The sequence below is a fragment of the Rutidosis leptorrhynchoides genome, chromosome 2 (genome assembly GCF_046630445.1).
Source record: "Rutidosis leptorrhynchoides isolate AG116_Rl617_1_P2 chromosome 2, CSIRO_AGI_Rlap_v1, whole genome shotgun sequence".
NCBI classification, from domain to species: domain Eukaryota; kingdom Viridiplantae; phylum Streptophyta; class Magnoliopsida; order Asterales; family Asteraceae; genus Rutidosis; species Rutidosis leptorrhynchoides.
Window position 1 is genome coordinate 358,392,651 of NC_092334.1, and position 72,089 is coordinate 358,464,739.

The following is a 72,089-nucleotide window of genomic DNA, read 5'->3' on the forward strand; positions in this document are numbered from 1 at the left end:
TTATTATTATCATTAAGTATCTGAATTATTATTGCTAAGTATTACAAATATTAGTTATTACTGTTATTATTACTAATGTAAGTATTAGTTACCATTTATTATTATTATCATAACCCTAGTTACAATATTGATTATTATTAGTATTATTGTTATTACTAATATTATTATCGAAATAAGTATTATTAAGTAATATGATTACTAATATTATCAGTATTAATGAGATTTCTATTATTATTTTAAGTACTAGTATTAACAAAATTAGCATTCGTATTATTATTAATAAGTTATTATTATTATTAGTAAATCATTATTATCATCAAAACTATTTTTTTTAAACAAATAAATATTGTGTGCATAAAATATACTTATTACATATATAATAATTATATTAAATATTTTACATAACTATATATATATTATTTGTATTATTTATTTAAATACTTACATATAACAAACTATTGATTTTTAAATATAAAACAACACAGTTATATATATAAATATGGATATATTAATATAACTATATAAATATTAATCACTATTATTATATACACAAATTAAACATACATAATATATAAATTAAAGATATGATTATATGTTTTAATATACATATGAATGATATAGGTTCGTGAATTCAAGGCCAACCCTGCATTGTTAAATGTCGTCTTATATATTTTTACTACAAAATACAGTATGGTGAGTTCATTTGATTTCCTTTTTACTCTTTACATTTTTGGGACTGAGAATACATGCACTATTTTTATAACTGCTTTATTAAATGCTTTTGAAATGTATTTTGAACTGCGAATACATGAAATGCTTTTATAACTATTTTACGAAATAGACACAAGTAATCGAAACTACATTCTATGGTTAAATTATCGAAATCGAATGTGCCCTTTTTATCATGTCCGATGTTTTCCCGGAATGATGGCGAATTTATCATGTCCGATGTTTTTCCGGAATGATGGCGAATTTATCATGTCCGATGTTTTTCCGGAATGATGGCGAATTTATCATGTCCGATGTTTTCCCGGAATGATGGCGAATTTATCATGTCCTATGTTTTCCCGGAATGATGGCGAATTTATCATGTCCGATGTTTTCCCGGAATGATGGCGAATTTATCATGTCCGAAGTTTTTTTGGAATGATGGCAAATTTATCATGTCCGAAGTTGTCCCGGAATGATGAGGATATTCTATATGAAATTTGTTAAGGTCGATTACCAGGTGTTCAATCCATATGAATGAATTTTATGCATAATGGTTATGGGAAATGGGAATATTAATTCTGGTGGTCTATTAAAATGATGAATTTTATTGTTTACGATAAACCTATGAACTCACCAACCTTTTGGTTGACACTTGAAAGCAAGTTTATTCTCAGGTATGAAAGAAATCTTCCGCTGTGCATTTTCTCATATTAGAGATATTACTTGGTGTCATTCATGACATATTTCAAAAGACGTTGCATTCGATTCGTTGAGTTCATCAAGATTATTATTAAGTCAATTATAGTTGAATATAGTATGAAATGGTATGCATACCGTCAACTTTCGAAGTAATGAAAATTTTTCTTTTAAAAACGAATGCAATGTTTGTAAAATTTATCATATAGAGGTCAAGTACCTCGCGATGTAATCAACTATTGTGAATCGTTTGTATTCAATATGGACTTCGTCCAGATGGATTAGGACGGGTCATGAAAAAAATATTTCTTGATGATTCGGTCTTTTTCGAGGTATTCTAGTAATTTGACAAATCAAGATCGTGCCATTACAATTTTCTTTTTAGAACATTAACTATGTTCATTCCAAAATTCATATCTGCAAATTCTGGACCATTACAAGCGGTGCTTAATCGCAAGAAGAAGAAACGAAAGGACAAAGTTCCGAAATAGAAATTGAAGTATAAATCGCAGCAAATAAAAGAGAGCATTAACTGTGGATGTCAATGATTATAGAAGACAGAAGCAGGGACTTTGAAATATAAGGGAAGATATAAAACCCAACGACAACCTGGAAATTACAACTCGTATATATCAATGCATATAGTAACATAAAGGCACGGGAGAACTAAAAACACTATAAAACCAAGAGTATAGTAGAAGTAAATATATTCTTCCGGCGGTAGATGAAAAAGAAGAATGACATATATAAAAGTGAGGAATATATCAAGAAGCAAAACTGGATGAAGCATATTAACGAATATTTTAAAATATGAGTTAAGGAAGAAAGAATAGAAGGTGTGAGTTGTAAGGAAACGAAGGAGGTGGATTTATAGTGAAATATCCGACAGAGAAATCAAGATGAATTATCGCATTAAATCGAAGAGAATCATAATTTTCTTTATCGTCGAAGAATCAAATCCAATATAGATTACAAAGATTTTCTTTAACCTGGAGATCAACCGTGATGACGTCAAAAGATATGATGAATCACTATTATCTTATTTCATTCATTTACAATAACTTCACTCATACGCTTCGGGTAATCGAATTATTTTATCCATACTTCTTAAATGTGATAAGACTCTATAATCGTCATAATAACATTCTCATTGTTATCTATGACGACCCCTATTAAATTTCGGGGACGAAATTTCTTTAACGGGTAGGTACTGTGACGACCCGGAAATTTCCGACCAAATTTAAACTTTGATCTTTATATGTTTCCGACACGATAAGCAACGTTTGTTAAGTTAAATCTCAAGAAATTTAAACTATGTTCATACATTCATTTAACCTCGACCAAATTCCAACGATTCACGAATCATTATATGAACGGATATGATTATATATGTATATATATATATATATATATATATATATATATATATATATATATATATATATATATATATATATATATATATATATATATATATATATATATATATATATATATATATATATATATATATATATTATAACTTAGAAATATTAACAAAGTATTAAACGTATAATACTTTACATGAACGTATTTGTTTCAATATAATTAATGATGGAGTTAGAAGATAATATCCAATGATTGAATTATCAGATACATTGAATTATGATTACAAGTCTCTGTTGAGAGGTCTACTTTGATTTAGGAAACCTTTCCTTTTTAACGGTATTCAGAATAATTAGTGACCTACGAGAAAGAACAAATATGTCAATTAACGATAGCTGGACAAGGGTTAGTAGAAATTCCTAATTAACTTTCAATGCATGCCCTACAATAATTTCCCCGTGACTTTGATAAGATAAAATTAATTAACCTACATATTATGTATTGTGAAATTGAAATTTAGGGAATATAGGTGAATTAGAAAATAGATATTGACAAGTTAAATAGATCGACATTTTACATTAAGATGATTCCTTACGTTTGATTCTTCATTTAGATTTAATCCTATGAGTCATGATTAAACTGAAAGTTAAAAACTTTGAAACCTGATATAATTTATATGTGATTTTACATTCATAAACAAAAACGTCTTTTTGATATAATAGACTTTTTAAGAACGTCTTATGACATAACAACTTCTACTATTATAACCTTTGTAATAAAATGATTTGGAATATAAAGTAATTGGAATATTAAAATGTCTTTGTAAACGTTTTTATATAAATAAAGTATATCAATTTTAAAATTTAAAAAAAAATATCAAATGTTACGAAATAATATTTCTTATTATTTAAACGATTTCAAGATATATAAATTTTAATATTATTAGTTTTGAAAAACTATATATTATATATTTTCCCAAATTTATATTTCGAAATAAAAATATAAAAATATATATAACTTAGTCATAAAACGTCTTGATTTAAAATAACATATTTTGATAAACAGCGAGTCACTGATTTATAGAAGCAAATGACCACAACACTCAATTTTATAGAGTTACATTTTTATAAGGTAACTTAGTGATGAGTAAATCAAATTATTAATAAAGGTACACGTCGCGTAACAAAAAAGTCTAGTTTTCTAAATGTACGAAAGTGCGCTCGAAAAATCGAAAGTGGTACATAAGTCGAGTGACAATGTACGAGTCATTTTAGTAAAAATTACATTTTTACCATGCACGTAAATATAATATAATATATAATTAATTATATGAATTTAATATATTATATATATTATATACATTATAATATAAAAGAAGTATCGGCAAGGAATTAAACTGGATACCAGCTGTTTTAATCGATCATGCGATCGCACGATGAAACCATACACATCCCATGCGATCGCCTGGGATGGTTGGATGGGTTAGATGCTATAAAGTCGAACATTTCTGGTTCAGTGCAACAACTCTCAATCTCTCTTTCTCTTTTACTTACTCCGTATTATATATTTAATTTATATTATTATTATTATTATTATTATTATTATTATTATTATTATTATTATTAAGATTAATATTAGTAGTAGTATTATTATTATTAGTATTATACATAAAATACTACGACAAGAGGTACGCGCGAGTTATTTCAAAAATGGATTTTTATGAGTAGGATAGGGCTAAGGAAATTATGGGTTATATCTATAGAGGTTATGGGTATGGATCATGGGTATGTTCATGAGGTCAATATAGTGTTTATCATCTCCGTTGCGTCTACATACTTTCCTGCAATATTGAATCTCAATATTGATACGTAAGCACTCATAATTTAATTTTTACATACTAATAGTGTATCCCTGACTAATGCTCGAAAATATAGGATTATGCATGCTTGAACTTTTAATATTGCCATTATTTAGGTTATGTTGAATCCTGAGTTAGTTACGTATGCGGTTGAGTTAAGGTATAAGATATGCATGTCGTTGGAAAGCTAGCGAAAAATTAAGAACTTTTCATTTAGATATCGAATGGTTTCGATGAACGGATTAGAAGTTATAGTCAATTGAATTTTTGTATTATTATTAAAAATGATTATTATTATCGTCGTTACTATCGTCGTTCTAGTTTTTATATAGTTATTATTATTATTATTATTATTATTATTATTATTATTATTATTATTATTATTATTATTATTATTATTATCATTATCATTATGATTATTATTATTATTATTATTATTATTATCATTATTATTATTATTATTATTATTATTATTATTATTATTATCATTATCAATAAAAAGTATTATATTTAAAAATTGTTATTTTATTATTATTACTATCGCTATTATCGTTAAAGTTATAATTAGTATTATTATTATTATTATCATTAAAATAGTTATTTGTACTATTATCATAATTATCATTAGTTTTATTATAATTAAAAACTAATATTAGTAACACCTAATTATTATGATACTATTATTATCATTAACATGAACACGATATAAAAAACGATTAAAAGCTGTTAAACGAATCGATTAGGAAATAATGAGTATGAGTATCATGATGAAATTAAAATATTGTAAGATATTGATTTAGATAAAATTATCGTTCTTATTATTTTTATCATTACTATTATTAAAAGCATCGTTAGTATTAAAACTATCATTTTAACAAAAATTATTATTTTAAATGAAATGTTATTGTTATTACAAAATATCATTATTATTATTTTTTTAAATAAAATTATTATTTTAAAGTTAATATTAAAAAGTATCGTAAATATTAAAGATATCATAATTAGAATTATCATTTTATTATAATATAATTTTTAATAAATATAAGTATTGATATTTTTATTAATAGAATAATAATAATTATTATTACAAAATAATACAAATTATACTTATTATTATTATCAATGTTATTTTATCAAATAAGTATGTAATACAAATAATATAATTACCTTAATAAAACATATCATAATATTTTTATGACATTAAATGAACTTTATAAATCTTATTACTGAAGATATATAAAAGTATATTTTTATATAAAACTTTATTTATTAATAAATGAATTATATTATTTACTCTAATAAACCTTTTAAAAATATTTAAATATATAAAACGACGATATTTAAACTATATAATAATCATGTATAAATTTTGGAAATCGTTTTGAGTTAAATTGACTTTTGTTGACTTTTGCATATTAGACTCGAGCATTAGGATTGTGGTACACTATGACATGACCTAATTTGTTAAGACAAATATTGACCAACATATAAATATATACACTTAATTTAGGTTCGTAAATCCGAGGCCAACCTTGCACTTGTTCAGTGCCGTCATATGCATTATTGCTACGAAATACAGTTTTGTGAGTTTCATTTGCTCCCTTTTTAAATGCTTTTGAAATATATATTTTTGGGACTGAGAATACATGCGCTGTTTTTATAAATGTTTGACGAAATAGACACAAGTACTTAAAACTACATTCTATGGTTGGATTATCGAAATCGAATATCACCCCTTTAGCTTGGTAACCTACGAATTAGGGAACAGTACCCCTAATTGACGCGAATCCTAAAGATAGATCTATGGGCCTAACAAACCCCATCCGAGGTACGGATGCTTTAGTACTTCGATTATTATACAGACGAGAGGATTCTGTTATACAGACGAGAGAATTCTGTTTTGGGGATATTCTACATGCATTATGTTAATGTCGGTTACCAGGTGTTCACCATATGAATGATTTTACCTTGATGCAGACGAGAGGATTCTGCTTGAGGATTATGTTTATAAAATGAAAATCTTGTGGTCTATTATATTATTAGAAATGGTTTTACCTTTATGCAGACGAGAGGATTCTGCTATTGGAATTATGTTTAATAAAAATCTTGTGGTTTATTAAAATAATGGAAATGAATGATTATTATAAACTAATGAACTCACCAACCTTTTGGTTGACACTTGAAAGCATGTTTATTCTCAGGTTTGAAAGAAATCTTCCGCTGTGCATTTGCTCATTTTAAAGATATTACTTGGAGTCATTCATGGCATATTTCAAAAGACGTTGCATTCAAGTCGTTGAGTTCAGTAAAAATTATGATTAAGTAAATGATAGATTAAATCATTTATAGATGGATATTATGAAATGGTATGCATGCTTGTCAACTTTCGATGTAATGAAAGTTTGTCTTTCAAAAAGAATGAAATGTTTGTAAAATGTATCATATAGAGGTCAAATACCTCGCAATGTAATCATATGTTATTGTATTCGTTCTTATGGATTAGGACGGGTCTTTACAAATTGGAATGATTTTGAGGATGTTTGTGAAGATTGAAGTTGTGCATTGTCATCATTCGTGAAGGCATCAAGCGGCTTGGCACACCACCTCTTGAGTTCCACCTGTCTAGCAACTTTGGGTAATTTGAGCTAAGTCTTTGGTTGTTTGTGAGTAGTTGTGATTTTGAAGAAATGAAGTCTTGATTAGGAGGAGAAGTGGTGATTGTTTATGAGGTTTAGATTGAAGAATTTGTCAAGGAATGCCAATATTATCCATTGAAGTTGATGAAGATTGTTGAAGATCATTGAGCTCGAGTCTTGAAAGTATTAAAAGAAGGAGTAGAGGTTGATGCTTGATATCAGGTGAACACAAGCTTTTGGAGATTATTTGAGCCTTCGAAGTTGCATAATTATGGAGGTAAATCTTATATTCAATTTGTGCACTTTGACTTTGGTCTTACTATGCTATTATTTCCTAGAGGCGTTATCTCCATTACTTGATTGATCCTAGCTTTCTTGAGGACAAGCAATAACCTAAGTGTGGGGAGTTGGATATTGCTCGATTTACACATGTTTTACCTCGCAATATATCCCTCGTTTCACTCGTTTTTAGCGGATTATTGTACTTGGAAGGGGCTTATTTGAGCATACTAATGGTTCATGGCTAAATATCACTCCTTGGTGTCATATTGACCAAGTTTGGCCAAAAAGTGACCCAAAATGTTAAAATCCAAGAGAATGCAGAATTTCAGCAAATGTGGCGCACCAAAATGGCTAATGTGGTGCATCTCTAGTGTAAATTTGGCCCCTTTTTAAGGCACAAAAATGCGGCGCATGTATTCACAAATGCGGCGCATTCAGTTAAACAAATGCGGCGCATCACCCTGCAAATGCGGCGCATCACTTCGTCGGATACCATATGTGGCGCATCTCCAAGCTAATGCGCTGCATCATCGCTGTTTTGTGTAGAATTTTTGTCAAGGCTATAAATAGAAAAGGGATTAGGTTTTTGAGAGAGCTGCAGTTTTTACCGCGAATATTACCCTAAAAACACTAATTTCATCATCTAGTGGAAGATTAAGGCTAACTTGGAGGATTAAGCTCAAGCTCAAGCAATTTTAGTGTTAGATCTACATCAATTCTTCATTTGGGTTGTAATCTCCACCTTTATCTTCATTGTTTTTCATTTGGATACTTGTAATTGTTGAATGAAGCTTATTTGTGATATTCTGTCTTTGATTATTGTAATCTTAGCCATGCTTGGCTAATTTGATTGTGTTTGCTTATGTATGAAACTCTAATGTAAGGATTTGCCCCAAATCAATTGAATAATTGTTGTTTGAATGAAATACTTGAGTAATTGTTGTTGAGTTAGCTATAGATTCATTGCTAGTTATTGTTTTGAACCTAACCTTGATTATATGAGTTGTTGGTTATTATTAAGTGATTGCTAATGAGATGCAATTTATACTTCAACATGTTTGCATGATCTTGACAATCAAGGAAAGGATTATAAGTGATTGTGTCCTCTAATTGTATTGGGTTTTAAGGTGTTCTTAGTCAAAACTAGTGGTGCTTAGTTTTCTTAAGTGATATTAATTACTAAGGGATTTTAAGTGATTTTAATCCAAGCATAATGTAACACCCCAGCTTAACATGACCACAATATTGTCCGCTTTACCCGCAGGCGCACGGCTTTTTCTTGACAACCACACACGAGAAGCACTTTCCCAGGAGGTCACCCATCCTGGTAGTGCTCTCGCCCGAGCACGCTTAACCACAACGTACTCGCACTTCTATTCAGCCGGTGATCCCAAAACGCGTTGTGTCATTTAAGCGTGGGTATTACCTTATAATCCCAGGATCACTCATGTATGTGGGCGATGTGGGATTTGCCTAGGGTGTTACATTCACCCCCTCTCAGGGACTCATCGTCCTCGATGAGGTTTGCCCCACCACCCCCAACGGCACATGAGTGGCTCTGATACCATTCTGTAACACCCTAGCTTAACATGACCACAATATTGTCCGCTTTGCCCGCAGGCGCACGGCTTTTTCTTGGCAACCACACACGAGAAGCACTTTCCCAGGAGGTTACCCATCCTGGTAGTGCTCTCGCCCGAGCACGCTTAACCACAACGTACTCGCACTGCTATTCAGCCTGTGATCCCAAAACGCGTTGTGTCATTTAAGCGTGGGTATTACCTTATAATCCCATGATCACTCATGTATGTGGGCGATGTGAGATTTGCCTAGGGTGTTACACATAATCTCAATGACTTCTCATGGTTCAATTTGATCTCGTAATTCGATGCTTATGTGAGTTTACCAAGTGTAACTTGATTAAGGTTTAATAGTGATATTAAACATCTAATAGTTCAACAACGAATGCAATAGCAAATTGGGATGAAACAGGGCAATCCAAGCATAAGGGTGGATTAGATAAGTGGACACTATTTAGTTATTTGATTTATATTTCGATATCTAGTTATTTGCTTGTTATTTCAAGTCTTAGTAGTTAGTCAAAATCAATCAAAACCCCCAATCAAACTAGGACAATTATTAGTATCATTATTCGATTGACCCACTCTCTTGGAATGAACTTGAATTGAATGCTTACATGAAAAGTGTTATAATGACCGGGACCTAGTTGCTCATTAGTTGTGTGTGCTTATTTGTAATGTTTGAATCTTGTTATAAACTTAAGAGTATTTGGTGTCAACAACAATCACATCAATGTTCGTGAAATCAGTTCATGGATGGCAAATATCGAAGGTGATGAGGACATTGAGTTAGATGATGGGATGTCTATTGTGCCCTCATGTTACGACAACGAAGTCGATAAGGAGGGTAAGAAAGATAATTTTGAAGGTTTTGTATTTGAGCCTCCTGAGGAGCATAAAGTAGATGATCAATTGAATAAAAATCATGAAGCTTTTGATAGTAAGCAAATGAATGCCAAAATGGTAATACGGACGGTACGGTTAAGGATGGTGGCGCTACAAATGACAAGGAAAATATAGAGAGCCCCCGTTCAATCCAAGGTGAATAATATTCGGCTATATTTTCTCAGGAAATGGAGGTTGGGGCTAAAGCAGGTGTTAAGGTTGGTCTCGATGAAGGTAAATTTAGGGAACTTTGGGCTAAATTTATTAACCAAAATGGAGTGACAACAGTAGATCAATGAGGATCTTGTCTTGAAAATTAGGGGATGTGAAAAGAAGAGTAAAAGAACGTTGGTTAAAGATATCTTCTTTGCGAAGAGTATTTAATTTTTTGGCATTGAAGAATCGAAGATGTCGAGATTGGAACATTTTAGAATAAAGTCGATGTGGGGTAACTTTGCTTTTGATTACGCTTGTACTCTTTCTGGAGGCTTTTCAGGGGGCATCATATCGATTTAGGATCTTAGTTATCTTATCAAGGAGCGCATATGGTGTGAGGAAAACTTTGTTATTGTGAAATGTTGAGTGCGAAGAAGAATCAAACAAAGGAACATGTGTGTGCTGTTGAATACTCGCGAACGTGAGAATAGCAATGAAGGATGGCTCACGATCACGAGAGCTGGGCGGCCAAAAGTTTCTAGATTAAGGAAAATTGTTCCCTAAGTTGTTTCCTTGTTTGCTTTTGCCTATAAATAGGACCATATGTAACCCATAACAATGTGCACGAAATTTATAGTGAAAAATCTCTAGTTTGCGCTAGTAGAGTAAACCCTCTCCACGTTTTCGAGTTGGGATATAATCACGTTAAATCTCATGTCATTGTTATGCTTTTATTTATCGTTATTGCTTTAGCTATTTCGTTTATCGTTCGTGGGTATGGTCATTGGTTAAATCACCTATCTTGTTGGGGCCTACCGAATTACTAACAAGTGATATCACAGCTTAGGCTCAGTTTTACGGTCACGATGGCAAATTGGAAGAAAGAAAGAAAAAAGGTTGCTGATGATGGTGGGCTCGCGACCGCGAGACCTTTGGTCGCGATTGCAAGGTGCTTCTGGCAGAATTTTTTTCCGGTTGTTTTTTGGTTACTAAACGACGGGCTAGGGATTTATCTTGCAATATGTATCGAGACCAGATGACTCAATTTGTCTCGATGAACTCATGGGTATGTCTATGTATCCGGAGAAGTTGATCACACCAAGATTCGGGTGACGATCTTGGCAAATTATGATGTAACAGTGCGCGGGGTTGCATTGTGATGGTGGTTCTTTTTTGTGAAGGGTTCGGGTCGATGGGTTTGTTGCGAAGATTTTTTTTGGAGATCCGGGTAACAGATCTGAGTTCTCGTTCTTCGCGATCCCGTGCGAAAGAATGATTGAACTTTCAAATTCGTAGTTTCAGGAGCTGGTGTAGAAGAAAATTCATAGCGAGTTCGTTAACCGTTGGTTCGGCTTAATTTATTAGTTGTCAATAGGAGACATATTGATCTACACGTGGTAAAAATCTGATGCTGATCTGACCGTTGGATCTTGAGATATGATTTTTCTAATCAGTGTAGTTTTTCAGGGTGAACTTTTCGAGTTTGATGACGCGAGCGCGAGATGGCTTTGTCTTAGAAACTTCGAGCGATACGAGCTGTGTTTTACAGAGATTTGGGTTTGTTATGGTAGCTCAGGAGGGTTTTTTTCTCTCGTTTTAGAGCAGTTGAATAACGAACAAGATGCATTGGTTGAAAATTGATAGTTGGAGTATCGGGGAAGTTTGGTGTTTGCGGTTTGGAAACTGGATGACCAATGGTACTTGGTTAATATTCCAGGGATTATGGAATATGCAGGCTGATTTGAGCTTCTTATCACTAAGGGTAATTGATTAACGAAGGGTGTCGGATAGAACAAATTCGACAGTTGCTCGGGTTTTGGTTGATGGTTAAACTAATGGAGCGGTTTTTCTTTGAGAGTGATCAATTAGAAGTACTTAGGTGATGGAAGAGGGGCATGGAATCATGTAAGTCCCAGAACTTGAGCTTCTTAGGATCGTTGAGGGTGTCGGGAACTCGGTGTGAGTTTGGTAATCGACGGAAGTTCTCGAGCTAGTGGGAGTTTGACGACTAATGGAGTTGTGGAGATGATTATGCCACATTTTTCTCCAATGTTCTCAAGATTAGTGTGATGATTCTGGGTAACGCTAGGGCCTCGAATAGCTCTCTGATGGCAAAGAAATTTGCGACTGACCGGTGGTACGAACTAAGTTTCTTCTCGAGTATCCGCGGTTTTATTTCTTACTCGTACAGTGGTACCGTGCTTGAGTGAGAAGATAGGGTTTATGAATATCATTGCTATGAGGAGGTCACTGTACCAGCAAGAAAGCGAAAAGTTAAAAAAGGTGGTAGACTTCGAGGTTGTGACTGCGTTCTTACTGGAGCCTTGATGAAGAGTCTACGAGGGAGTCTGTTGAATTTTCTGATTGATGGGAAGGAGAATCATAGATAAACGGGTGAAATCCTGTACGAGAGTAATCATTGACATGTGAGTTCGGGATTGGACATGTCCAGATTGATCAGTGAGGCAGTGTTTGTCTCATGGAAGAATCCTATAATTGAAGATTCGCATACTTCAATTGGTCTTCTGGTGTAACAAGACAATCTTCATGTTAGAAGATGGTGGTGCAGGAATCGAGATGACCCAAGGTAATAACTAAGAGATTGGATTATCGTTCAGCGGTGTTTTTTGGTGTCAAAAGACTTCACTTGCTCGTGGGTTAACGAGTGAAGTGTGGCGTGATTCGGGTAGCTTACTCGGCAGTATCAAAAGGAGTTGGTAATCGGCTAATTTGGAGTTATTATAGGTGTTTAAGGAACATATTTGACGGGTTGGCGAAGGTTGTTTAATGTCTCCTTCGAGTGGGAGATTGTTGAGTGCAAAGAAGAATCAAATAAAGGAACATGTGTGTGCTGTTGAAGACTCGGAACGAGAGAATATCAATGAAGGATGGCTCGCGATTGCGAGAGCTAGGTGACCAGAAGTTTCTAAATTAAGAAACTTGTTCCCTAAGTTGTTTCCTTGTTTTTTTCCCCTATAAATAGGACCCAATGTAACCCATAACAATGTGCACGAAATTTATACTGAAGAATCTCTGGTTTGCGCCCGTGGAATAAACGCTTCTCCTCATTTTGGAGTTGGGATATAATCACCTTAAATCCCGTGTCATTTTTATGATTTTATTTATTGCTCTTGCTTTAGTTATTTCATTTATCGTTCGTGGGTATGGTGATTGGTTAAATCACCTGTATTGTTGGGGCCTTCCAAATTCTTAACATGAAAGGCAAATGGGTCTCTTCGGAGTGAGATTATTTTATGATCAACATTTATGCTCCGCAAATTTCAAATCCAAAGTTGGTATTATGTTACAAGTTACACTCGTTTATTAATGAGAATTAGGGAGCTTTTGTTTTGTTTGTAGAATTCAATGTGGTTAGAGACGGTCATGAGCGATTCATGTAAGTTTTTAATGAGGCTGAGGCTGCTGCTTTCAACTTTTTTAGTGGTGATGTTGGTTTATGTGATTTGAAGCTTGGTGGCTGTTGTTTCACATGGGTTAACAAGTTTGCTACAAAGATGAGCTGTCTCGCCCGCGTACTTGTTTCGTCTAATGTATTTGACACGTTTAGTGACCTGCAGCTCATGACTCTTCCAAGAGGTTTTTTTGATCACATACCTCTTTTGTTTCATGTATCTAAGTTGGATTTTGGTCTGATTCGGTTCAAATGTTTCAATTCATGGTTTGACGCTCTGGATTTTGATCCACTCGTGCGTAAATCTATTCAGACTGCTATGGGTCAAGGTGATTCGTTTCAGGGTATTTTGAAAAATAATAAATTGCAGGTTAAAGTTAAAAGAAGTATGGATGTTATTAAAAAAACAAGTGGTGTTAAATAAAATAAAAGAAATCGAGTCGAACATTGAAAGTGGGGCTGCTACGGAGTTGGACATGTCTGAGAGACGTGATTTTTGTAAACAATTGTAATATGATTATTATTGTTGCTTGATTGAAATGGAACTTGCATACATGCCATTATAAAGGCTAAAACCTTAACTAATATAAATGGGCTAAGCCCAATAAATACAATACATGGACTATAAATATATGAGCTAATAGTATGTGCTAACATCCCCTCGCAGTTGGAGCGAGAGTACTCCGAACGCTTAAACTGGATCTGAACTCGTCAAACGGTGCAAATGGCAGACCCTTGGTGAAGATGTCAGCAAACTGGTATCTGGACAGAACATGTAAAACCCGTACCTGTCCCTGAGCAACTAGATCACGAACAAAGTGAATATCAATCTCAATGTACTTGGTTCGTTGATGTTGAACCGGATTAGTAGAGAGGTAGACGGAGCTGACATTATCACAGTAAACCAAGGTAGCAGAAGTAAGTAGACAATGAAGCTCGCGCAAAAGATTACGAATCTAACAAGTCTCGGCAACGACATTAGCAACTCCCCGATATTCCGCCTCTGCACTGGAGCGAGAGGGAGTGGGTTGCCGCTTAGAAGACCATGACAGAAGAATGTTGCCGAGGAAAACACAATAGCCTGAGGTGGATCGTCTGGTAGTGGGACAGCCTGCCCAGTCAGCGTCAGAATAAGCGATCAATTTGGTGGGAGAAGATGCATATAGTTGTAGACCAAGGTCAGTGGTACCCTGAATGTAACGAATGATTCGCTTGAGAGCGTGCATGTATTGCTCTCGAGGGTCAGAGACAAATCTGTTGAACAGAATAAGAGATGTCTGGTCGTGTAAATGTAAGATACTGTAATGCGCCTGCGAGGCTGCGGTAGAGAGTGGGGTTCTTAACAGGGGGACCATGACTAGTAAGTTTGGCACCTGGTTCGACAGGGGTCCTGCAAGGATGATATGAGGGCATACCAGTGTAACACCCCGTTTTCCTCGTATATGATATATAGGTGTATCACGTATGTACGACTGGTGTATGAAGAGTTTGAGACGTAGTCGAGGGTTAAAGTTCTAGTATGCGAGAAAGGCACCAGATCACGGTCAAGGTCGCGACGCGACAGAAGAGGCCGCGGCGCAGCAATGAACTGAAATCAGAATCAGATGGCTTGAAAAACTGAACCCATACCGTGTTGTATGTCGCGGCGCGAGAAAGAGGGCCACTGCGCGGCACCTCTGGCATTCTGATTCATGATTTTGTTATATAAAGGGTTTTTCGAGGGTGTTTTGGTCATTTCACGTATGGGGCAGATTTAAGCCCCAATTCTGGTCCACTCATTCGTTTATTTCATTTTCTTTTCCATTTTTATTCCACCATTTCTCTCAAAACATAAATACTTCAAATCATTCAAGTGGGATTTTGGAAAGGAAGATTCGGGTTTTGATCGAAAGCATAAGAGGCAACTTGGTTCTCCTCGTTCTTAGCTACAAGGTGATACTAGTGGTAAGTTCTAACTCTGAATTTTATTTTCGTGTTCATCATCTAAATTTGGGGCTTTTGATTGTAAGTTCATAGATGAAACCCCATTAGTTATTAATTGAAGATTAACACCCAGATTCGGGTTTATTGTTGTTGTTGGCTGGTTTCGGGTTTGGTGAGCAAGTGTAAGCTTGTAAGACTTGCAAATGGGTGCAATCACTAGTATTTAGTGATTATTGAGGTGTTGGAAGCCTTTAGGGTTCATGTGGTTGACTAATTTTGAATAGAGTCAAAATTAGGGTTTATGGGCGATTTTGAGGATGATAAGTGTTTAACACTTATAATTGGGTTTAATTGGCATATTAGGACCATTGTCACTAGTGTTAGTGGCTATTGGTTAGTTTGGGCACGGTTTGTGCTTGGAAGTGCATTTGGGTCGAAATTGCACTAATTGTCAATTTAGGTTGATTGGTATATCCACCCTAATTGTGATGTTGTATTTGTGATAAAGGAATAGGTACGCTCCATCAACGGGTTGCGGATTATTCGGTAACATTCATCAAGGCGACAAGGTGAGTGTTAATATCCTATGTAAATATGTATGTGTAGGATGGGTGCGGGTCGGGTGAAGTGATTCTCGGCTATAGAGCTCACTTCACATATAGGTGGATTTGATGAACTTGTGTATGTGTCCAATTAGCACGGTTGTGCGTTTTTGGTTGACCACCTTTGGCGAGGTGCACACTTTGTGTGTACGATATCACATATGCTTGTGATGTGGATTATACAACCCCAATGGCAAAGGGTTGGTATTGAGTTATGATTGGAGAAGTGGATCACGTGTGGATGCGGATTCACGATGACGCGTGTAGTTTCGGTCATCTTATTGAGAAAGTGAGTCTCGTGTAGTTCGGATGCACGATGACTCGTGTAGTTCGGTCATCTTATTGAGGTAGTGATCTCGTGTGGTTGCGGATTCACTAAGGCTCGTGTAGTTCGGCCAACCTCGATGTTGTTATGGTATTGAAGATAGTAATCTCATGTGGATGCGGATTTACTAAGGCTCGTGTAGTTCGGCCAATCTTCATTTTGGTATTTGGTTTTTGGTATTCGGGTTAAGGGGTTAACCTTGGGCGGTTTACGCTTTATTATATATTGTCGTATTGTTGTGATGTAGCTAACCCTCCGGGTGTAGCTTATTTGGCATTGTTCACATCGTCGTTGGTGAACTTACTTTATTGTTGTTATTTTAGCTTGTTGCTTAGTGATCGTACAGTATGCTTAGCTTAGCTTGTCTTTATGCTTGGATGCTCCGGTATGCGTTATTTGATTACTTGTGTGGCGTGTCCATTTTATGCATATATATGTATGTAGTATATTCTCACTCACTAAGTGTTAGCTTACCCTCTCGTTGTTTACATTTTTATAGATTTGCATGGAGGCGGTGGCACGGGTAAGCGTGGGAACTAGTGGACTCGCGTAGATTACTTTAGAAGACGTGTTTTTGTATTGATTAGGATTGGGTAGTGTATCCCCAATCACCATGCTCAGTTTTGTTGGAAATTAAAATAGTCGGGTCGTGTTTGCCCGTTCGAATATTTAAACTTGTATTAAATGTTTTAAAGCTTATTGAACTTATTATTGTGTTAAAGATGTTTTTGGAAACATAAATGGGACCTAAATATTAATGTATTAAAGAAAAAAATATTTACGGGCCGGTTTAAATACGGGTTGGGTTGTTTCAAGTGGTATTAGAGCATGGTCTAAGGGATTTAGGTGACTTGAGATAGGTGCCTAGACTTAGACTTTTATGTGTGCTTATTTGTTGCGGGAGTTGTAGGTGTACGGGTCGGAATGGGAACTTGGTTAGTGCCTTAGCATGTAGGTGAACTAACTAGAATTTTGCCTTGTGTTGTGACAATATTCTTGCGTGTGCTTATGTCGCGTAGAATATTTATGTTGTGTTGGTTTATATCATCGAGCGAGGCGGTCGTTGTACTAACAAGTCGATACGGCGTGTGTGCGTAATAAGGATTTGCAAACCTTATTACAAGTGCAAATCGTGTCTAACAAGTGATGTACCATGATTGTTTAGCAAGATGGGGCGGTGTTGTGCGTGTTGTTTTATACATTCGTGGACTAATCGTTTTGCATTCTTTAGAATGACGACGTGAAACGAGATCGAGACGAATGACGTTGAGTTTAACGCTAGAGTTACGACCGCCGTTGCGGAGCAAATGGGTGCGTTTCGAGAAGAAATGGATAGGAAGTATTCCGAACTTCAAGGTAGTGGGGAAATGGAGCGTTGTCTTAAGAGCTACATGAGGACTAAACCCCCGATGTATGATGGGAAACCGGATCCTTTGGTAAGCACAAATTGAATCTCGGATGTCGAAGGGTGTTTTCGCACTATTGAATGCCCTCCCGAGAAAAAGACGAGACTCGCTACTAGTTTGTTGCGGGGTAGGGCGAAGGATTGGTTGGATGGTAAGATTGACCTTATCGGTGGTGAGCCGTTTATGGCGTTATTGTGGGACGAGTTTAAGGAGGAATTCTTTGAGGAGTTCTGGACATCAGCTAACTTGTCAGAATTGCGTAGTGAGTTGTGAAATTTGCAACAGGGTTCTATGGATTTGAATACTCTCAAGGCGACCTTTATGGCGAAGGCTCGTTTTTGCCCGGAGTATATGGGGAATGATCGTTTGTTGATGGAAGATTTCTATCGGACTTTGAATGATGACTTGAAGAATAAAATTAGCCGGGGTTACGCGAAGTCGTTTGCAGAGTTATTCGGTGGCTAGGGGTTTCGAGTCGTATTCGCGATCGAAGATGGGCGAACCTTCAAGTGAGAGAAGGGTTGTTTCGTATGGTGCTCCAAGTAAGAGGACTAAGGGTCCGAGTGTGAGCATGGGTTGTACACGGACGAGTATATCGGATTCTAGTGCGTCTAGGTGTTACAATTGTGGCATGAGGGGTCACAAGTCTTGGGAATGTTCGGTGCCAAAGGGTGATGGCACGGTGTGCTTCAATTGCCAAGAGGAAGGACATCGTAAGTCGGAGTGTCCCGAGTTAGCGGGGACGGGTGCGGCAAGGAGACGTTAAGGTACATTTCGTTTTAATAAATATGTCCTTTGATTATTTACTATGTGCCGTTGAGTTTGGATTTGTTAAAAGCCTTGTGTTGTGCATGTTATTGCTATGGGTGACGTTCCTAATGTAAGTACCCTATGGTGACGTTTTGATCGATGGGCAAAGGGCGTAAGACTTGGTACAACCAAGCATCCCTTAGTATTTGGAAAATGTTTCTACCAAGCCATGAGTATGGGCTTTGGTGTTCGGTCGCTAAGCGCGTGGTTGCTTTCGTGTTGAATTTGATGAACCGTGAGGTTCGACGGGTAGATAAAAACCCTAAAGATCGAGTGTTTAATCTCGATGTGTATGTTGGTAATGGAGTCTACGTGACGCGATGTTATGTGCCTCTTTCATACCTACTAGCGTGGTATTCGACTCCGATGGTGTTGCGGTTACATTGTACTTAGGATACCCTAGAGAAACCCTTAGGTACATGAGTGACTAGGTGGGAAATTTGATAAACTATAGAAATTGGTTAACTGCGAGAGTAAAGTTTGTATACTTGTGGTGAACTCTCCGTTCGAAGTGTTTAAGAATTGGTTAAAATCCTTCGTATGCTCAAGATTGGAGCAAGATGTGGCGATGGGTCGTGTGAACCCAATTGTTAGTAAAGTCTACCCTTGATAGCATTGTACGGTTATACAAGGTGCGGTTATGGGACGTAGTTCCAAGTGGGGGAGTTACACTCCCGCACGAGGAGGTTTTAGTGTGAGATTTCGGATGATACTCTTAGTAGATCCGGGATTTGTGTCGGGACCCAGAGTTGGTCAATTGTGGTAAAAGTACGATTTGGAATAAATTGTACTTATGGTTTTAGATTTAAATTATCACCGAGGTGGTAATGTGGTGAATCTCATTTTGAGATAATGGACGTGTTTGACGAGCAAGGTGAGATCCCTCGGTTAAGGGATGTGTGTGTCGGATTCTCTTTTAGAAGAATTATTGTCTTGAGCCTATGTGCGAAATAGGTGGTTCTTGCTCGATTGTGGTGGCGATGTGTACATGTACGAGTGATGCGTGTACATATATAATGTATTTATTTGTGTAGCGTGGAATGTGGAATTGTCGCGGTGTTCAAGACACCACACTCTACGTAACGAGTGGAATTGTCGCGGTGTTTAAAACACCACTCATTAGTTTGATTGACATGTGGAATTGTCGCGGTGTTCAAGACACCACATTGTCATGGGGGTGAGTTAGTCGCGGTGTTTAAGACATCACCCGAGGGATTAGTGATTACGCGGCGTATGTACACTAATGGATGGTTGGTGTAATCCGTTAGGATTCACTATGGCGTAGCAGTGCGTGATGTTACGCTACTCGTAGTATGGGGCCAAAAGAGCGTGTGATTGGTGAGTTATGACCGTTGACGTGGTCCGCTAACTTCACCTTGGGAGTAGTGTTATATAGGTATGGTATAACGTTATCGGGAAATGCGAGTACCGATGGGGAATGGGAGTACCATTCCTGTGTTGAGATTTGGGAAGTGGATCACATGTGGATGCGGATTCATGGTGACACGTGTAGTTCAGTCATCTTATTGTGGAAGTGAGTCTCGTGTAGTTCGGATTCACAATGACTCGTGTGGATGCGGTCATTATATTGAGGAAGTGAGTGTCGTGTAGTTCGGATTTACAATGACACGTATGGATACGGACATTCTTTTGGGATAGTGATTCTCGTGTAGTTCGGATTCACTAGGGCGCGTGTAGTTCGACCAATCCCGATTGTTGTGCGGTGGAGGTAGTGAGTCGCGTATGGTTGCGAATTCACTAAGGTGCGTGTAGTTTTCGGCCAGCCTTCATGCTGTGTGATCTATTAGTTGTTTCATACGCCATTGGTGAGGTCGTAAGGACCATGTTGTGTGATCTATTGGTTGTTTCATACGCCAATGGTGGGGTCGTAAGGACCATGTTGTGTGATCTATTGGTTGTATTATACGCCAATGGTGGGGTCGTAAGGACCATGTTGTGTGATCTGTTGGTTGTTTTATACACCAATCGTGGGGTCGTAAGGACCATTTTGGTGTGAATAGTGATGCAATAGTCGTATTTTGGTCACGTGTTTGCGGTAGTTGTGTATTAGACGTGTTTGCGCACTACAAGGGATGTTAAGTGGTAAGTGTTATCCGTTAGATTTCACTTTCATTTGGTCCTCATCGGTTAGACGGTTGACTTTAGTTTGGGACGTGTTTACTTTTAGCATTGTACTTGGCATGGTACACTAAAGGGTCGATATCTCGGTACGAGATTGGTGGAGTTTTCCCGATATGAGGGATTGAGCAAGTTTTAGTGCTCTGATTTGTGGACTTGATAAATCGCGAATGACTATTTAGTTGTTAAGGGTAGCTCTATGAGAAGAATTGCCTAGAGGAGTTGGAAGGATACGTGGCGATTTCGCGTATTTTAAGTGATCGTCATAGACTTCGGATGATTTGTGCATTGCATATCTCGAAATATGTGCACGTGTGTATTTGGTAAATGGAATGATCTCCGAGTTAAGGAGAAATGTGTTGGAAGTCGGATTGGAACGATTGTTTGAGAACCATAGCGTGTAGGTTCGGATTGGTTAAGTGACTAGGATCACGAGGACGTGATCGAATCTAAGTGGGGGAGACTTGTAACACCCCGTTTTCCCCATATATGATATATAGGTGTATCGTGTATGTACGACTGTTGTATGAAGAGTTTGAGACGTAGTCGAGAGTTAAAGTTCAAGTATGCGAGAAAGGCACCAGATCACGGCCAAGGTCGTGGCGCGACAGAAGAGGCCGCGACGCTACAATGAGCTGAAATCAGGATCAGATGGCTTGAAAAACTGAACCCAGATCGCGTTGTATGTCGCGGCGCGAGAAAGAGGGCCGCGGCACGGTACTTCTGGCATTCTGATTCCGAATTTTGTTATATAAAGGTTTTTTCGAGGGTGTTTTGGTCATTTCACGTATAGGGCAGATTAAAGTCCCAATTCTGGTCCACTCATTCGTTTATTTCATTTTCTTTTCCATTTTTATTCCACCATTTCTCTCAAAACATAAATACTTCAAATCATTCAAGTGGGATTTTGGAAAGGAAGATTCGGGTTTTGATCGAAGGCGTAAGAGGCAACTTTGTTCTCCTCGTTCTTAGCTACTAGGTGATACTAGTGGTAAGCTCTAACTTCGAATTTCATTTTCGTGTTCATCATCTAAATTTGGGGCTTTTGATGGTAATTTCATAGATGAAACCCCATTAGTTATTAATTGAAGATTAACACCCAGATTCGGGTTTATTGTTGTTGTTGGCGGGTTTCGGGTTTGGTGAGCAAGTGTAAGCTTGTAAGACTTGCAAATGGGTGCAATCACAAGTATTTAGTGATTATTGAGGTGTTGGAAGCCTTTAGGGTTCATGTGGTTGACTAATTTTGAATAGAGTCAAAATTAGGGTTTATGGGCGATTTTGAGGATGATAAGTGTTTAACACTTATAATTGGGTTTAATTGGCATATTAGGACCATTGTCACTAGTGTTAATGGCTATTGGTTAGTTTGGGCACGGTTTGTGCTTGGAAGTGCATTTGGGTCGAAATTGCACTAGTTGTCAATTTAGGTTGATTGGTATATCCACCCTAATTGTGATGTTGTATTTGTGATAATGGAATAGGTACGCTCCATCGACGGGTTAAGGATTATTCGGTAGCATTCATCAAGGCGACAAGGTGAGTGTTAATATCCTATGTGCATATGTATGTGTAGGATGGGTGCGGGTCGGGTGAAGTGATTCTCGGCTATATAGCTCACTTCACATATAGGTGGATTTGATGGACTTGTGTATGTGTCCAATTAGCACGGTTGTGCGTTTTGGTTGACCACCTTTGGCGAGGTGCACACTTTGTGTGTACGATATCACATATGCTTGTGATGTGGATTATACAACCCCAATGGAGAAGGGTTGGTATTGAGTTGTGATTGGAGAAGTGGATCACATGTGGATGCGGATTCACTATGACGCGTGTAGTTTCGGTCATCTTATTGAGAAAGTGAGTCTCGTGTAGTTCGGATTCACGATGACTCGTGTAGTTCGGTCATCTTATTGAGGTAGTGATCTCATGTGGTTGCGGATTCACTAAGGCTCGTGTAGTTCGGACAACCTCGATGTTGTTGTGGTATTGAAGATAGTAATCTCGTGTGGATGCAGATTTACTAAGGCTCGTGTAGTTCGGCCAATCTTCATTTTGGTATTTGGTTTTCGGTATTCGAGTTAAGGGGTTAACCTTGGGCAGTTTACGCTTTGTTATATATTGTGTGTAGCTAACCCTCCGGGTGTAGCTTATTTGGCATTGTTCACATCGTCGTTGGTGAACTTACTTTATTGTTGTTATTTTAGCTTGTTGCTTAGTGATCGTACGATATGCTTAGCTTATCTTGCCTTTATGCTTGGATGCTCTGGTATGCGTTATTTGATTACTTGTGTGGCGTGTCCATTTTATGCATATATATGTATATAGTATATTCTCACTTACTAAGCGTTAGCTTACCCTCTCATTGTTTACATTTTTATAGATTTGCATGGAGGCGGTGGCACGGGTAAGCGTGGGAACTAGTGGACTCGCGTAGATTGCTTTAGAAGACGTGCTTTTGTATTGATTAGGATTGGGTAGCGTATCCCCAATCACCATGCTCAGTTTTGTTGGAAATTAAAATAGTCGGGTCGTGTTTGTCCGTTCGGTTATTTAAACTTGTATTAAATATTTTAAAGCTTATTGAACTTATTATTATGTTAAAGATGTTTTTGGAAACATAAATGGGACCTAAATATTAATGTATTAAAGAAAAAAAAATTACGGGCCGGTTTAAATGCGGGTTGGGTTGTTTTAACCAGCCCGCTCAATGATCTCGGAGGCGTGCTGTTTCTGGGAGAGGAACATTCAAGACGCAGTACGAGTAGCATGAATGCCAAGGAAATAGTTCAACGGACCTAAATCAGTTATAGCAAATTCCTTATGTAAGGAAGCAATAATCCGCTGGACTAAGCCTGTAGAAGAGGCAGTCAACACAATATCGTCAACATATAATAACAAGTATGTTGTATCCGAACCCTGGCGATAGATAAAAAGAGAAGTGTTGCATCGGCTTTGGTGAAAGCCAATCCGCTGAGCATAACCTGCAAACCGCTGAAACCATGCACGGGGGGCCTGCTTAAAGCCATATAAAGATTTCTGCTAGAGGCAAACGTGATCCGGGTACTGAGGATGCCGAAACCATGGTGGCTGGTGCATAAAGACAGTCTCCGAGAGCTGTCCGTGAAGAAAGGCATTCTTGACATCTAGCTGATGAACTGGCCAGTGTCGTGATACCGCCAAACTAAGTACAGTGCGTATCGATGCCGGTTTAACAACCGGGCTGAAGGTCTCATCACAATCAATACCAACCTGTTGGCTTCGACCGTTAGCAACAAGTCGAGCCTTATACCTACTCAAATTACCATTTGCATTAAACTTGTGCTTAAATAACTACATAGAGCGAACTATGTTCGTGTCTGATTGTCGAGGCACAAGTGTCCAAGTACTGTTGTTAATTAAAACATTATATTCATCAGTCATAGCTTGTTTCCAATTAGGGTCCTGAAGGGCCTCAGGATAATACGGGGAATGGGAGAAATGACAGTGGTGTGAAGGTTGAGATGTTGCACAGGTTTTGTGGTTCCAAGACGGCTACGAGTGATCATGGGGTGAGTTGAGGTGGAGGAAGATGTAGCCCCACTTTGAGGAGGCTGTGTCTCCGGAGTGGGATTTTGAGGAGGTACGGTAGCCTCAACAGGAGGAGGCTGTGTCTCCGGGGTTGGCGTAGGTACAGTGACGGTAGCCTCAGGAGGAGGAGGCTGTGTCTCCGTGGTTGGCGTAGGTGCAGTGACAGTAGCTTCAGTAGGAGGATGTTGTGTCTCCAAGGAAGGATTAGAGAGAGTGGCGGAGAGGTGAAATGATCGGGGAAAAAAAATTGGTGGAGGATCCAGAAAGTCATAGGATGGTGGTTGAGTAGGTGTCATGGAGCCAAATGGGAAAGAAGACTCGTCAAAAGTGACGTGTCGGGATATGATGATTCTATTGGTGGTAAGGTCAAGACATCGGTAACCCCGATGGTTAAAGGGATACCCAAGGAAGATGCATGGAGTAGAACGTGGAGCGAGTTTGTGAGGATAGCAGAGGCATCCGAAAATACGAGTGTGGCATAGTTGGGTTTTTGTTTGTAGAGACAAAAGTGCGGGATGTCGTGATTGATGGCAGAGGAAGGAAGAATGTTAAGTAGGTAAGCTGCCATGTGGAGGGCTTCCACCCAGTAAGTGGGTGGAAGATGAGCTTGAAATAGTAGCGTGCGGATGAGATTATTAATGGTCCGGAGCATGAGTTCAGATTTTCCGTTTTGCTGAGAGGTGTAAGGGCAGGAGAATCGGAATTGAATACCATTAGTTTGAAGAAGTTGATGGAATGCATTGTTATCGAATTCACCACCATTATCACATTGAAAAGCTTTGATTTCTTTGTTAAATTGAGTGCGGACAAATTGACGAAATTATATGAATGTGGCAAGTGTGTCAGATTTATTGTGTAACGGAAAAACCCAAACTTAATGCAAAAAATGATCAAGAAATATAATATAATATTTTAAGCCACTAAGACTAGAAATCGGAGATGTCTATAAATCCGAATGGATAATATCAAAAGTAGCATTAACATGAGAACTAGAAACAGAAAAAGGAAGTCGCACGTGTTTGCCAAGCTGACAGGCATGACAAAGAACGGGGGATGACGATTTATTACAAATAATATCTTTATTAGAAAGGAGTTTTCGAAAAACATCATGTCCGGGATGTCCGAGACGCTGATGCCATGTAACCGGACTAGTGAGAAGAGCCTCCTGAGAAGAGTGAGAGGTGGGTGACGTAAGTGGGTAGAGATCCCCGGTGCTATCACAACGGAGAAGGAAACGATGCGTTTGATAATCTTTCACAGAAAAACCAAAAGGATCAAATTCAACAGAAACTAGATTATCACGGGTAAATTGACGAACGAATATGAGGTTTTTAATGATGTTAGGGGTTACAAGTACATTATTTAAATGTAACGGTCGATGGACATTGGGTAACAAGCTATGGCCGGTGTTAGTGAAGGGAATGGTGTTCCCATTACCAACGGCTACTGATGAATATTTGCAATTATTAAAATTACTAAGATTATTAATACATGAGGTAAGAAGAGAAGACGCACCCGTGTCCATGTGCCACCCGACAGCACTAGGAAGAATAGTCTCCTGAGTAAAAGAAGCGGGTTGAGCTGTGTAAGAGCATTGGGCTTGCTGTTGGGCCTGTTGTTGGACCTGCTGTTGAACATGTTGTTAGGCTTGATGTTGGGTCGTACCATATAGATCTAATAGACTTTGTTGGGCTTGTATAATCTGTAAGAGTTGCGATTGAGTTAATCCGTAAGGGTTTTGTGGCTGCCGTATGTTTCTGGTGATGTTTTCTTTCACTTGTGGAATAAAAATTAAACACGTGACAAAAAAACTACTATTCTTCAAGTAGGTGCGTGTATCTTCTTATGTGTCAACAACATCATAAGAGGCTTTGTAATTTTAATACTCCGTAACAAATTGCAATATGAGTAACCGAGTAAGCTGTGTGATCGACAGACGTACGACAATTATTTGCAAGCTTGCCGTAAGAGAAATAATAATAATAAATAAAAAAAAAAAAAAAAAAAAAAAAGAGGATACGAGAGCCAATGGTAGAAGCACAAAATCAATTAATTTATGTTAACGTCAATCGGTGGGTAACCGGTAACATAAACAATTAATTAATATATATGGCTACTTGGATTAATCTGTATCCCTTATTTTGAGTTAACCAAGAATAATTGTAATATAATTAACATACTCCGTATATAATATCTTGTTGGTATGCAAGCAGGAGAGACACATCAAAGGTATGTAGCGGCGTATGAATTTGTGACTTCAAATGAAAACGGCGGCCACGTTGATGATTATGACCGATTAAAAATAATAATAATAAAAAAAACCTACTAGCTCGATACCATGTAAACAATCGTAATATGATTATTATTGTTGCTTGATTGAAATGGAACTTGCATACATGCCATTATAAAGGCTAACACCCTAACTAATATAAATGGGCTAAGCCCAATAAATACAATACATGGACTATAAATATATGAGCTATTAGTATGTGCTAACAATTTGATCCTTGAATTGGCTAGAATTCAGCAGGTGGAAGACGCAGATATTAAGCAAAAATAAAGGGTGAAGCCGGAAGTAGAAGGCGACGAATATTCATGTTTTTTTTTCATAACATTCTGAATCAAAAAAAAAGAAGCGTGCAAGCGGTTAAAGGGTTATCGTTGAACAGTGATTGAGTTACGGATCCTCGGGTTATCAAAGAGGCTTTTTTCGATTTTTACTCACGTAAATTTGATTTTCATGCAGTTTCATTTTCACCCCCAGATTTATATCCCGAGATTGATCTGAACTTGGATGATTGTAGTTTGCTTGAAAAAGAAATTTTAGAAGCCGAGGTTAAGAATGTGGTGTGGGAATGTGGAAGCAACAAAGCGCCTGACGGTTTCTCGTTTTCTTTTATCAAAAGGTTTTGGGACAACCTGGAAAGTTGTTCTGCTGGTTACGGTGACTGAAGCTTTGTCGAGTGGCCAGATGCCTAGAGGAGCTGGTTCAACCTTTGTTACTCTTATTCCCAAGAGCCAAGACAACTAATCCTACGTGTATTAAAGATTTTCATCCGATTTCTCTTATTGGCGTGGTTTATAAGATTATTACTAAATCCTCACCACTCGTTTAGCAAAAGTGATTGATTAAATTATTGGTAAAGAACAGTCGGCGTTCATTAGGGGTAAGCAAATTTTGGATGGGCCTTTTATCTTGAATGAAATTATTGATTGGTATAAGAGTCATAAAAAGCAACTATTGATTTTAAATGTCGATTTTGAAAAGGCGTACGACACAGGAAGTTGGAAATTTTTGGATTATATGCTTGGTATTCTCGGTTTTGAGGATACTTGGAGATCGTGGGTTAGGATGATTCTAGAATCAGCCCAAACTTCTATCCTAGTTAACTGTAGTCCGACTAACGAGTTTATCATAAAGAGAGGACTTCGAAAAAGGCGACCCGTTAAGCCCATTTTTGCTCTTAATAGTAAATGGTTCGAAATTACTACCTTGAAGACCCTAACCCATCTATATCGATGAGTAACATGGGTATATTAGTCAAAAAAATTTGCTAAACAATGCATAGAGTCAGGTACTGCATAATTAAACTTGAAAACATACAGATACACTATTGATGGATATGATGGTAATAACTACGCCGCAAACGTGGAATGTTTTGATACTCGAATGGATTCTTGGGTGAAAGTTTGTTAAACTAAATTATCGTCATTCATCACTCGACTCAGATTCCACCCAAGAATCTTTTCAAGTATCAGAAAATTCCACCGTTGCGACCTACTTCTATAGTATAATGAAGTTTCTGCCTTCTTAATAAAATAATATTATGAACTTTCTGCCTTCTTAAAAAAATATAGTATTATGAACTTTCTACCTTTAGAAAATAGTATTATGAACTCCTAAACTCATGTTTATGGATTGGCTCCTGAACTTTCGGTGTTTGTGTTACCAATTGAATACTGCCGTTCAAAAAGAAAAATATCGGTTACTTGATATATGTGTATCTTGTGTTATGTTTGCAGTATATTTAGAGATCTTAGAGCTAGTTTATTACTAGTTTATAATTTCTGAATTAGTAACCAAAGGTGACATTGGATTGTAGGCAACTGAATTTTTGACAATACAAAGAAGAAATTAACCACATCACACCAAAATTGTCGATTGCAGTTTAGTGGCAGACTTGAAAAGCTGATTAGCTATGGAGTTTTGATGTTGATCCTTTACTTAAGTCAATTTTGCATATTGGCAAGTTCTTCAACCATCTGCAAGTGATTCACAGATGAGTAATCCAGGTTTCAAAAATCGCTATTCAGGGAGTACTCAGTCGGGACTTTTTAGGGAGCACTAGGCAACTAGGAGAGTACTCAAATGTTGACCAAGTTTGACTTTGGCCAATTTTGACAGCGTTTTGACCAAATTTGACCAGTTCTCCTAGTAATCATGAGTTTTGGCCGAGTGTCATCGAATACTCCCTGAGTCGCAAAAACCGAGTACTCGCATAGTAATTCCGAGTTCTGCAACCCTAAGTAATGCAACTAGTGAATGCATCAATGATGATTAGGAGCCCAAAACAATGGTTTATGCTTACATTTGAGAGAGCGGCCCATTGTTCTAATGTCTTGAGAGCCTTGCCGGATTGGTGTGTTTCACGGGAAAGTGCTACTGCTTCAGCTAAGGTGCCAACATGGCCACTAACTGTAAGTGCTGCTGCTGCATTTAGAACCTGATTCATATATTTTAATTGCTATATTTAGAGGGTTATACACATAGGCGAAAGTACATAGGGGCGGGGGCCACCTGCCTCCAGTGTATTTGAAATTTTCAGTGTTAAAATTTTGGATATATTGATTTTGCCTCCAGTGGATTTGAAATTTTCAGGCTTAAATTTTAAAATTTGATTTTGCCGCCAAAAGCCTCTATCTTTTTCCCAAAAGCCTCCGGATTTTACCCCCTTACCCAAAAGGTTGTATTTTCATGGAAGAATGGAAGAAAAAAAATACAGTGAATGTGAACGCTTTTAAAAAATTATTGCCACTGGTGAAAAGATTTTCTGGTTCCACCACTGGTTATACAATGCAATCACAGTTGACCATTATCGTGAGTAGACCTACCAATGCATCGGCAATGGGCCCTGTTTCACCTGAGAGTACGCGCCTTAGCACCCCAGCGTTGTAATTTGGGTTCCCACCTCGCAGGTCTTCGACCTTGCATCGAGGAATTCCATAATCCACTGCAAATGGTTACGTTGCATAGAGTTAGGAACTGAGTCCAGTATTACCAAAACATAATAAAAATAGTTGTTACACGACACGACAAAAAATAGTTCTTACAAGGGTCGAAATGGAACTTCTTGATCTGTTCTGGTGTGACGTCAAATGCTATTCCAGGACCTATAGATGTTTTTTGTGATCGATCATCATGTCGATGTAAGTAACCTTTTGCAATAGTTACAGTTATAGATCAAATATGAAACATGATAGTAATATGTCATACCGAGTGGGCTCATTTCATCTAGGCCCTCTGAATGAACAACTAAAGCTCTCTTCATGCCATATATTTGCAGAGCTTTTGCCATTTTAGTAACCTGGTACCAACAGTTAAACAATGTACATTATTGTCATGCAATTTGTATATTACATTATATATACTCCCTCCGTCCCAATTCTATAGTCCACTATATCTTTTTGGGATGTCTAAAATTAATTGTCCACTTCCATAAATATAAAAGAATGTGATAAAGTTCTTTTATGCCCCAACTTCATACATGTAAGACAAAGATTAGTAAAAAATAAGGGGTAAAACTAGAAAATAAACTAAAAAGTACATGTGACAGTCATTTTTTCTTAAACTTTGTGTTTTTTTGTCTTGAGACAATAGATTTGGGACGCAGGGAGTAATAGGAAAGTTCTCTTCATACCATGTCTTCCTTATACACGCCAACGACTGCATATGAAACCCGTGCAGGGTTAAGCATAGGACCTAATACATTGAAAACTGTCTGCACTCCTAGCCTCTTTCGAACAGGTGCAACTATTTTCATCACTGGATGATACTTAGGAGACATCATAAAACCAATACCTACTTCTTTCAAGCATTTCCTCACTCCCTACACTCATAAAAAATATAGTTCGTTTTTACTTACTTCGGTAGAAACTTATATGTCAAAGTGTACATGTGTTTTCATGTAAAAGGTGTATATAGAAACATATATACTAACCTCAGGGTCCAAATTTATCTCCACACCCAATGCTTCCAACACATCTGCACTCCCACAAGCAGAAGAACTTGACCGATTTCCTTGCTGCAAGATAATCGTTTGTTCTGATAGTTAGATCCTATAACTAATTAAGTTTCGATCATAAGGTTCGGTTGGGACAATGGGTCTATATTGACCAGTTATCAATACTTATAATTAACATTAACATAAATGAAGTAAAAGGAAAGTGAATTAATGCACTTTTGCAACTTTAGCGCCACAAGCAGCAGCAAGTATTGCAGCGCCTGTTGATATATTAACGGTGTTAGCCCCATCTCCTCCTGTCCCTACAATGTCAACTGCGTCTTCTATTCCCTCCACCTTTTGGCTGCATTTGATCATTGCCTTTGCTAATCCTACAATCTATATTTCGAAAACCATGAATATAAGAAATCAGTATTGAAGTATAATGAAGGAATGCTGTTTTTTTTTTTTTTTGTTGTTTTAGTTTTTTTATTTATTTTGGAAATAATCAACGGTATATGGCTTCCACAGTTAACACACCATTATCATTGTCACTGATAGTTGATGAGCGATTAACAGACGAATAAAATCATATGATTCCGGTTGTATACTCGGGTCTTTTGACTAGTAGCGAATCTATCTATCTATAAATTCTATTAAATTGCTAAAATGATGATGTAATAAAAAGACATTTTTAATGTTTTAAAAAATTCAAATATAAAAAAAAAATCTTAGGCATCTTTGATGATGTCATTAAAGAAATTAAATTACATTTTTAATAAAAATTAAGAAATTCTAAATAAAGATATCAGTCTTCTTCTATATGCATCATTTATTTATGGAGTATCACCCCTTTTTCTCAAAATCGTTCCTTTTCCCAATTCAAGATCACAACATAGAATCAATGTTTTTTTAAAAAAATTCGGCTTAAAAATATCGGTTGTATCGATTTCTCAACTAGGTATTTCACCATCATCTCTGATCTACTTTCTGATTTTGATTTTCACCTTTGATCTTATCTATCTGTAAAATTCTTTCATTTATGTTCTTTATTTTTTATACTGAGAGCTCGATTCTTCTCTGTTTTAGATCAGACAAATCCATCATATCATAAGATTGGGTTGTTTAGGAGACAACCCTATACGATATCACTATGCAACTGTAAGTAACTCTTATATTATGTTTATAAACTTCAATTTTTGTTTGATTTAAAGTCTAAGTACTTATATGTGTTTTTGTTCTAATAAATTTATCTTTGATTTAATCTTCTTTTTTTGTATAATGTACTTTCGTGTTTATCTAATGATAATTTGAGGAGTTTAAGTCCATAAAAATTGTCTGTGTTTGAGCTTTAATCTGACTATGTTATTGGTTGTATGCTAAGTGTTCAATGAAATGTCTTAGATTATAATGTCACTGATATAAAAAGGTTACCCATTTTTGGAGATTCCTTACCTACTTACTTCATAACAAGTTTTAATTATCATAGTTGCAATATTGATAACTATTCTAAAAGATTGAAGGAAATATATATTTATAAAGCATATTCAACTTATATGGAAAGCAACTTTACGGAAGCAAAGCAGTTTCAATTCACTCTTGCCAAGGTGTATCGGATGAGAGTCTTGAAGATAAATATGTTCAACCTAAAGTAAACGGTAGTGGTATTGTTTATATTGGTATAGTGTAGAGTCATAATTTTTTCCCCACATATTGTGCTTTACCATATCTGGGTAAATGAATTGGGTTCACTAAAATTATATGCAGTAGCATGTTATAATTTTTTTAATAAACAGATGCTTGATATCGCAACAGGTGCTTGATATTATTGAAGTTCTTCTGGGATATACAGGTAAAGGAGTTGATTTTATGGATTCCCGTACATTCTGGTTGTGGAAATCGGACATAAAATGAAGACCTATGAATGTGATTGATCACTAATTTTGATAGACAAGCTCAAGCTCAACCTCAACCTCAACCTCAACCTTGGGTTTCAAACAAGAAGGCCTGATCATAGTAAGTTTTGCATTCTAATAAAAATAATATTTTGTTTATTAAACTGAAAATTTGTTATATAAATTCAAAAGAAAAAAAAAAGATTCTTCAATTACCTATCTTTGTGATGGTTTGTCATAATCTCATATAAAGTTTGGGCGGTGATATATCCACCATCATTTTTACTACATCCACCAAATTTACTAACCTTATGATATCCCTTTCAGGTCCTGCCAAAATCTCTTTCAGGTACTAATTTACTAAACTTTATGATGTCCCTTATATGTTACGGAGTATTTCTTATACCTAAATATTTAGGCTACAAAGTTTGTGTAAATTTGGTTCTTGATATCATTAAGCAAGCTGCCATCCTTGGTTTGCTGTTTTAATTAAGAATTTTGTTTAATTTAGTCTATGTTTTTAGTTTCTTACGTGGTTCAATTTTGTGGTTCTAAGGCATTCATTTTGTCATATTCGTCATCAGTTTTCCATATGTATTTAATGTCCCATATATGTTTTTTGTTATTATTTGGTTTTGGACTTGATTTTTTGAAGTCAATATCCGAACGGAACGGATTCGAACTTCTCCTAGGATAGTTTCCGGTGCGAAATGACAGTTAAAGGGTTGGAAATGTGGATATGTTTGACTCAAATTTGTCAAACTGGTCGTAAGTATGTTTTGTAACTTCTATTGAAGTATGTTGGAGTATGATTCAGACATTGGTATGCTTTAATACTAAGTTTTATTTAAATTCTCAAGTTTTTGCATTGTACTGATTATTATAGCTAAAAGAACCTTTTTGTTGGATACCATTAACTAATTAGCCACCGGAAGTTCGCTACTAATGGGAGAAACTGATGATATTTCATGGGTGTGTTGCATGTTCTACATCTTGAAAGAGTTTAAAGTACTATTTTATGCCATTCGTATGTGTGCTTCAAGGTTTTGTAATCTAATTGTTAAAAGGGTCAATCACCAAAATACCCATTTTTTTGGCCTTTTCTGAGCTGGAACCCCATTTTTTTTTTTTTGAGAATTTGCCCGCGCAAGGCGCAAGTATCTTTAGACCTTGCGACCTTGCGGCTTGCGTCTTTGCGTGTAAACGCAAGGCGCAAGGATAAGGACTTGCGTCCTTGCGCCTTGCGTCTTATCAGAATGGATTTTTCCTGATTTCTGGATAAGATTTTTTTGGATTCTTTGTACCTTTACGGATAAGATTATGTACCTGTCTATTTAATGAGGCTAGAACTCCAGATTAATCATTTTATTTCACTTCATTTTCAAAAAGATCAAGTCATTAGAGCATCGTTAAGGTACCAACTTTTATCTATTTTTTCACTAATTTGTGTCTTAATGAGCTGTAGTAATGATGAAGCATTTGTTGCTCATGTATGTTGTGGGGGTAATTTTGAATTTGTTAACAACATACCTATGTATCTGCTTCTTGACTGTTTTAGAACCAGATTAAAACTACCACTTGCTCCACAAAAACCAATAAATCGAAGAGTATTGTCAAGGAAAATTCTCAAAAAAATTGAATTGCCACCTAATGCACCTGTTTCGCTAAGATATATTGATAATAATCATATTTTTGATATTACTGATGATCATGAAGATTTTTTTGAGTTTTTAAAACACGCTGTCACAAACGAGCCTATTGATATTTATGTTGTCGACAAAGTTAGAATGCTTCAACCCGGACAAAATTCACAAACACACCAGCCCCAACAAAATCCACAAACACACCATCTCCAACAAAACCTCCGGATTCTCGAGTCTCAACCAAACAAACAAACTCACCATCTGCAAAAAGAACAGGATGAAATACACAATTCCGAACCAAACCTCGAAACACACTATTTGGAAGAAAAACAGGTTGAAATACCACCTCCAAACACAGAAAAATTTGACTTCTTCAACCATGGCGCCGAGAACGTGTGTAAAATAAAAAAAATAGAGAACCCGTTTATACCTGTTGTTGGGTCTAGTGAATCGGATGAAGCAAGTGACGAGGAAGATGAAGATGAAGAAGATGAAGAAAAACAAGATGTATTCTGGAATATGCCAACTCTACACAGTCAGCAAGATGAAGAAAACCCAGAATTTACGACCCCAATTCCAACCACGTATCAGGTATCTGATTTGGTCAAAGTTCGTCAAACGTTTTCGAACAAGGAAGAATTCCTAAACCAGCTATTTACAAAATGCCTTGAAGAAAACTTTCAAATAAAGCCTGTAAAGTCAGACAAATCTCGGTACACCGCTAAATGTGTGTTGCCAAATTGTGAGTGGAAATGTAGTGCATACAAAATAAGACACACTGAAAACTTTATGGTTAAAAAGTTGCATGACGTACACACTTGCTCACACACAAAAATTATGGGAAACAATAAACATGCTACTAAAAAGGTGTTGGGTAGTATTCTTATGGATTCGTTCAAGGTTGCTAATCGAGAGTATAAACCAAAAGATATACGTGATGATGTAGCTAATCGGTTTAGAGTGAGCGTATCATACAATCAAGCATGGAGGGCCAAGTGTCAAGCAATAGAGATGTTACGTGGCAGTAGTGATGACTCTCTATAAACTCTATCAACAGTGTAGAGTCTATAAACTCTCTATCAAGACATGCTCGTAAACTACCCGTTTGCATGTTGTTCGAATTTTTTCGTTGTTCAATACAGGATTGGTATTTCAAACATCGCAACAAATCAGTTAGTCTTACTTAACCGGTTACTCCATATATTGAACGTAAGCTAGCTAAGAGGACGGACAAATCAAGAAGATGGCGAGCATTTCCATCGACAAATGATCTAATAGAGGTACATGATGGACGAAAAAATGGGTTGGTTAATCTACAAGATAGAACTTGTTCATGTGGTCAATGGCAATTATCAGGCATACCCTGCGGTCATGTGATTGCATCAGCACGACACTTCGGAGTGGAGGATATTAGTTGTTATGTATCACATTGGTTCAGCACTCAAACATACATAAATACGTATTTCGAACACATTCTTCCTCTCCCCCATCGGTCTGAATGGTCGGATCCGGGTCCCGGGATTTTGCAACTTGTACACCCCCCAGTTCTAAAGAAAAGACAACCTGGACGTCCTAAAGGTAAAAAACGCATTCCTTCAAAAGGTGAAGAAACTTCAAAAAAAGTAAGAACTTGTAGTCGTTGCAAAGAACCAGGTCATTCTCGATCAACATGCCCAGCTGCTTATGACCGAACAGGTGAATCAACTTCTCAACGGGCAAGAAACACAACCTCAAAGGCGAAAGAGACAGTCGAACCATCTCAAGCTTATCAATCTCAGTTTTATCCAACGTACAATTTAGGTAGTAATTAGTTCCTAGAATACGTTTATTTTCAGGAACAAATTAAGGTGTGATGTCTTCCATTGTTGTAATATTTTTTAATTAGTATTTTATGATGTGGTTTCGTGTGTTACTTCATATGTTATAATATTGAATGCACAAGCTAGTGTTACAAGAATAATAAAAATGTTGTGGCGCAAGGTCGCAAGATGAACCTTGCGTATGTTTCAAAAATAGGCGCAAGGACGCAAGAAGCACCTTGCGCCTGCTTAATAAAAAGGCGCAAAGACGCGAGAAACACCTTGCGCCTGCTGCTAAATACGAGGCGCAAGGCCGCAAGAAGGACCTTGCGTCTACGGCTATTACGGGACGCAAGGTCGCATGGTCTGATTACACACCTTTGCGCCTTCAAAAATACAGTTACGGACCTGTTCACAGTTTACAACATTTACAGTTTTATACACAAATTACATAATTAACTACAGTTTTCAAAATAAAACCTCAATTACCAACTTTTGCTTTCTCTTTTGGTGGGGGTTCCTGGGTATCAAAGCGTGCACGAAAGAAGGTCTTGGCCATTCCCACTCTGTAGTCTTCTGCGGCCTTTTTAGGATCTCCAATGTTTGGGATTTCATCCCACCCAAAGATCACCCTCTCCATATGGATGCAGACCCAAACACCACAGTCCCCATTACTTCCACCTTGCACCGGCACGACTGGTGCTGCCTCGGTCATGAACTCGATGCTCTCCTTGTTTTCCAAGTAGTCAACAATCTGGGAGTCTTGCTTTTGGTTAAAGTAATCAATTGCTCTTAAGTATACAGGCAATTGATCTCCCAGATCTTTGGTGAGCTTGACAATTTCTTGATCAACATGACCGGGCAAACTATCGTACACCAATATCTTCTGTTCCTCCAAGTTCAACACAATCAGAATAAAGTGTTGAGCATCGTAAAAGTGAACGGGGATCAAAATCTGCAAAAAACATACACAATATTAGCTAAACTGTAATAGGCGCAAGGACGCAAGACCATACCTTGCGCCTGCAGAATGGAAGCAAGGACGCAAGACTATAGGGCGCAAGGACGCAAGGACAACCTTGCGTCAACCAGAAACAACAGGCGCAAGGACGCAGGGACAACCTTGCGTCAAACCTAAAACACCAGGCGCAAAGACGCAAGTCACACCTTGCGCCAGTACTAAAGAAACGCAAGGTCGCAAGACTGAACCTTGCGCCTGTGCCAGAACACCTCAAAACACCAGACGCAAAGACGCAAGGACAACCTTGCGTCCAACCTAAAACACCAGGCGCAAGAACGCAAGACTTAACCTTGCGCCTGTTCCAGAACACTTCAAAACCTAAAATTTGTATTGGGAATTAAAACATACCTTATCACAATAGGCCCAGGATGGATATAGCTCATCACTACCATCCCCTAATCCAATCAAATACATATAATCAGGTGGATTCTCCCCTGTGATTGCTACTTCTCCTCTTTTCTCCGCTTCTTTCCGTTTCTCTTCCTCCCTTTGTGTATCATCATAATAGGACTGAAACACTGCAAGCCTAGAAAGGAAACCCAATGGCATGACAGTCCATCGAGAACTACACGCAAACGAGTCGGTCTGGATAATAGGAGTGGAATACTGGCTTGCTCGGGGGAGAACCCTCTGACGATATCTTAACATAAGTGTAGCTCATCCATCAATATGCTACAATTGTGATAAAACAAATAAGCATGAAACTTACTTAGTTTTCCAAGAATGGAAACAAATAAGCGAGCAACTTACTAAGTTTTCCAAGTATCCGGAATATCCAAGACCAAGTAACCTGATCCAAAACTCAGGTGTGAGGTATATAAAATTTTCGTTCTGAAAAATAAACATGCACCGCGTTTCTTGCTTACTATCCACCATACTCTTCGGATCTTTTGCAGGCCCAACGTGCTTTCTACCGTCTCTCCAAGCATTGGGTGGTGGTGGTAGTAGAGTTCCTTGATCATTCACTAGCCTGTCTACCATCGACCAAATTTCCTCGTCATTAACCCAATCCTTTTGCGACCGTTTACGCTTTTTCACAATCGGAGCAACAACATCTTCTTCAACAATAGGGTGGAGTTCTTCTTCAACAACACCCTGTTCTTCAGTATCGAGATTAACAACCTCCTCAGCCTCAGACACCCTCAGCCTTTTCACTTTGCGAGCAACATCATCTGACAGCTGTGAATTATAGAAAGTCAGGAAAAAAGGCGCAAGGGCGCAAGATAACCCTTGCGACATACGCAAGGATGCAAGGTATGACCTTGCGCCATTAATGTAACATAGGCACAAGGTCGCAAGACCATACCTTGCGCCTGTTTGGCAAAACAAGCGCAAGGACGCAAGACATGACCTTGCGCCTACTTTTAACAAACACAGCCTGTTTATTCTCGATAATTAATGACAAAACTGCAAGTTTAAGGTAAAAAAAATGTAATTAAAGATATACCTTCTCGATTGGTTTTCTGTATCCCGGTGTTGTGAAAGGGGAGCTTAGTACACGCGTTGGTCGTCGATCTCTCATTCCACGTCTAATCCGTTGAGCTGATTTGTCGTTTTCATTGTCTGAGAAGGATCGACCAAGTAACTCCTCATCTTGATTTTGCTCTTGTTCTGATATTCGTTTCTCTTGTTCAGATATACGTCTCTCGTGATCATTTATTTGCGTTCTACACTCTTGCAGCTCCTTCTCTTGCCTATCCATCCGTTTCACCAAAGACATGTATAATTCCTTTGCATCAGTAGATAAGTTTGATTGAGTCTGAGATTGAGACTGAGATTGAGATTGAGATTGAGACTGTTCTCCACCACCATGTTCCTCATTGACAGGTTCATCTTCAACAGGTTCTTCAACTTCCTCATCCACTTCCGTCCCATCAAAGTATTGGCAACTTTTTAACCACCATTGACATCCACTCTCAACATCAGTGGGATGCAGAGTACGAAAAGGTCGTTTATTCTTCGGACAATCATCCTGTACAACAGCAGCAAAAGTTAAATCCAAAGGCGCAAGGACGCAAGATAAATCTTGCGTCTTCATCACAACGAGGCGCAAGGACGCAAGACCAACCTTGCGCCTCGTAAATGATGACGCAAGACTACTCTTGCGTTGACCATAAGACGTTAGCTGAAGGCGCAAGGACCCAAGGACAAACTTTGCGTCCCGTAAACAAACACGCAAGCCGTGAACCTTGCGTGTTGCGTCATCAGTAACCAAGCGCAAGGTTGGTCTTGCGTCCTTGCGCCTAATTACTGATGACGCAAGACTACTCTTGCGTTGGCCATATGACGTAAGGTGCAGGCGCAAGGTCGCAAGAACGAACCTTGCGCCTTGGTCACACAAGGACGCAAGATATATCTTGCGCCCATCACAGAACCCATTTTATCCTAAATCCTTACTCTGTATTCTTCCAGCACCAACAAAACTTTTATGTTAAAAACAACACTTACCATAACGTTTAGTAGATGCAGGTAATCAGTGACTGAAAAAGTCTCAGCCGATGAACGTTTCCAAAATAAGGCCCTCGGTACTCCATTTTTGTCTGTCTTGTGGGCAAAACTTTTAATTGTTCGTCGATATGCCTCGAGAATCCAAATCTACAAAATTAGTTAAATAAATAAGGACGCATAAAAAAATAATATACGATTCAAATGTTGAGGTATTAACCAAATCTACCAAACTTGTTTATTTTTACCTTAAATGACCACATAAAACCGACCAAAGTATAACCCTTTCCCACCTCTAACTGACTTTCCCGAGCTTGAAATCCATCTTTAACTACGGGGTAAGTGGCATCCCAAATACGATTACCCCACGGGTAGTCATTCAATTTAGCAAAGTCTTCGACTAGCCATAGGTATTTTTTGCTCACCACATGAATCCCTTGCTTACCCATAAACGCTCTCTCCACAATCAAAATAATGGCTAGTCGCACGACATCATCATCACTAACCACAAAATCAGCACCATCATATAAAAGCTTTTGGATATCGGTAATTGTAATGTTTGAATTATCTTTACGATTTGGGAAACAACGTCGTCTAATCGGTGGTGTTTCTACATCATAACTTCTGGGAATGTAATGTGTCATGTCCGTGCGACGACTAAACTTAAACCCCGTGATGAGACAAAATTCCCGCCTACTAAATCTAATTTTGAAATTCGGACGGAAACTAAACCATATTTCCTCATCATCAGCAGGGTACTTTTCATCTATTCCTATCGGTCGCTCACTCTTTCTTTGGAGCATTGCATGTACAAGGCCCGGATCATTGCCGGTGTAAGAAAGATCTAGCCAAGGACCAAAACAAGTTCCCCTAAATTTTTTTTGTTGATTCTCAGTCATTGATGCCTTTAGTTGAGGTATAACATTCAGCATATTCTTCATCGTCAACTTCGCCTCAACATATCCCTGAAACAGACAGTTTTTCAGAAAAAAAATACAGGCGCAAGGACGCAAGTCGCACCTTGCGTCTCGTTTATCACACAGGCGCAAGGACGCAAGACGTGCCTTGCGCCAGCTACTACGGACAAACGCAAGGACGCAAGACTTTCCTTGCGCCTATACCAGATTCTAGTTTTAAGCCCTAAAACAATCGTGTTCCAGTTTTTATAAAATGTTAGCTTCCAAATACTGTAACTTTAACAAATCTAGCAACACTATAAGTGAGTTTTGCATCACCAAGCTCGTTGAAGCATTTCATCGAACACTTGGTGTGCAACAAAAATTATATATCATTTTCGACATAGAAATGGAGTAATCGAACGGAGATAGTTGAAAGAAAACACTTACCTGTTCTTGTGACATCTTGATCACGTTTTTTGTCGGTTTTTTTCTCTTCCTTTTTCTCAATCGTGGTGGTGATGGTGATGCTAATGGAGGCGGTGATGGTAATGGTGGTGAGATGTACTGATGGCGGTGGTGCTGGCGATGGTGGTGGTGGTGGTGGTGATGTGGTGAGTCTCAGAAGAAAGGTCGCAAGGGTAGACGGGTCGCAAGGGGGTCGCAAGTGCAAGGTTCTTTGTAATCGCCGTCGGTCGCAAAGTGGTCGCAAGAGCTGAGTGTCGGGGTGTGTGTGTGTATGTGGTGTCTGATTTCTATATTTGACCTAATTTTTTAACACAAGGACGCAAGGACGCAAGGCGCAAGGACGCAAGTCGCAAGGTCGCAAGGTCTCTTGCGCCTTGCGCGGGCATTTTGTCAAGGTTTTTTTTTTTGGGTACCAGCTCAGAAAAGTCCAAAAAAATGGGTATTTTGATGATTGACCCTTGTTAAAAAGTTGTATTAAAGCAGGCCCACCAATTTGCTTATTGTGTGTACATACAAGTAATAATCATAGAAAAGCCAACAAATACAGTTTACATCTAAATTTATTAGATTAGAAGTATTATAAAGTATTTATGTAGTTTAGATTATTCAACTAACCCGTGATATCACGGGTCATTTAACTAGTATGAACTTAAATTTGCTTTCGAGTTTGGTCAAATTTTAAAGAAATTACATGATATTATATGATAGGAACCCTAAGCAGATAAAGTCTTTCATTCTAATGAAAGACAGTGTCAATTTTCTAGGATTAAAACTCATTGTTGTACTTTACAATTTGAGTGGTACTCCGTTAAAATTTTTTTCTAAAGAATAGCTATTTACTTCTATAAAGAATTACTAATAATTTTTTCCTCTTTTATAGGAAGTCCTAATTATAAATTTAGTACGTAGTAGTATCTTATATGATTTTAATAATATTTTAGTATAAACATTTTTTTAATGGGGTCATTTGACTCCACTTGGTTGTACATGTACTCGTCACTGATTGAAAGACATGATTTCTACACCACCTCCTTTTTCCTATGTATCACTAAAATATCCTTTTTCATAATAAGTTGATGAAAATTGTTCACTTAAAAAATGATAAAATGGTAAAAAAGTGTTGATTTGGTGAACCAAACAATACACATTTTTTTTTACCGAGAAGGTTTTTGCGGCATTTGATGTTGTGATGACGTGTATGATCAAGAGCGAACCGGTTACAATTAACCTAATTAATTCTAGTAAGATCCCCATGCGCCGGTTAAAAATAAGTATCAACAAAAACGTAAGAAAAAATTGGTTCGGGACTCAGAGATGGAAGAATTTGACGTCTTTATTAAGGATATCTGAGTTCGACTATCGGTTTCATGTTTTGCAGTGCAACTTTTTGTTTCATAGATTGTTTTTTTGTTAGCATTTTGTAGTGGCTTTTTGTTTCGGTTTAGGTATAGTGGAGCTCAGTATAGATAGTTCGTTTGTTAGCCGTTTCTAAGTACGAGCCTCGGGATTCTCTATTGTATATCTTGTAGATTTCGTTTTCTTTTCGAATTTTTTTTCTATTTTTATAAAAGTCTTCGTTCTTTTTACGAAACATTACACATATATAATCAAAATTCCAATGCATTTACTTTCCCAAATGAAACTTTCCAAAAATAGCAAGTTGATGATCTTTCACAAATCAGAACTAAAACAACTTACCTCTTCAAAAGTTTCTCCTTTGGCTCTAAGTAGAACAAGGAAAGCACTTATTAAAGCTTCGTTACCATCTCTTAACAACAACTCCAAAGATGTCTCAGCCTCTTTTTCACTTAAATCCACACAATCCAATAACTTTTCTATCAACTGCCAAAAAAAAAAAAAAAAAAAATTAAATAAATAAATAAATAAAATGAAAAAAAAAAAAGATTTCGTTAAAAAATATGTGGCTTAATATGTAAATGAGATTCAAGATGTACCTCTTTTGGGAAAGAACAAGTAACAGGAAATTGCAAATTCAAACGTGAGCATGATACTCGAGTGTCTGTAATTATAAAGTTTGAATTTTTCCACGAACAAGATTGTGCTCTGATCTGAGGCAGTAATGCCTTTTTGAAAATGCTACTGCTGTTAGAAACTGAAAAACTGCAAGCAAACGGAACCGCCATTGTCACTTGTTCTGCATCTACTAAACCTGTGAGGCACAAGTGTTTTATGATACTGAATATTGTACCTACAAAATTTAAGTCTCTGCCTAGTATGTTTTTCAGCAATAATGTTACCTCACCTGCCTATCATTAAAGTACATGTGACTTTTTTATTCTTCTCCTAACTAATTCTATCAATTAATCAACAAACATATTCCTAATTACCGGAGGGCAAGGTCGAAAAAGACGCGATACGGGTTGAAACGGTCGGGACTTTAAAACGTCGAGACGCGGGTCGAGAACGACGTTGACTGATATTGTGCGTTGCACGACATTTGTATAAATTATTAGTCGATAACGTTAGTATTGATACTTATTAAATGTATAATACAATTACAATAAAAAAAATCCTTTATTACTAATAACATTTATATCGAAAATTTAGTATTGAATAATAACGCATAGATTATGAGCCCGTCCGGTGGAATAATTTTAACTTAATTGACAAATAATCGATAAAACACCAAACATAAGCCCCTAAAAAGTTGTTTAAAACTGATCGTTAAAAATAATATTTTATGTACATTTTTAATTTTATATTTTTTGTAGTACAAACTCATTACACTACGATATTTATCATTGAGCTCTCGATTCCTGAGCATTTATATATATAAATATTATCAATATTTATATTTGTAGAGACCCGTCATAATCCATCTGGACAAATACATTACATTTGGTTACATTGCGAGGTACTTGACCTCTATATGATACATTTTACAAACATTGCATTCGTTTTTAAAAGACAAACTTTCATTACATCGAAAGTTGACGGCATGCATACCATTTCATAAAATATCCAACTATAATTGTCTTAATAATAATCTTGATGAACTCAACGACTCGAATGCAACGTCTTTTGAAATATGTCATGAATGACTCCAAGTAATATCTCTAAAATGAGCAAATGCACAGCGGAAGATTTCTTTCAAACCTGAGAATAAACATGCTTTCAACTGTCAACCAAAAGGTTGGTGAGTTCATTAATTTATCATAATCAATCATTTTCATTATATTAATAGACCACAAGATTTCCTTTATTCAATAATCATACACTCGCAAGTGTTTAAAAATCATTCATATGGATTGAACACCTGGTAACCGACATTAACATCATGCATATAGAATATCCTCAAAACAGAAATCCATCTGTATAATATAAACTCGAAGTACTAAAGCATACCATTTTCCAGTATGGGGGGAGTTAGTGCCCGTAAATCTACCTTTAGGATTCGCGTCAATTAAGGTGTCTGTTCCCTAATTCTTATGCTACCAAGCTAAAAGGGGTGATATTCGATTCGATAATCCAACCATAGAATGTAGTTTCGATTACTTGTGTCTATTTCGTAAAACATTTATAAAAGCAGCACATGTATTCTCAGTCTCAAAAATATATATTGCAAAAGCATTTAAAAATGGAGCAAATGAAACTCACAATACGATATTTTGTAGTAAAAATATTCATTCGACTGAACTGAACAATGTAGGGTTGACCTCGGATTCACGAACCTATTTCATGTATATATATATTAACACATATAATCGAAGTCAAATAAATTTATGTATTATTATTAATATAACTGTTATTTTTAGTAATTCATGTGTTTCATTATTAACTTAAATATATTTACTTTATATACTTTCAATAAATAATTTATAAAATGTAGTTTTATTAACTGTATTTTTATATAACTAACTTTTATAATAATAATATTAATAGTAATAATAATAATAATAATAATAATAATAATAATAATAATAATAATAATAATAATAATAATAATAATAATATAGTTGTAATAATAATAATGGTAAAAGTAATAATAATGATAGTAGTAATATTAAAAATGATAAAAATATTAATAATAATAATAATAATAATAATAATAATAATAATAATAATAATAATAATAATAATAATAATAATAATAATAGAAATAATAATAATGATAACAAAAATATTAATTTTAATAATAATGATAATAAATAATAAAAGTTGTATTATTTTTACAATAAAAATTATAATTTTGATCCTAACTCTTAATACTAATAATACTCATTAATAATACATGATAGTAATTAATGTTAATAATAATAATAATAGCAACAATATTAATAATAATAATAATAATAATAATAATAATAATAATAATAATAATAAGTAATAAGTAAACTACCTCAATAAGTAGTCCTTAAAAAAATGCCCAAGTCCGGGTTTGAACCCGCGACCTCCCGCTAACCCGATAAAGCCTTTAGCCATTCCTCTAAATCTGTTTTTCTGACTTAAACAGATACCATTTATATGTCACGTAATTCTGTTTCCTTTTTCTTCTTCACCAAAAAGAAATTGATTGGAAATAGAATCACACACGTTATTTATATCATCATCATCTTATAATTCATTTTCAACAGAAGCATAAACTGGGTTTTGGTTTTAAATCATCATTGTTTCATTATCAAAATCTTACATCACCATCATCCTAAATCATCCCATTAGTCATTACCATCATCTTTTTCCATCATCATCATTAATATTCTTATATCATTATCATCTATATCATCGTAGCATCATCTTAACATCCTAACATAATCATTTTGTTATCATCATAGATTATTATCTCGTACCAAATCATCATCATCGCCATCAACAATCAACGACTATCATTTAACTAACTTAGGTTTCGGCCCCCAAATAGTAAACCGAACCATTAGGCCCAAATAAGCAGTCCATAATATAAGTCCACTTTTTAAAAAAAGAATATGGCTGGCCCAATATGAGCCCAATTCAAAATTGTTTAATGGACTCAAGTTGTATTATGCAGTAAATTAAAGAGTTTATGTGGTCTACATGGGTTCTTGCCTTTCAATAGCAGCAAGAAATATCGGTTTGAGAGTGGTTATGGTGATCGATTGGAAACAGCACCCAAATAGTAGCAATCAAGAAGGGATTGAAGGTTTTCAAGTGGGTATTGTTCTTGGTGCCCTTCGAACTGAAACACCAGAATTTAGCAGCAGCAGCTATGTATTAGTAATCGAAACAAGGTGGTTCAATGATGGTTTTTCATGGTGGTGTTTGATTGGTGTTAGTAGTATCTAAGGGTGTTTGGAGGTGATGGAAAACAGTAATGAAGATGTAGTAGTTTGTAGGTAGTGGTTATGGTTGTTCAAAGATAGTAGTGGCAAAACAATTGGGTTTCGAATTGACGATGATAATCTTGTTTTTCTCGGACAACAACAGTAACATCATGGTTTTATCTCTAGCGTTACAGTTCACCTTCCTTGTATTCACTATATTAACTTCATCACATGGAAGTAAAAAGTAGCAGTAGGAAAAACAAGTAACAAGTTAAAGTGAGTTTCGGTGGAATGTGGGGTTAGAATAGAAAAAGAAAACAGAAAGAAAAAGATAGGTGTAGCAGTATTCCTCGTGACCCCTCCACTCTTCTTTTCATTTGTAAAAAGCATCTATCAATCACTTCTTCATTATTGTTATAACATGAACGAAAATCATAATTATAAAATCATATAACAGCGAAAAATAGAAAGGTGGTGGTAGCTCATTTAAACAAAAAAAACAAATCGAAGTAACAGAAGAGATGGTTCGAAGTTCGAACATGTTAAGATGATGAGTCATGTTGGGTGTTCTTGTAAGTAAATATGGAGATAGATGATGGTGGTGAAGATAAAGCGTTTGATTTGGTGATGGTTTATAAGGTGAAGGTGGTGGTGTATCTTGAAGATGAAGTGGGTTTGAGGTGTAGGTGATGGCGGTTTTGATTGAGGTGATTGTAGATGATTTTCGAACAGAAGACGAGAAAGAGTTGTAACAAGGGTGTGTTCTTGATCTTGTTAAAAATATAGAAACAGAATCACAAGCAGACGCCAATAGTAAGTACTTAGTAGGAAGGGATGATCAGAGAAGATTGTGTAATGTTGTGGTGTTAGAGAAGAGGAAGATGTCGATTTAAGCCATTCAAAATAGAAATAGAAAGTAGTGGTAGTAATAAACGAGGTGTTGCATGGATTTGTCTTAAGTTTAACAAGTGGGAGTAGTATATGGAGGGAAAGCAACAAGTGGGATTAATAGTCAAGGAAAATAACAATCTAATACAACAAAATATGTCGATAAAGTAACTAATATACTTAATAATTATAACATCAAATGAAAACGTGTGATTCATTAGCAGCCTTATAGTTTAACATTATCTACCGACACTCTACATGGAGTGTGATATCGTGTTTCATTGTAAATTGGTGGCGGATAAAAGTATTCAGAAATATTCCAAAATTTTAAATTAAATAGTTTTATTTATTTTGGTCATTATGGTATAAAGTTTAATTATTAATTTATTAAATAAAAATTACATCAACTGTCTCTCTCAATTCTGGGAAAAATATAAAAAGTTTTAAAATTTAACAAACAGCTCCTAAATACATTTTTAATAAGTCTATAATTTATAGAACTCATTTTCGGATCACCGTTTATTTTAAAATTACATAAGTTTGAATTTAACTTACTTAATATCAATCGGAACATCAAACGAGTATTACAATCATTTAATATTTATTTTTAATATACTTTATTTATATATATAGATATAGATATATTTTAAATAATAATTATTATAATATCCTATAATTATTTTATTAATTTTTTTTATAACAACAACATAAAAATACTTCAAATTATATTTCAAATTATTATTTATATATACATACACACATATCTATTTACAATTAATTGTTCGTGAATCGTCGAGAGCAGTCGAAGGTCAATTGCATATATGAAACAGTTTAAAATTTTTGAGACTCAACTTAACAGACTTTTCTTATCGCGTCAAAAATAATAATTCGTATCGAAAGTTTGGTTTAAATTTAGTCGAAATTTTTCGGGTCGTCATAATATTAGATCAATATATCGTTTAAAATAATATTATTTATGATATCAAATTTCATAATAATAATAATAATATATAGAGTAATATAATATATAATATTATTAACATAATTATAACATCTCTAGTTAATATTAATGTATTATTATATTATAATATAATATTTAAGGTAATGAAATATGTATATTAAATTAAATTAAGAAATCTAATAATTCAATTAATATATGAAAATAACTGATAGACTGACAGGTGACAGAAGTAAATGAGGAGTTGATACGTTGCAGAAATTAACTAGAAGTTGAAACGTAGGATTATCATCACGCGCTTTATATAATCTATCTATCTATCTATCTGTCTGTCTATCTGTCTGTCTGTCTGTCTGTCTGTCTGTCTGTCTGTCTGTCTATCTGTCTGTCTGTCTGTCTGTCTGTCTGTCTGTCTGTCTGTCTATCTATCTATCTATCTATCTATCTATCTACAGACAGATAGACTTCACTAGTTTTATAAGCATGTGCGTTGCACGACATTTGTATAAATTAGTAATCGATAACGTTTATATTGATATTTATCAATGTATAATAACAATAAAAAATCTTTTATTGCTGATAACATTTGTATCAGAAACATTAGTATTTAATACCAACACATAGTGTGACGACCCGGAAATTTCTGACCAAATTTAAACTTAATCTTTATATGATTTCGACACGATAAGCAATGTCTGTAATGTTGAGTCTCAAAATTTTTGAACTATTTATATGGATTCATTTAACCTTTGACTAATCCCGACGATTCACGAACAATTGTTTATAATTAAATATATATAATGTAAGTATATTTAATAAGTTGAAATTATTAAATATAATTTAAATATTGAAATTAAATATGTAAGATAAGATATAAAATAATTAAGCGTAATTTAAAATGAAGTTATATATAAATATATATGATTTTTATGTATAATTAAAATATTGTATTATAATGCATAAATAATAAAAATTAATAAAAGTTATTATATATGATTATTAAATATTACATAAGTAATATATATATATATATATATATATATATATATATATATATATATATATATTAAAACAAATTAAAATATAGTTATTATAATAATATTATTATTACTTTCAAAATAAATATTAGTATTAATAATATTATGTTATAAATATGAAATTTGATGTATATAAATTGTTATATTAGTATTATTATTAACATTATTATTATCATTAATAATATTAATATTATTATAATTAGTAGTATTATTAGTATTATGAATAATAATATTACTACCATTTTATAGTTAATATCATTATTAATATCTAATATTATTATAATTAATATAATTATTATTAGTGTTATTATAATTAATATTTATTAGAAAACAATACATTTTATTATTATTTACATTATTAATAGGATTGTTATCATTTTTGTTATTACTAGTATCAAGATTTCATATTATTATTATTATTATTATTATTATTATTATTATTATTATTATTATTATTATTATTATTATTATTATTATTATTATTATTATTATTATTATTATTTTTATTATTATTATTATTAATATTATTATTATTATTATTATTATTACTGTTATTATTATTATTATTATTATTATTATTATTATTATTATTATTAGTTTCATCATTATTATTAAAAATTAATGCATGTATAATTAATACTATTATGTTTTCTTTATATATTTAATATAAAGATATAGATATAATCGATACACAGTTTTACAAATACAGATATATATAAATACAGTGAAAGGATCCCTAGAGAACTAGAGTATGTAGAGAGCATATAGAACTCATAGATTGAACTTCAATCTATGTGGAGATTGAGCTTCAATCTATGGAAAAAAATACAATCTGCACAAAATAAAAATCTACAAAAAAAATAGTCAATCTGCACAGAAAAAAAAAGTCAATCTGCAAAAAAAAAAACTGCAAAAAAACGTTGACTCAATCTGCATAAAAAAAGTCAATCTGCACAGAAAAAAGTCGATCTGCAAAAAAAATAACTGCAAAAAAAACGCAGATTGACTCAATCTGCAAAAAAAAAAGTCAATCTGCACAGAAAAAAGTCGATCTGTAAAAAAACTGTAAAAAAAGTCAATCTGCACGCAGGTTGACACAATCTGCACAAAAAAAGTCAATATGCACAGAAAAAAATCTACAAAAAAAAAGTCAATCTGCAGCAGAGTGACTCAATCTGCACAAGTTCCATGAGTTCTCTACTACCTTTGGTTCTCCATGGATCCTCACCCTATAAATACATATACATATATTTATATATATATATATATATATATATATATATATATATACAAAATACAGTTATATAGTATATATATACAAATACTTATACAGTTATATATATATATATATATATATACACACACACACACACACATATATACGGTTAATTATATATGTATAAATACAGGAAATTAGGTATTCAGTTGTAAATCGTTTTCAGTCTGTAGATTACTTGATTTTTCTGTCTGCAATTAGTACAATCGAATCCAATTAGTCAAGAACAAACAAAAATTAGTACAAATCAAAACCAATTCTTCTGCCTGAGTGAACATTGTTTTGTCAATTTAATTATGTTATAAAACCCAATCGATTTCAGTTGTATGATATATCAATTGACTTTAGATTATCATTTATCAATCCCAAAAACCCTTTACAGCTTTTATCTAATCGGATTGAAACATAAAAATAGAGAAACAGACGGCTACCTTGTTATTATTTTAATTTTTCAAAAAGCTCGAAAACGAATCAATTGTCAAAATCCTTAAATGCAGTTATGTTTGAAATCTCCGTTTCAAGCTATCTGCAAAGTTTCAAATCTCAATTTTTCATAACGAATTCAAATTCTTGAGTCAAAGTTTAATTTTAAAAAGTCAAAGAATTTGTTCGTCGTTAAATTCGAAATCGTTTTGATGTTTTAGTTTCAATTGATAGTTCAGAAAGTTTCTAGGAATGAAATGCAATGTATTTCGTGTTGTAACCGAGGTCTAAAACATCCTTAATTTTGAAAATCAAATGTGGAGTTCATAAACGTTCTTCGTGCTGCTGTTACTTTTTATTTATTTTTTTCTTTTTTTCTTTCTTCTGTTACTTCCAATCATCGCAACAAGTTATTTCTGGTTCATTTTCAAATTCTAAAACAATTAATTCGATATTACTTTGAGTCTCTGATCGATTGCTGTCGTGAAGAAGAAGAAGAAGAAATAGAAACAGATTAAGTACGGGTTAAATACAGTAATAACAAAAACAGATACAGACGAGTGGTGAGGGGTGTTTTCAGGTTATCGAGAGGTCACGGGTTCGAGCCCGATTCGGGGCATTTTTTTTTTTAAAAAGGGCTTTAATGGTAGTTTTAAACTTTTAAAAATTCTTATTCTTATTATTATTATTGTTATTATTTATTAATGTTATTATTACTAATTTTTATTAGAATTATAATTATTATTATTATTACCATGATTATAAGTAAAATAAACATTATTATTATTATTATTATTATTATTATTATTATTATTATTATTATTATTATTATTATTATTATTATTATTATTATTATTATTATTATTATTATTATTATTATATTTATTAACGACTAATATATGTATTATCATTATTAATATGTAAACATAAATACTATGATTAATATTATTATCATTTTTGTTATTAAGTAACATCATTAATTATTATTAATGTTATTATATGTATTATTAATATTAATATAAATATTATTATGATTAGGATTATTATTATTATTGTTATTATGAAAATAATACAAACCATTATTATTATTATTATTATTATTATTATTATTATTATTATTATTATTAGTATCATTTTAGACTTATTAATATTATTATTATTATTATTAATATTATTATTATTATTATTATTATTAAGATTACCATTAATAATAAGATTGTTATAATAATTATTATTGTTAAGTATTAAGTATTATTATAAAAATTATTACCATTATTATTAAAATATTCATTTTATCAAAAACTACTGTTATTATCATTATTATGAGATTTATTATTAAAACTATTATTAATATTATCATTAATAGAATTATTAATACTATTATCATTATTATTAATATTAGTATTATCATTATTGTTATTTTTTCATTTCAAATATTATCTTGTATTATTAAAATACTGTTTTAACAAACAAATAATATATATATATATATATATATATATATATATATATATATTACATATAACATAACAAAAATTAATATTTTTATTTATTTAAAATATATAAAATGAATATAAGTTACTAATACAAAAATTATCACTAATAATAATGTAAATATTTGTTCGATTATGATTATATGTATTAATGAATATACAAATGATATAGGTTCGTGAATCCAAGGCCAACCCTGCATTGTTTAGTATCGTCGTATAAATATTTTTACTACAAAATATTGTATCGTGAGTTCATTTGATTCCCTTTTACTCTTTATATTTTTGAGACTGAGAATACATGCGCTGTTTTTACAACTGTTTTATTAAATGCCTTTGAAATCTATATTTTTGGACTGAGAATACATGAGATGCTTTTATAAATGTTTGACGTGATAGACACAAGCAAAACATTCCTCGAATAAATTATTATACAGACAGAAGTTCTGTTGATTATTATTGAATTAGTTGGACGTTATAATTGCCACTAATTGATGTAAATATTTTCCCTTGATTATTATAGCTTGGTAACCTAAGAATTAGGAAACGGGTATGGCCCCTAATTCACGCGAATCCTAAAGATAGCTACCGGGTTTAATACCTCCACCAAGAATGTTCACTAGACAGAAGAGCTAGTGGGTGTGGTGCTTAGTACTTCAAGGTTTATATATTATTACAGACTGAAAGTTCTGTTTATTTTGGGGATATTTATGATGCGCATTAAATGTTAATGTCGGTTACCAAGCCAAGCAAAAAAAGCAAAGTGAATGTTATATATCGAGAGAATGATTTTTATACACAGGTTTATGTGTATGATATTTTGTACACGAGATATGTGTACGGTTATTAAGCATTTAAAAAAAAATAGTACACGAGATATGTGTACTGTATTTAAAGAAAATTGCATGTACATTACAGGTGGGTGTAGGATTCGGACCCATTTATACCATGCACATTTAAATCTTGTGGTCTATCAAAATAATGAATTTTATTGTTTATGATAAACCTATGAACTCACTAACCTTTTGGTTGACACTTTTAAAAACATGTTTATTCTCAGGTATTAAAGAAATCTTCCGCTGTGCACTTGCTCATTTTAGAGATATTACTTGGATTCATTCATGACATATTTCAAAAGACATTGCATTCGAGTCATTGAGTTTAATAAGATTATTATTTATTCATTTATAGTTTGGATATACTATAAAATGGTATGCATGCCCGTCAAATTTCAATGAAATGAAAGTTTGTCTTTTAAAAACGAATACAATGTTTGTAAAATGTATCATATAGAGGTCATATACCTCGCAATGAAATCAACTATTATGTAACGTTTATAATCGATATGAATGGGGCATTTCAGTTGGTATCAGAGCAGTGGTCTTAGCGAACCAGGTCTTGCATTAGTGTGTTTAATAGATAGTCGTTAGGATACATTAATGAGTCTTGACTTCGACCATAACTGCATGTCAAAAAGTTTTGCTTATCATTTCTCGTCGAAAATTACCTGCTTATCATTCTTAGGGAATTACCTGCTTAATATTCTTAGTCTAGACACATTTTACTACATCGACTGCATGAATAGTGCATAGACAAAATTCATATCTTAGCGTATCTATTACTGTTACCTTTGCCTGACAGCTTTCGATATTTTCTCCATAATCTGCGGAATCTTTGTTCTATATATAAGTATTCTATGTAGTTAGAATATCATCTGATAGTCGAAAATCATTTCATATCGAAAAATCCTTTATTCATTCGTACGAAATGGAACTCGTCACTAGTTCAAGTTTTTCGGAATCCGACAGCTATTCCGACATGGATGTTCACCTAAGCTCCGAAAGCAGCGTCATCGGAATGAATCAACCAATCAGCCATCATCAATTCTGGATAAATTGAGGATGGGTTCGTAGTCGACTTAATCAATGGAGACGAGAAGAAGGTGATCCTTTCCACCAACCAAATTCACCTCTTGGTGAAGAACCTGAAGCACTTACCGGCGAACCTGTCCGAAACACCATATTCACCCTCATTTCCATGATATCTCGCAATTATTATATGATATCCAAGATTCTCAACCTTATTCATCCGCTTGTTCCAACCGCCAATCATCCCGGAGTAATAGAAGAAGTCAACGAGCTTCGCGCTCGAGTAGTGACTTTGGAGAATGTGATGCACAATTTTCAAGCATCACAAGCAACATTGACAACACCACCAACATCAACATTAATACCACCAACAACCACATCCGCACCGCAAACCTCAACTTCACAATCTGTCCCACGAGCATCAACATCGTACGCACCATAGATACCAAGGAATACTAATAAAAATCAACGATGAAGTATTGATTTATAACTTCATTGAAGAAATATTAGGCAGCGATTATGTAATCTCTAAAGTTTTAGAGATTATTCATTATAGTTCCAACCGAAAACCAAATGAGATTAATATCATATTAACTCATTAAATCCATGATTACATCTGAAGAAAATATATATGTATATATATTTACATAAAGATTGTAATTGAAAATTCTTTTGTATAAACTGTTAATGATGAGAATATTTTAACGGGTAGGTAATACCCGAGAAATATTTAGATTTCACATTAATAAGTTACAATGTACATTCTTCGAATCTGATACAACATTTACTATCCTACTTACATCCACAGATATACGTATCCGTTCACCGCAGAATAACCTTTTTCATTCAATTTCATATTTGGATTTTGACCTATCAGAATCCAACAAGTGGTATAATGAAGAAAACATTGGACAAAATAAAATTTGTTAGAAACAAACAAATTAACTATAAGAAATTTTGTTAAGGAATCCACGCTAACAAAATCCTAGCTAACTATTAATTCCTTATTACATTTATTTATCGCAATTTATTTATCGCAATTTTAATTCTCGCAATTTTGTTTATCGTCATTTAATTTCTGTTATATATTTTACGCACTTTAAATATCGGCAGATAAATCGAGACACGTATACAATGTTTTGACATATCATATTGACATCATCTATATATATTATTTTGAATAAACCATAAGACACTATATGCGGTAATGCTCGAGTTAGCATATAATGGGTCGAGGTAGATTCTAAAATAATATATATACCGTGGGTTGTGATTGAGTCTGAGACATGTATACAATGGGTCACGATACGTATTAATTAATTCAAATATTATATATTAAACTATATATGAATTATTGAACTACTAACTGTGGACTACTAACATTGGACAATAAAAATGAATTAAAATATTGATTATAACATATGAAACTAAACATTTCTTCAAGTTTGCCACTTGATTTCATCTGAAACCTCATTTGTATCTTGACGATTACAATCTGCGTTCAAATCTTTCATGATTCTTGAAAACACCTCAATCTAGAGGATGAACCAACCGCACTTCATCTACGGAAGGAAAGATTTATGCATATAGTTATGCATCTGAAAAACTCTCGGAAACTGAGTAAACGTTTAACACGTAGCTGTGGTAATTCCTTTAGCGTTATGTAATGACCCGGCTTTTTCGACTTGCTTTTGTGCTTTGTGCTTTCACGAAACTGCGTATTTATGCGGTCTAAGCTATATTATACTCTGGGATCTTATTACATGTGGATTACTTTCGTTTATATGTGAAAACGTGCCTTTAAGTACGTAGGTTACTTAACTTGATCCCCGGAAGCCTTTATGACCGTTAGTGTCACTTGACGTTTAGAACGAACTGTGTACTATGTACACGTTTGACTTTGGTCATAATCGGAATATTATGACTACGAAATACTAATTGTTATTTTATAATAACAATTACTTGGGTGTTTGGATGCTTAATTACGCTTAGTAATTTACTAGAGCACACTAGTTAGTCTTGTTGGACTTTCTACCTTGTTGGACTTTAGCCCACCCTACACTAGCTAGTGGACTATTTAATTAGCCCAATTATTAATGACTAGGACCCATATTAATGTAAGACAAATGTCCATTTATTAGAGGGAACATACTAGCATTTTTGTTAACCATAATCCATAATGTTGCATGGGATCCTAACATAAGCACCAACTTTAGACAACCATTAACCAAAAAGTAAAAAGGTGTCCCCCTTGTCCCCTCCCATAACCCATGGCCACCACCACCATATCACACTCTCACCTTATATAAATACCAAGCTTATTCATCTCATTTCACACTTGATCTTATTCATAAATTACACACACATACTCTCTAATTCTCTCTCTAGTCTTTCTCACTCTAAAAAGTGTAAGTTTTAAACTTTCTTCTTCTTCCCTTCTCATTCACGACATCATCATCATCAAAGGATCTAGCTCGTTAGCTTTTAGATCTTGTTATATCTTGTAGATTCAAACTTGGATTTGAATCCTTCAAGAACATGGAAGATTCAAGCTTCCTAGCTTTGAATCTTCACTTATTTTGTTAGATCTAAATCTTGTAGCTTTTAATCTCTTTATTTTGTTGTAAAGTTTCAAACTTGTGTTTGTAATCTTCATGTAACTTGAAGATCTAGCTTCATGCTTCAAGGATCTTCAAGAACAACCAAGATTCAAGCTTTCTAGCTTTGAATCTTCATTTCTTTTGTTGGATCTAAGTTTTCTAACTTATGATCTCATTATTTTGTTATAAATATAAAAACTTGTGTTTATGATCTTCATGTAACTTGAAGATCTAAGCTTTATGCTTCAAGATCTTAAAGAACACCAAAGATTCAAGCTTTCTAGCTTTGTAATCTCATAACTTGTGTGAAAAGGATCCAAGCTCTCTAGCTTAGGGTTCCATTACTTTATTTGATCAAGTTTGTGTTCATACTTGTTTGATTGAAGGAAATTTTGTAGCTTTAGTTGTAAATAGAACTTGTATTTATGTTAAGACTAAGAATATGATGTAACCTTAGTTCATCATCCTTCTAAAACTCTTAAGTGAGTTGTATTCTTACTTGGTCTTAACATATTGTATGTTGATGGTTGAATCTAGGTCAAAGTGATGCTAACACATCAATGAGTTGTACACTTGAAGCTACAATAATCAAGGATGAGAACCGTGATGAGCATTAAGCACTAAGAATCCCACCGGAGCACTTGTTTACTGTTTTTTTGGGTCTGATCAGACTCTCTGGGCTTCTGAAAAACTGATTTTCAGATAGTTCGTTTCGAGTAGATGACTTTTCGTTTAGGCCTCGCCTAAATCCGATATACGGTTTAGGATTTATAGCCTTTCGAAAGTCACTACGCCTTTGTAACGTTATGCTGAAATTTCTGACCTACTCGCACTTAAACCGTCGCCACGGTCAAACGAAGACGAGTTAGGTTCTGAAAATTGGTCAGCGGTTAGAGGACTCACATACGGAGCCATGGCCACTGACTACGCGTCTTCTCGATTTGTACAGAGGTCGTAACATCTGTCCAAATTCAGCCTTTTGTTTCGATCTCTATTCTTGTTAAAAACTTACTTTAGCTTTGATGAATGATGATGATGATGACACTTAAACTAATTTATGCACTTTTAAACTTATGGGGACAACATACTAACCTAGTGACCTTTGACTTAGGTTGACGACCTTTCGGACCGACTTACTACCTGCATACGTTTCATATCGACTTTTACTGCTTATTCACCGTGAGTTATAGCATCCCTTTACTACTTTTACTATTTTTGGGACTGAGAATACATGCGCTTTTTAAGTTTTACATACTAGACATGAGTACTTAAATTTTATATATGTGTGGGTTACAAATAGTACAAAGATTCCCCTTAGCTCGGTAACGTTTAATCATTGGTTTTCTAACCGTGAACGCGAATCATAGATATGGATCCATAGGGTTTGACAACCCCACTCGGGCTAGTCGCGCTAGCAGAAAATGGGTGTTTAATACTTCGAGGACAAACGCACTCGCCAAGTGCACTTTTACGGGGTGATATACATACGTTAAGTCTAGTTACTGGGTGCCCACGGTTAAGTATATACTTTTCATACTGATTTAAACTGCTGGTTGAAGCACTAAAATCTCGTGGTCTACATTACTTTACTGATTACAAACTATAGCTCACCAACATTCATTTTGACTTTTAAGAGTGTATTTCTCAGGTGCTTACACGATGTTGCTTCCGCTGTTAGAATTGCTGTCTTGGTGTTATAGACTTGCTGTTATGGACCTGTTGTGTTAGATTTTCGCTGCAGTACTTAGAGATGTTTCAATCATGAAACTTTTATTTTGCATTCGTAACTTATGTTATTTTCAAACAATGGCTTTGTAACGACCTTTGGGTCACATACTTATGTTAATGCTTCTATTCATAGGAAGCACGTTATCTTTTGTAAAACGCTATCTTTTTATGAATGCAAAACTGGTTTTCAAATAACATATAGTGTTTGACCTTGTAATGATCCTATTGTTGATGAACCGTACACGATAGTTTTGTACGGGGTGTCGCATTTGGTATCAGAGCATTGGTTGTAGGGAATTAGGTTGCATTAGTGAGTCTAGACCAGACCGAGTAGGATTCACTAATAGGACTAATCTACAACTTGCTCGTTTACTTGTTAGTGTTTACTTATACTGCCGTATGATCTTGCTGCATGCTACTGCTTACCCTTACTGCTATGTGAACTTGCTGTATGCTATTGCTTATCCTCGTTACTACATGCTACTGTCTGCTTTCGATTGCATGTTACTTTGTTTAGTACTGTTGTTATTGCCATGCTATGTACTGCGGTAGACGATCTAGGTTGCTGTAGTGCCTGATTACGTGCTTGCTATATGTCTTACTGACATGAAAAAAGTTATTTTTCCTTGTTCAGATGTTGGACATGCCGCCCATGACCTTTGACTTCGAGAGTGACTCAGATACGTCTGCTACCTTGCCTACGATTGTTGTTGATTCACCGCTACCCTCCGACGACTCTGGCGATTCTTCATCCGGAGATAGCAGATACGCGCTTGACCTGATGGACATCTCAGACGGAGACGAGGATCTAGAGGAGATTCCAGCTCCACCCAGCCCTGGACTCCCGGGAGCACGGCACCATTCCGGTGATGTTGTGATTCCTGGGGGAAACGGAGACGGTCCTTTCCGTAATGAGCATGGACATTGGGCTAGACGCACCGCTGATGGGCGTGTTGTACCGATTCCACCTGGCAGATATCGACTTATGACTACCGGCCAGACGCTTTCTCCCGCCCGCGATGATCCTGCATTACCTTCTGACGATTCAGACAGTTCATCATCCGACGACTCCAGCGAGGAGGATCCTGAGGAGGACCCTGAGGAGGAGCCCGTGCAGCCACCCTCTACCCCACCGAAGAAGCGGTATCATTTCGATGGGACTATTATTCCAGGGGTTAACGGAGGTAGACCGTTCGTGGACGCACATGGACAGTTGGTTAGGGTCACAGCCCGTAAGCGGGTCATACCGTATCCTGCCGATCCATTCGTGCTTAAGACCGCCCGTACTGTGCCGTCTACACCTCCATCATCGAGGAACTGACGAGGGAAGTTCATGCCCTCCATGCTCGGGTAAGTGAGCTCGAGGATCAGATGTCCCACCTGATGGACATCATTTACCCACCTTCGCCATAGGACTATTGTATTAGATTTCCTTATGTATTCCGTTTGTAGTTTCCTGTTTTTCATTAATGTAATGTACGAACCTCATGCCATTGTATGTAACTTTCTTATTATGAATGGAATTACTGTTGCATAATTGTGGTACGACGTTTACTTTAAGTTATTACATGTTGGCTTTGGTGCAATCTGCTGCTGTTTGCCATGCTTAGTTATCGTGTATTGGGTTGTTTCCGTACTGTTTACCTTATGCTATGACGTTACCGATTATGGGATTTTGACTTAAGTCGAAACTTTTGTTTGGAAGATCGATGGCTAACGGAAGAGGTCCGAGAGAAATCCCCGCCGCAGCTCAAATTGAGGAGATGATAGCTACTCGAGTAGCTGCGGCTATAGCGAATGCCAACCCTGCTCCAGCTCCACCGGCTAACCCAGCTGTTCAGAACGGGTGTACTTACAAGGAGTTCCAGAGCTGCAAGCCCCACAATTTCAGCAGAACAGAAGGGCCAGTTGGGCTGACAAGATGGTTTGAAAAGTTGGAATCTGTGTTCCGTGTGAGTAACTGCTCCGAGGGGAATAAGACCAAGTTCGCATCCTGCACTCTATCAGATGGCGCTTTGAATTGGTGGAATACGTTTGCCCAGGCTCAGGGAATTGACGAAGCTTATGCTACACCATGGGAAGAGTTTAAGAGGGATATGATCAAGGAGTACTGCCCCAGAACAGAAATTCAGAAGATGGAAGCGGAGTTTTTGGAACTGAAAGTTGTAGGGACTGACCTTGATGGCTATAACCGAAGGTACTTGGAGTTAGCCCTGATGTGCCCCACAATGGTTACTCCAGAATACAAACGGATGGAGAGGTATCTGTGGGGACTCCCCAAGAACATTCAAGGAAATGTCACTCCATCGAAACCAGCGAATGTCCCAGAAGCTATGCGTATGGCGCACACCCTGATGAATCAAATTACCCGCCAAGAGCCAGAGAAGGCGAAATCAGAATCGGGAGCTAGTAATGGGAAACGTAAGTGGGACGGAAACAAGGGAAAAGGTTTTGACCAGAATCAAGCTAAGAGGTATGAGAATTTCAAAGGGAACAACGACTGGAGGAACCCGAATCCTAGCTCCAACCCTAACTACAAAGGTACCCTTCCACAGTGTAAGAGTTGCTACAAGTATCATACTGGACAATGCAACGTAGTGTGTGAGAAGTGCAAAAGGATTGGACACATTGGCAGAGACTGTAAAAGCACCGCCCCAGTTGTGAGGACAAACCCAAATGGACCAAGGAAGTGCTATGAGTACGGACAACAGGGCCACTTCAGGAATGAATGTCCCAACAAGAAGAAGGATGGCGCACCAGCACGTGGAAGAGCCTTCAACATGAACGCAAGAGATGTCCGCGAGAATACTGACTTGGTTACAGGTACATTCACTATTAATAAACTATTAGCTTCTGTTATGTTTGATACTGGTGCCGATAGGAGTTATGTATGTAGACACTTTTGCTCTAAGATAGATTGGTCGTTAGTTCCTTTGGAGGAGAGTATGTTTGTTGAGGTAGCCAATGGAAAACATGAGAAAGTTGACCAAATTGACCGAGGAGGTATTATCAACCTAGCCGGAGTGGATTTTGAAATTGATCTAATACCCATCAAATTGGGAAACTTTGATGTGATAGTTAGTATGGACTGGTTGTCCAAAGTAAGAGCCGAAGTTATCTGTGGTGAGAAGATTCTCCGTATACCACGCGAGACTGGAGAGCCACTGATTGTTTACGGAGAGAGATGTAGTCCGAAGTTAAATCTTATTAGTTGCTTGAAGGTACAAAAGGTTATGAAGAAGGGGCGTTTTACTATTCTGGCACATGTGAAGAAGCTAGAAGTTAAAGAGAAGAGCGTGGATGATGTACGAATTGTGAACGAATTTCCCGACGTCTTTCCAGAAGAGTTTCTTGGATTACCGCCACCGAGATCAGTGGAGTTTCAGATTAATCTAGTGCCAGGAGCTGCACCCGTAGCTCGCGCACCTTATAGACTTGCACCTTCCGAACTACAACAGTTGCAGAGTCAACTGTAGGAATTGCTAGACCGAGGGTTTATCCAACCGAGTTCATCGCCTTAGGGCGCACCTGTTTTTTTCGTGAAGAAGAACAACGGATCTTTTCACATGTGTATCGATTATCGTGAGCTGAACAAGTTAACAATCAAGAATCGGTATACCCTTCCTAGAATTGACAATCTTTTTGACCAGCTGCAAGGATCCAGTATTTACTCCAAGATCGATTTGCGATCAGGTTATCACCAATTGAGGGTGAAGGAGAGCGATGTGATGAAGACTGCGTTCAGAACCCGTTATGGTCACTATGAATTTCTTGTGATGCCATTCGGTCTAACCAACGCACCTACCGCATTTATGGATCTCATGAATCGTGTATGCACGCCATATCTGGACAAGTTCGTTATCGTCTTCAAAGATGATATCCTCATCTATTCCAAAAGTGAAACAGAACTTGAGCAACATTTTCGACTCGTGCTAGAACTCTTGAGACAAGAGCAACTTTATGCCAAATTCTCTAAGTGCGAATTTTGGTTGAAGGAAGTTCAATTTCTTTATCATATCGTGAGCGATCAGGGTATCAAAGTAGATCACGCAAAGATCGAAGCTATCAGCAAGTGGGAAACCCCCACTAATTCGACTCATATCCGCCAATTCTTAGGCCTCGCCGGTTATTACCGAAGGTTCATTGAAGGTTTCTCTCTGATTGCGCGTCCTTTGACTGCATTAACTCATAAGGGGAAGAAGGTCATTTGGGAGACCGAGCAAGAGTCGGCATTCCAAACCCTGAAGTAGAAGTTAACCACCGCACCTATTCTATCCCTTCCTGAAGGCAGTGATGACTTCATTGTGTATTGCGATGCCTCCCAACAAGGCTTTGGGTGTGTCTTGATGTAACAGAAGAAGGTTATTGCTTATGCCTCCCGACAACTAAAGATTCACGAGCGAAACTACACAACTTATGATCTCAAGCTTTGAGCCGTTGTCTTTGTACTCAAACTGTGGAAACACTACCTGTATGGAACCAAGAGCAATATCTTCACCGACCACAAAAGTGTCCAACACATCTTTGATCAGAAGCAACTGAATATGAGACAACATCGATGGATCGAGACGTTGAACGACTATGATTGAGAACTTCGTTACCACCCTGGAAAGGCAAATGTTGTAGCCGATGCCTTGAGCCGAAAGGAGAGAACGGTACCTCTTCGTGTATGTGCCTTGAACATCACCATTCAGACGAATCTCAACAGCCAGATCCGCGTAGCTCAAGAAGAGGCTCTCAAGGAGGAAAATATTTCTCAAGAGCACTTGAACATTCTCGTTTCTCGATTTGAGGTCAAGGAAACTGGACTCCGATACTTTGTCGGAAGAATTTGGGTGCCTAGTTATGGAGATTTACGAAGTCTTATTCTAGACAAAGCCCACAAGTCAAGGTATTCAATCCATCCAGGAGCTGGTAAGATGTACCACGACCTCAAGGTTCAATATTGGTGGTCAAACCTCAAAAGGGATGTTGCAGCATATGTTGGAAAGTGTTTAACTTGTTCCAAGATCAAAGCCGAACATCAGAAGCCGTCTGGGTTACTCCAACAACCCGAAATCCCACAATAGAAGTGGGAAGGAATAACAATGGACTTCATCACGGAGCTATCGAAGACGGTAGGCGGTTATGATACCATCTGGGTTATCGTTGATCGTCTTACCAAATCTGCACACTTCCTAGCAATGAAGGAAACTGATACAATGGAGAGACTGGCGCAGTTATACATAAAGGAGATTGTATCTCGTCACGGTGTACCCTTATCGATTATCTCAGACCACGATACCCGTTTCGCTTCTAGATTTTGGCGTTCTTTACAAGAAGCCTTAGGAACACGTCTAGATATGAGTACAGCGTATCACCCGCAAACCGACGGACAGAGCAAGCGCATGATCCAAACCCTGGAGGACATGTTACATGCTTGTGTTATTGATTTCGGGAAAGCTTGGGAGAGACATTTGTCGTTAGCCGAATTCTCTTACAACAACAGCTATCACGCAAGCATTAAGGCCGCACCTTTTGAAGCATTGTATGGCCGTAAATGTCGTTCTCCTATTTGTTGGGCCGAAGTAGGTGAAAAAAACTCACCGGTCCCGAACTCGTCCATGAAACAACCAAGAAGATTGTCCAAATTCAAGAGAGGCTCAAGACGGCCCGTGATCGTCAAAAGAGCTATGCCGAACTTAAACGTGGAGATTGCGAATTTCAAACGCGTTATGTTAAAAGTCACACCTTGGAAAGGTGTAATCCGTTTCAGAAAGCGTGGCAAGTTGAATCCGCGATATATTAGTCCTTTTGAAGTCTTGGAGCGTGTTGGACCCGTTGCTTACCGTTTGGATCTTCCGACTCAATTGAGCGCAGTTCACCCCACTTTCCACGTGTCGAATCTGAAGAAATGTCTTGCCGAACTAGAACTCGTCATACCTCTCGAGGAGCTTACGATTGATGACAAACTCCATTTCGTGGAAGAACCTGTCGAAATTATGGACCGTGAGGTCAAGACCTTAAAACGCAACAAGATTCCGATCGTCTGAGTCCGATGGAATGTAAAACGAGGACCTGAGTTTACTTGGGAGCGAGAGGATCAGATGAAACAGAAATATCCTCACCTCTTCACAGCTCTACCATCTACCTCAGCTTAAAATTTCGGGACGAAATTTTCATTAACATGTGGGTAATGTAATGACCCGGATTTTTCGACTTGCTTTTGTGCTTTGTGCTTTCACGAAACTGCGTATTTGTGCATACTGAGCTATATTATACTCTGGGATCTTACTACATGTGGATTACTTTCATTTATATGTGAAAACGTGCCTTTAAGTACGTAGGTTACTTAACTTGATCCCCGGAAGCCATTATGACCGTTAGTGTCACTTGATGTTTATAACGAACTGCATACTATGTACACGTTTAACTTTGGTCATAATCGGAATATTATGACTAAGAAATACTATTTTTTATTTTATAATAACAATTACTTTGATTTTTGGATGCTTAATTACGCTTGGTAATTTACTAGAACACACTAGTTAGTCTTGTTGGACTTTCTACCTTGTTGGACTTTAGCCCACCCTACACTAGCTAGTGGACTATTTAATTAGCTCAATTATTAATGACTAGTGCCCCATATTAATGTAAGACAAATGCCCATTTATTAGAGGGAACATACTAGCATTTTTGTTAACCATAATCCATAATGTTGCATGGGATCCTAACATAAGCATCAACTTTAGATAACCATTAACCAAAAAGTAAAAAAGTGTCCCCCTTGTCCCCTCCCATAACCCACGGCCACCACCACCATGTCACACCCTCACCTTCTATAAATACCAAGCTTATTCATCTCATTTTACAGTTGATCTCATTTACAAATTACACATACATACTCTCTAATTCTCTCTCTGGTCTTTCTCACTCTAAAAAGTGTAAGTTTTAAACTCTCTTCTTCTTCTTCTTCCCTTCTCATTCACGACATCATCATCATCAAAGGATCTAGCTCTTTAGCTTTTAGATCTTGTTATATCTTGTAGATTCAAACTTGGATTTGAATCCTTCAAGAACATGGAAGATTCAAGCTTCCTAGCTTTGAATATTCAGTTATTTTGTTAGATCTAAATCTTGTAGCTTTTAATCTCTTTATTTTGTTGTAAAGATTCAAACTTGTGTTTGTAATCTTCATATAACTTGAAGATCTAGCTTCATGCTTCAAGGGTCTTCAAGAACAACCAAGATTCAAGCTTTCTAGCTTTGAATCTTCATTTCTTTTGTTGGATCTAAGTTTTCTAACTTATGATCTCATTAATTTATTATAAAGATCAAAACTTGTGTTTATGATCTTCATGTAACTTGAAGATCTAAGCTTTATGCTTCAAGATCTTCAAGAACACCAAAGATTCAAGCTTTCTAGCTTTGTAATCTCATAACTTGTGTGAAAAGGATCCAATCTCTCTAGCTTAGGGTTCCATTACTTTATTTGATCAAGTTTGTGTTCGTACTTGTTTAATTGAAGGAAAGTTTATAGCTTTAGTTGTAAATAGAACTTGTATTTGTGTTAAGACTAAGAATATGATGTAACCTTGGTTCATCATCCTTCTAAAACTCTTAAGTGAGTTGTATTCTTACTTGGTCTAAACATATTGTGTGTTGATGGTTGAATCTTGGTCAAAGTGATGCTAACACATCAATGAGTTGTACACTTGAAGCTACAAGCATCAAGGATGAGAACCGTGATGAGCATCATGCACCAAGAATCCCACTGGAGCACTTGTTTACTGTTTTTCAGGGACTGATAAACTCTCTGGGCTTCTGAAAAATTTATTTTCAGATATTTCGTTTCGAGTAGATGACTTTTTGTTTAGGCCTCGCCTAAATCCGATATACGGTTTAGGATTTATAGCCTTTCGAAAGTCACTACGCCTTTGTAACGTTATGCTGAAATTTCTGACCTACTCGCACTTAAACCGTCGCCACGGTCAAACGAAGACGAGTTAGGTTCTGAAAATTGGTCAGCGGTTAGAGGACTCACATACGGAGCCATGGCCACTGACTACGCGTCTTCTCGATTTGTACAGAGGTCGTAACATCTGTCCAAATTCAGCCTTTTGTTTCGATCTCTATTCTTGTTAAAAACTTACTTTAGCTTTGATGAATGATGATGATGATGACACTTAAACTAATTTATGCACTTTTAAACTTATGGGGACAACATACTAACCTAGTGACCTTTGACTTAGGTTGACGACCTTTCGGACCGACTTACTACCTGCATACGTTTCATATCGACTTTTACTGCTTATTCACTGTGAGTTATAGTATCCCTTTACTAGTTTTACTATTTTTGGGACTGAGAATACATGCGCTTTTTACGTTTTACATACTAGACATGAGTACTTAAACTTTATATATGTGTGGGTTACAAACGGCACAAAGATTCCCCTTAGCTCGGTAACGTTTAATCATTGGTTTCCTAATCGTGAACGCGAATCTTAGATATGGATCCATAGGGTTTGACAACCCCACTCGGGCTAGTCGCGCTAGCAGACAACGGGTGTTTAATACTTCGAGGACAGATGCACTTTCCAAGTGCACTTTTAGGGGGTGATATACATACGTTAAGTCTAGTTACCGGGTGTCTACGGTTAAGCATATACTTTTCATACTGATTTAAACTGCTGGTTGAAGCACTGAAATCTCGTGGTCTACATTACTTTACTGATTACAAACTATAGCTCACCAACATTCGTGTTGACTTTTAAGCGTGTATTTTTCAGGTGCTTAGACGATGTTGCTTCCGCTGTTAGAATTGCTGTCTTAGTGTTATAGACTTGCTGTTATGGACCTGCTGTGTTAGATTTCTGCTGCATTACTTAGAGATGTCTCAATCATGAAACTTTTATTTTGCATTCGTAACTTATGTTATTTTCAAACAATGGCTTTGTAACGACCTTTGGATCACATACTTATGTTAACGCTTCTATTCATAGGAAGCACGTTATCTTTTGTAAAACGCTATCTTTTTATGAGTGCAAAACTGGTTTTCAAACAACATATAGTGTTTGACCTTGTAATGATCCTGTTTTTGATGAACCGTACACGATGGTTTTGTACGGCGCGTCACACATTATTATTACCGAAAATAACTTTGCAACTCCTGTTCGAGATAGTCAGTTTTGTCACAGCTCCAACAAGTCAACTTCGACTTTTCGTTTGAAACAACCTTATTATAACCTTGATATATATGTGTGCTCTTTTATTGTTACCGGGGAAACTTTTATATTCCACCATATTACCAGCAGACGTACCAGCAACCTCGTTGCTCCTTGGCTTAAATCTCTCCGACAAATCAGTATATTTATCTATTGAAGTCTTATCATGAACTCATCGGCATCTTGTAACGATAATTACCATACCAAATACCGAGAGGCATCAATCGATAATCTCGAATTTCTCAGCGATTCTATGACAACAATTTTATATATATATATATATATATATATATATATATATATATATATATAACTTCTATCTCCTGGATTTATGATCTTCAATTCTGAAATTCTGAAAAGCACCCAGTCTACGAATCAATACTCTGAACTTTGAAAAAGTTGAATGAAGCAACCAAAAACTGTAAATGACCTTAACAGTCGAAAGTTTAATAATAAAGAATAGTATGTTGGCAAAGCTCAGAAATGTTAGAACTGGAAAACGGATTAAGCAAACCATGAAGGAGGCTGTGGATAAATCACAAAGACTAAACCTGCCTTCAAAGAATCTAAATGATTCAGTATCTGCTGAGGTTTTTAACGAATACCTTGCTCCTGACTCTAAACCTTTACGGACAAATCTTCTTCATCATCCATCGATATTAGAAATTCTAAGATATCATCGTATCTTTCATTATAAATATCCTCGATATTTCTGAAGATATTTTCATAACTATTCTTATCTGAAATCATTTAACTCTTCGCGATATCAGTGTTACATCAGAAAGGAAACTGTTTAGTTTCTATATTCTGTAAACCTTCGAGTTTAAATTATGAATGTTTTTAAAGTAGTGTTGGGAACTGAAGCATGAGTTAATATAATATAATGACACTTGATCAACGTGATTATATTACAGTAAGTCATGCTGAGTTTCTAATGAAACATGATGATTCACAGACCATACCGTCATCATGTGCCATTTTACACGACTCTTACATTCTACATAATCTCTGAACATATCAAGAACATATTTTCTTAATAGTTCTATCTTTTCTCGTGACTTCTTGTAGTTTGACAAGTCAGATCAAGCCATCACAGTTTGTTTCTTAGAACATTAGCTATGTTCATTCCGAATCTCATACCTACGAGTTCTGGACCATTACTTGCTCCATTTAGAGGCGAGAAGAGAAAACAAAAGCATAAAGCTTCTAACTATAAAGGGGAGTATAAATCGCAGCAAATAGAAGAAATCATTAACTTTGGATGTCGATAATTATGGAAAGACAAATACAAGGAAGGATTATGAAAATCACCACCCCAAGAGCGAAATAGAAGTAAACAGATTCCTCCAGAGGGAGTTGGAAAAAAAGGACAATTGTTGCGACAGTTAGGAACATATCAAGGATCAGAACTGGATCAAGCATATTAATGAATGTTTTAGAAGAATGAATTAGGGAAGAAAGTATAGAAGATGAGAGTTGTGGAAATAAGGAAATAAAGAGGGTGGATTTATAGTGAAATATCAGACATAGCAATCGAGGCAGATTACGCACCTAATCGAAGAAAATCACAATTTCCTTAATTACTGAAGAATCAAATCTTATTACGAAGATTTCCTCTAAATCCCTTGAATTTCGGAAATCAAGCGTGACTACATCACCGATTAAGACGAACTTGCATTTACTCATTTCACTCTTTTGTGATAACTTCACTCGTGCGCTTCACACAAAAAAAAATTTGTTTTATCTATGTTACTCGCTGATGATAAAACTTAAATTTTCAGCTCGTATGTGTCATGAAAACATACTTATTGCCAGCCATGACGATCTCAATCAAATTTCGGGACGAAATTTCCTTAACGGGTAGGTACTGTGACGACCCGGAAATTTCCGACCAAATTTAAACTCAATCCTTATATGATTTCGACACGATAAGCAATGTCTGTAATGTTGAGTCTCAAAATTTTTGAACTATTTATATGGATTCATTTAACCTTTGACTATTCCCGACAATTCACGAACAATTGTTTATAATTAAATATGTATAAATGTAAGTATATTTAATAATTTGAAATTATTAAATATAATTTAAACATTGAAATTAAATATGTAAGATAACATACAAAATAATTAAGCGTAATTTAAAATGAAGTTATATATAAATATATATGATTTTTATGTATAATTAAAATATTGTATTATAATGCATAAATAATAAAAATTAATAAAAGTTATTATATATGATTATTAAATATTACATAAGTAATAATATATATATATATATATATATATATATATATATATATATATATATATATATATATATATATATATATATATATATATATATAACAAATTAAAATATAGTTATTATAATAATATTATTATTACTTTCAAAATAAATATCAGTATTAATAATATTATGTTATGAATATGAAATTTGATGTATATAAATTGTTATATTAGTATTATTATTAACATTATTATTATCATTAATAATATTAATATTATTATAATTAGTAGTATTATTAGTATTATGAATAATAATATTACTACCATTTTATAGTTAATATCATTATTAATATATAATATTATTATAATTAATATAATTATTATTAGTGTTATTATAATTAATATTTATTAGAAAACATTACATTTTATTATTATTTACATTAATAATAGGATTGTTATCATTTTTGTTATTACTAGTATGAAGATTGCATATTATTATTATTATTATTATTATTATTATTATTATTATTATTATTATTATTATTATTATTATTATTATTATTATTATTATTATTATTATTATTATTATTATTATTATTATTATTGTTGTTGTTGTTGTTGATGTTGTTATTATTATTATTATTAGTTTCATCATTATTATTAAAAATTAATGCATGTATAATTAATATTATTATGTTTTCTTTATATATTTAATATACAGATATAGATATAATCGATATACAGCTTTACAAATATATATATATATATATATATATATATATATATATATATATATATATATATATATATAATACATTTATATATTTATATATAAATACTTATATAGTTATATATATACGTATATATGGTTAATTATATATGTATAAATACAGGAAATTAGGTATTCAGTTGTAAATCGTTTTCAGTCTGTAGATTAGTTGATTTTTCTGTCTGCAATTAGTACAATCGAATCCCATTAGTCAAGAACAAACAAAAATTAGTACAAATCAAAACCAATTCTTCTGCCTGAGTGAACATCGTTTTGTCGATTCAATTATGTTATAAAACCCAATCGATTTCAGTTGTATGATATATTAATTGACTTTACATTATCATTTATCAATCCCAAAAACCCTTTACAGCTTTTATCTAATCGGATTGAAACAGAAAAATAGAGAAACAGACGGCTACCCTGTTCTTATTTTAATTTTTCAAAAAGCTCGAAAACGAATCAATTGTCAAAATCCTTAAATGCAGTTATGTTTAAAATCTTTGTTTCAAGCTATCTGCAAAGTTTCAAATCTCAATCTTTCATAACGAATTCAAATTCTTGAGTCAAAGTTTAATTTTAAAAAGTCAAAGAATCTGTTCTTCGTTAAATTCAAAATCGTTTTGATGTTTTAGTTTCAATTGACAGTTCAGAAAGTTTCTAGGAATGAAATGCAATGTATTTCGTGTTGTAACCGAGGTCTAAAACATCCTTAATTTCGAAAATCAAATGTGGAGTTCATAAACGTTCTTCGTGCTGCTGTTACTTTTTATTTATTTTTTTCTTTTTTTCTTTCTTCTGTTACTTCCAATCATCGCAACAAGTTATTTCTGGTTCGTTTTCAAATTCTAAAACAATTAATTCGATATTACTTTGAGTCTCTGATCGATTGCTGTCGTGAAGAAGAAGAAGAAGAAATAGAAACAGATTAAGTACGGGTTAAATACAGTTGGTGTCTGTTTAATTCGGAAAAACAGATACAGACGAGTGGTGAGGGGTGTTTTTAGGTTATCGAGAGGTCACGGGTTCGAGCCAGATTCGGGGCATTTTTTTTTAAAAGGGCTTTAAAGGTAGTTTTAAATTTTTAAAAATTCTTATTATTATTATTGTTATTGTTATTATTTATTAATGTTATTATTGCTAATTATTATTAGAATTATAATTATTATTATTACCATGATTATAAGTAAAATAAACATTATTATTATTATTATTATTATTATTATTATTATTATTATTATTATTATTATTATTATTATTATTATTATTATTATTATTATTATTGTTATTATTATTATATTTATTAACGAATAATATATGTATTATCATTATTAATATGTAAACATAAATACAATGATTAATATTATTATCATTTTTGTTATTAAGTAACATCATTAATTATTATTAATGTTATTATATGTATTATTAATATTAATATAAATATTATTATGATTAGGATTATTATTATTATTGTTATTATGAAAATAAAACAAACCATTATTATTATTATTATTATTATATTATTATATTATTATTATTATTATTATTATTATTATTATTATTATTATTATTATTAGTATTAGTATTAGTATCATTTTAGACTTATTAATATTATTAT

The 72,089-nt window shown here is 35.2% G+C and overlaps 3 protein-coding genes and 1 long non-coding RNA gene across 5 annotated transcripts; 1 reads left to right on the top strand and 3 right to left on the bottom strand.

Moving 5' to 3' along the window:
* Positions 1 to 14,231: 14,231 nt before the first annotated feature.
* Positions 14,232 to 14,936, bottom strand: LOC139888941 (secreted RxLR effector protein 161-like). Its single transcript, XM_071871922.1, has 2 exons — positions 14,543 to 14,936; positions 14,232 to 14,383 (listed from the first exon to the last, which is right to left on the bottom strand). Exons 1-2 carry the CDS (start codon positions 14,934 to 14,936, stop codon positions 14,232 to 14,234), a joined length of 546 nt encoding a protein of 181 aa, XP_071728023.1.
* Positions 14,937 to 28,431: 13,495 nt separating this feature from the next.
* Positions 28,432 to 45,456, bottom strand: LOC139888942 (anthranilate phosphoribosyltransferase, chloroplastic-like). The gene is made up of 11 exons (XM_071871923.1): positions 45,432 to 45,456; positions 42,700 to 42,914; positions 42,443 to 42,586; positions 30,815 to 30,976; positions 30,575 to 30,658; positions 30,275 to 30,463; positions 29,851 to 29,941; positions 29,688 to 29,747; positions 29,469 to 29,587; positions 28,946 to 29,080; positions 28,432 to 28,619 (listed from the first exon to the last, which is right to left on the bottom strand). Exons 1-11 carry the CDS (start codon positions 45,454 to 45,456, stop codon positions 28,587 to 28,589), a joined length of 1,257 nt encoding a protein of 418 aa, XP_071728024.1. The 3' UTR covers positions 28,432 to 28,586.
* On the top strand, positions 31,431 to 33,488 carry LOC139891991 (uncharacterized). Of its 2 annotated transcripts, none has more exons than XR_011773942.1 (3): positions 31,431 to 31,538; positions 31,667 to 32,593; positions 32,800 to 33,488. It is a non-coding gene; the product is annotated as an uncharacterized lncRNA (long non-coding RNA). The 2 variants fall into 2 exon arrangements; XR_011773943.1 differs by having other exon boundaries at positions 31,463 to 31,538; positions 31,646 to 32,593.
* On the bottom strand, positions 36,396 to 40,741 carry LOC139894233 (uncharacterized). The gene is made up of 7 exons (XM_071877442.1): positions 40,727 to 40,741; positions 39,629 to 40,345; positions 39,384 to 39,530; positions 38,383 to 38,907; positions 37,686 to 38,114; positions 37,284 to 37,565; positions 36,396 to 36,869 (listed from the first exon to the last, which is right to left on the bottom strand). Exons 1-7 carry the CDS (start codon positions 40,739 to 40,741, stop codon positions 36,396 to 36,398), a joined length of 2,589 nt encoding a protein of 862 aa, XP_071733543.1.
* Positions 45,457 to 72,089: the final 26,633 nt, after the last annotated feature.

Bases quoted from the DNA above. Each gene is read 5' to 3' on its own strand.
- LOC139888941 (XM_071871922.1), bottom strand. From the start codon at position 14,936: ATGGTCCCCCTGTTAAGAACCCCACTCTCTACCGCAGCCTCGCAGGCG. The intron at 14,384-14,542 runs GTTAGATTCGTA...TTCGTGATCTAG, and splicing joins TAATGTCGTTGCCGAGACTT to TTGCTCAGGGACAGGTACGG.
- LOC139888942 (XM_071871923.1), bottom strand. From the start codon at position 45,456: ATGATGATGATGGAAAAAGATGATG. The intron at 29,942-30,274 runs GTATGAAGAGAA...TGTTGGTACCAG, and splicing joins GCGTGTATAAGGAAGACATG to GTTACTAAAATGGCAAAAGC. The intron at 28,620-28,945 runs GTAAGCATAAAC...AATCACTTGCAG, and splicing joins AATGGGCCGCTCTCTCAAAT to ATGGTTGAAGAACTTGCCAA.
- LOC139894233 (XM_071877442.1), bottom strand. The intron at 39,531-39,628 runs GTAAAAATAAAC...CTAATTTTGTAG, and splicing joins GTTTTATGTGGTCATTTAAG to ATTTGGATTCTCGAGGCATA. The intron at 38,908-39,383 runs GTAAGTGTTGTT...GCTGTTGTACAG, and splicing joins TGCATCTACTAAACGTTATG to GATGATTGTCCGAAGAATAA.